General features: G+C 43.5%; 2 protein-coding genes across 2 annotated transcripts in view; one reads left to right on the forward strand and one right to left on the reverse strand.

The window, feature by feature from the left end:
• LOC123142892 (amino acid transporter AVT1C) overlaps window positions 1-1,952 on the reverse strand; it is a 4,925-nt gene extending 2,973 nt beyond the window's left edge. The window contains exons 1-2 of the mRNA XM_044561597.1: window positions 1,670-1,952; window positions 414-769 (exon numbers count right to left, since the gene is read on the reverse strand). Of these exons, the coding sequence (XP_044417532.1) occupies window positions 414-769; window positions 1,670-1,881 (568 nt within the window). The 5' untranslated portion in view covers window positions 1,882-1,952. The remainder of the gene's footprint in view (window positions 1-413; window positions 770-1,669) is intronic.
• A 4,759-nt stretch (window positions 1,953-6,711) lies between these two features.
• On the forward strand, window positions 6,712-10,775 carry LOC123142893 (translation initiation factor IF3-1, mitochondrial). Its single transcript, XM_044561598.1, has 8 exons — window positions 6,712-6,999; window positions 7,085-7,178; window positions 7,264-7,331; window positions 7,432-7,530; window positions 7,968-8,024; window positions 8,438-8,506; window positions 9,269-9,337; window positions 9,466-10,775. Exons 1-8 carry the CDS (start codon window positions 6,829-6,831, stop codon window positions 10,507-10,509), a joined length of 1,671 nt encoding a protein of 556 aa, XP_044417533.1. The 5' UTR covers window positions 6,712-6,828; the 3' UTR covers window positions 10,510-10,775.
• The last annotated feature ends 61,314 nt before the right edge of the window (window positions 10,776-72,089 follow it).

A 72,089-nucleotide genomic window follows, 5' to 3' on the forward strand; every position in this document is an offset into this window, starting at 1 on the left:
ACTGTAAGAATGGCACAAAAAACAGTGTGATTTGTATGCAGATCCTTCAAAAATTTATGCTCTTAACTTACGGTTTGATGTTTTGGGCTAGTGTAAATTGTGTATCAGTAACCGTCAGCACGGTGCTACGGCGCGTGAAAACTCCTAACTGGGGCATCGGTACACTGAACTTGGACATCGGTCTGCTATGAACGTGTCTAGGTTCACCAAGTCTGATGTTCAGCAATGGTACATCACAAGAATATGCTGCAGTGCCAATAATTGAGGGGCCCTAGAAACACCATACGTACGAGCATTGACAATTTGTAGTCGGATTTTACCTATCGATTTACTTGTATCAACCAGCCAAATCTAGCATTTCATTTCACATTCAGAATGGGAAATTCATTCATAGCCATGTTGCAGGTGCTTACCGTTCATAGCTCCCTGGGTGTAAGAGCACTGCTGGTAGGGAGAAACCTCATGACCAACCACCAGCGGCTTCTGATCCTCGGGGATCTGCTGCAGCGACGGCTTCCTCGACGGCAGGAGGTACTGCGAGCTCTTCCGGATATCCTCATGCTGCTGTTGCTGTTGCTGTTGCTCGTCGCTTGTCGTGGGGCGTATGAGCGGCTTGACGAGGTTGGAGACGATCTCGGGGGTTTTGCCTCGGAACGAGTTGTTGAGGAAGGAGCTGTTGAGGAAGGAGTTGGACAGCCGGCTCAGCGTCGGGGTCCCCAGGAACCCCAGGCTCGGCGACTGCACGTTGCTCAGAATGTCGATCGATTGCCTGTGAAAACACAAGAGAGGAAAAAGAAAGTATTGTTAGTGACATGAGAATAAGCAGAGCAAATTGTGTGATTTTTGAGCATTGTAACAGAAGATATAGTAAGATTCAGTCCATTTATACTTGACAAAATACAGTAAGATTCAGACAGAAATGATGACTTTGAACAAAACAAAAACGCAGGGCGATGTGAACTCTTCCTGCGAAACAAAACCGTCCGAGTGAAAAGAAATCGCAATTTGGAGGGAAAAATCCAAGGAAAAGAAACAGCTGGGGAGATGATGAAGATGTGACAGGCAGGTGCTGGTCCACAGGCCTGAGCTGTATCGCCCCACCCCACCATGGGGTAACATCCTTCCAAAATAAATAATAATAATAATAGTAGTGCTTGTTTGGAGACAGGCAATGGATTGGGACTGGTTGGCAAACACAATTCCAACTTTCCCACTCTGAGGATGTATATTCACTAATTGCCACATCAGCACCATACAGATCCAGAGATGCAGAGGGGGGAACATAACAGAGCAGAACATGATGAGCATGCAGGTTGGTTTGTGCTGTCTGTCTCTCTGTCTGTCAGAAAGGTACTATTACTTGTTTCCCCGCGGAAGGCGGCGGATCGGAGCAAGCGTTTGCTTGGTAAGACTTGCGTGAACAAGACATGGTGGTGGTGCTGAAGAAACTACTGGGTAGAAGGAATGGAACGCCATGTGATTGTTGTAGCAAGGGGGGCCAAAGAAAGAAGCAGCGGCAAGTCTGAATTCTGAATCCTTGTCTTTTAACTGAATTCTGAAGGGAATTTTCAAGAAGCAGGCAGGGAATCTGAATGCTGAATTGGATCGAGTTGAAAGAAAGACATAGAGAAAGGGAGTTGAAGGAGATGGATGGAGATGGGATGATTACCTGTAGCTCTGCGGCCATTGGTTGGTGTAGGAGTTGGGCTGGCTGTCCCCGCCGCCGCCGCCGCCGCCGCGCGGGGTGGCGCACGACGACGAGTCCGACGACGACCCATCATCCCCATGGCCAACGCCGTCGCCCCTGTGGGCGGGATCCTCCTCGTCGTCGTCGTCGCTCTCGATGATGAAGCTGCGCTCCTCCCCCAGCAGGCTCCTCATCCTGCTTCTTGTCGCCTCACCGCAGCAGAGCAGAGCAGGGGAGAAGACAGGGATGGGTCTGCCTGATTGCTTTGGCCTCAAGTGTTTATATAGCCTACAATTCAAACAAAAAACAAATCCAACTTTCGCCCTAGTAATAAGGAAACCAGTAAAAAAAACCTTGGCTGTAAAAACCCTAACAATCTCAAAAAAAAAGAAAGAAATTGTAGCTCTGCCTTTTCGGTCTTGATTAAAAAGGAAAAACATTTTTGCCTCGCTGGACGGCGAGCTGTCGACGTATAAAAACATTAATTGTTGCAGTTTTAAGGAAAATACTTAAAGGCATTGGCATTGTGATTTTGTTTTAATATTTTTTGCGGGTGAAATGGCATTGTGATTTGTTAGAGAAATGCTGCTCGCACTGGTTTAGGTTGCTAGTTTTTCTCTTTTTTGATAAACACGGATGATTTCGTATAAAAATTTGCCGACCGAACGTCTCCCTCCCGTGAGATCTCTCATGTGCAGTCTCCTCCCCATCTTTTGTGTTGTGCCGTTCCGTCTCCCCTTACAGGCATTGTGAATCTCTCTTGCCCCCCTTTTCCCGCCACCCGTGGACGGTAGCAAGATACGCTGCTGACTGGCCCAGGACCCACCTACCGTCACCGATTTGGCATACTCCACCTCATGGGGGAAAGGAGAAGTGCGGAATAAAGAAAAGGCGTGAACGATACCAGAAAAGGAAGAAGAAATGTCATGTTCTGCCATCATTTTCATGTCGCCCAGGGCCGTCGACGCACTCCTGCGGAGACCTCCCTGCAAAACAAGGAGGTGAGCCTGCCACAACTGTTCATTTGGAAAGCTTTGTTTGTCGGCCTCCACTGACAGCGACAAGGAGTCCAGTAGGGGGAGAAGTCGAGGGAGGCGGCGGCTAGGGTTTGCATGAGCCCCTGGTGGCGGTTGGACCTTATACGCAAACAAAAAGGACCGGATGGGGTATAAGAGTACATTTTACACCAGGACCCTCGAAGAATCCAAATTATAGGCCACTACAGGCATTAAGGAGAAGTCGAGATCATGAAGCAAGATTATAATTCCGTCCTTATAACAGTCTGCACCACTGACTCAAGCCCATCAGCGACGGGGATGAAACCACTTGGTAAGATGGGTTGGCTACTGCTCCGTCACGTGCGGCTAACTGGATGGCAGAGAAGTAGATGGTAAGTTGCATGGAAACTGCCTCCCGTGTGGCACGACGACGGGAGGAATGAACAAAGGTGGCTTTAGAGGAGGTCGACGCTCTAGTTGGTCGTCATTCTACTAGAAGATACAACAGTGGGTCATTAGAGACCGGTTGTCGGCCACAAGAGCAAGATTCTCCCCAAAGGGAAGGGTGGTCCTATTGGCACCAGATCCTGGTAACATGTGAGCTTATTGACGATATTACAATTGGACCCCCCCCCCCCCCCCCCCGCCCCCTTCCGCAACCGCCAGACCTGAGCTCTAACACGACATTACGGTAGCCATATCAAAGGGGAAAACACAACCTACTCCTACCATATATACATGGCAGCCTTGCACACCTCTCCTTCCTCTACTCCAACGAAGGACACCACTAGTGAAGAAAGTCAATTGGGCAAGGCGGATCTTAGGGGGGAGGGCTCACTCTCAAGGGACCTAGAGCGGTGGGGGAGAAAGAGAATTGAAAATGCAACCGCCCATTCGGCCGATATTTGTCTTCCTTGGATCCGGTTTTCGTTCGTGTGCATGTGTGTGTCTGCAAATTGGATCCTTTCGATCTACGCTTCTCTTTATCGGCAACGCTTGTTCTTCTGGTGCGTTGGTCCTGTGGGGCCTTAGCATGACAATTTCCCGACTATCTACTGCAACAAGGTTTGCCCGGCTTCGGTGGTGGGGGGTGATGACGGGGGCTCGCCTTCAGCCCGCTCTAGTGATTGTAGTCGTCACGAAGTGGTCTACAGACCTGGATATAACTTTTACTTTTGGTGTTCTTTTTACTACCTTTACAATTGACGAATAGATCAGAAGTTTTCTTGCAAAGAAATAAAACAAATATAAGACGTTTTAGGTCAATAAAGTAGTGATGTAAGATGTCTTATAAAAGTTTACAAAAGGAGTAGTTTATAGATCACTATGTTTGTCTTCTTTTTATCCTTTTGGGGCCACCCTTGTTTAAAAAAAATTTCCCCATGAATCCATCTACCCACCGTTGTTAAATACAAGTCTTTTTAAAGATTTCAATAAAGACCACATACAGATGTATGTAGACATATTTTAGAGTGTAGACTCACTCATTTTGCTCCATACGTAGTCCGCATTAGAATTTATAAAAAGACTTATATTTAGGAATCGAAGGGAGTAGTTCATTTTGGATTTATCAAACTTTACAAAAATGGTTGGAAAGCAAAGAGCTTCCAGGGTGCTTGGATCCAAAAATGCCCACTCAACAACAACCAGCAAGGCACTAGCTAGATGAAACGAGAGGCGCTCGTGGGCCAGTTAAGCATGCATCCACTTGCTTGGGATACGTACAAGATAGATAGCGCCTTTCAAGTTTGTGTGGCATCTTGCAGGGGAGGCTGGATGGGTTCTTATTAGCAGCAAGAATCCAAAGCAAGCAGAGCAGAGCAGAGCAGGGGAAACATTATGATTATGATTAGTAGCAAGCTTAATTAATCATCATCATTATTGATTGATGTCGTTGTTGCTGTTCGGAATTACTTGTCACGAAAATGGATGTATCTAGAACTAAAATACATCTAGATACATCCATTTCTGCGACGAGTAATTTCGAACGGAGGGAGTACTAATGATGATGATGATCGCATGCATGGAGACAAATACAGTAAGTAATGTTGGTGGGGGGCATTTCGTTTCTGGCCGCAGATGAGACGACAGCAGTAAGGAAGAGAAGAAACAGGGGCATGGCTGTCACTGATATATTTTCTTGGCAGTTGTGTTGGCATCATCGATCGGATCTGAGTATCTGCTGACAGGATCTGCTCAGAGCTAGCTGGGCTAGCGACGATTATAGTACTGGTGTGCGTTCGCGTTGCCTGAATGATTGACTGATTGCCATCCGTGGAAATTTATTTGTTTATAATCGTCGTCGTCAGCGGCCGATCGGATCCCATGGATGCATGCAAGGTTTATTTATTCATTCAGATAAGCTAAACTGAACTCAGCCTACATGAGCAAAAGTGAGAAAAGTGTGGGACAACCTACCTACATGAGCAAAAGTGGGAAAACACTTGACACTTCCATAAGAAAATTCCGGACAAAAAACTGCAAAAGCAAAATCTAATGGTTGAGGATGTGGTTTATTCTAATAGAACATTGTGCCATGTGAATGAATAATGATTAAAAAAACGACTGTAATTTTTTAGATTTTTTGTTTTGGTTGAAAAAATATTTTCTTATTGCCAAACAAAATTATTTTTAAAAGAACCACCAATTTTTTTGGTTTATAATATTGAATTTCCCTCTGTTTAATGAAGTTTTTTTAGGGGTCTCTGCTTAATGAAGTTGGATTTTTCTTCAAAGGTTTAAGTTTTTCATATTTAGATGGGCCCTTACTAGACCAGGAAACCGAGTGTTTTCTAATTTTATTTCCTTGAAATGAGGTTTTTCTAACAATTTGAGATGACATTATCTCATCAATTCCAGTCCACATGGCGAGTGAAGAAAACTTCTTTTTAGGGAAAGAAGTAAAATTTATGTCTTAAAATTCTCAGGGTTTATAGGACCGAACAAGGCTTGTTGGTTGGAATGAATTTCAAAAATTCCAAAAGATTTTTTTCTCATGATCTTTTGTCCTACAGGTTCGTAAGATTAGAAAACCAACCATATGACTCCTATGGTCAACTGTACTTTGTATGCAAAATCCAAAGGGGGTTATTTAGTTAATTCAAACTCCTATAAGAAAGAGAAATCAGGGGTTGACAAAATGTCCTGAAAACTATGCAGAGAGGGCACCAAGACATAGAAAAAATACAAGAACGTCCATAGGGGTTCCCGCACGCACCGAAACTAACGATTGTAGCCAATACCCAATGCCGGCAAGGCGTTCACCGGAGAAGAGGCACAAACATCCACTATCTTCAGATCCAAGGGACACCATCGCCATAAAGGATTTTAGAGTCGATGATTAGGCTTGTTGCAAGCAGCAAGGCACATGTCACTGTGGCACGCGGGGTACTTTTCCATGTTAACCTAGTCCCGGATCTGCCGCATCCTACTAACGCAGTCGGGAAGAACGCCAGATCCGCCATGGACAGGGTTGTCGTGATTAGGAAGAAGCCAATGCTACTTTATTTGACGTGGCACTGTTCTCATCCCTCTGCGCCACCTCCTCTTGAAAGACTAACTCCACCGTGTAAAAAAGCACATGAGACAAAGAGGACCCCTTCCCCTCCCCCACCCGTCATAGGAGCAACAAGCAGAGGAGGCTGAAAACCACGGTATCGCCAGCTTTTGCCAAGAGGAGGAACCGTCGCCTAGAATCGCCATTTTCCTGGAGAGGGAGGGAGTGAATATGGCTATTGGCATCTGAGTTAGTCGTTCATACGATTCTGATGTAGTGCAACCAAACAATTTCCATTGCACACATATTCTTGAGTTTTGGTTTCATAATGTAGGATTCATTATACCTTGAAATTTGAGATCCATATATTTGCCTATAATTATGCAAAAAAACAAAACGAATGTGTATCTCAAAAAAAGATTTTTGTTTAGAGAGAGAGAGAGAGAGAGGGGAGAAACGAGAGTGAAATGGGCTTCGCCAGTGGGCTTAGCTTAACTTTCACTCGCTCATTAGTGTAGCCTCCGCCTCATGGGCTGCTGATCCGGCCCTCGGCGTGGAGGTTTCTCCCTCGGCCGAGTCCCCTCCCCTCCCCTTCCTCGCCGATCTCCGCCGCCGCCGCCGCCGCCGCCGCCGAGGGGAAGCCATCCATGGCTCTCCGCCGCGCCATCGGGTCCCTCGCCGTCCGCTCGCAGGCATCATACTGCCTCCGCCGCGCCGCCGCCTCGCCCCCCACCCTCACGCCTCCTCCGCCCCCGCCTCCGTCCTTCCGCCGCCCGGTCATCGTCCCACGCCGCTCCTTCGCCGCCCCGCCCCAGCACGTAAGTCCCCATCGCTCCCTCCCCCATCCCTCTACCCCCCTAGCTCCTCCTCCTCTCACCGCCTGTGGGTTCTTGTGCTCGGAAGGTCAAGAAGGTGGCCAAGCACGACGACGACGACGCCGGGCCCCGGCTCAACAACGACATCACCGCTCCCTTCCTCCGGCTCGTCACCGACCAAGGTGCCGACGACGCGCCCACCCACCCCCCACTCCTCCATTCACCATTCCGATGCTGAAGATCCGATTTTTTTCCCGATTTTTGCAGGGCATGATGTTGTCCCCAGGCACGAGGCCCTTCAGATGGCTGCCAGGATGGGGCTGGACCTGGTTGAGGTACTACCTCATTTCCATTTCTTTTTCAGCTCTGCCCGAGCGTCGGCATCTTCGTATACTTCTTCAGTTGTGCCCATTTCTCATGGTTACCTCGTCGCAGGTTGACCGGAAATCGGACCCTCCGGTTTGCAAGATCATCGACTTCCACAAGGAGAAGTACATCAAGGATGTCAAGGACAAAGAGCGCCTAAAAGCCAAGGTATGTATCCGCGATAAAATCATCCTCGGTGAATCTGTTGTCCCATCGCTGCTGGAGTTGAGTTGAAATGCTTGGAGCAGAGCATGTTTGTAAACGTGTTCAGATCGTAGGATTGTGAACTAACTAGTGGTTCATTGGTCCGTGTTAAGAAAACCGTTTGTTACACAGCAATTAGTCTTGCCTACAGAAACTATCGCTCACTCTAGTGCTAGTATCTTTGTCTTGTACACAAACATATTATGTTCATATCAATAGGATGTGCTAAATGTAGCCTTATAAACTGAGCAAGGGAAAACAGTTTTAACCATTGTATCTCCTTCCATGTTTATATTACTTCTGCATAAGTCATGATAACGTGCACCTTCAATGGGCTTTGATCTCACATCTTCATGAAAATAGCTAATCTCTCTCCTTATTTTGCATCTGATTTTCGGCAGTCTGCTATTACTTTGCGTTGTGGAGATATCAAAGAAGTGCGGTTTAAGGCGAAAACAGTAAGTTTTCTTGCTTGTTTTAGCCTTTCGTTAATAATTGCAGATTATCATCTTTCATGATTCTTTATTTTTATATGGAATGCATGCTTGACTACTACTACTCCCTCTGTCTCAAAATGTAAGACGTATTTTGGGAGTATTTCAAAGGAAAACATTGGTAGTTGCTTTCTGGCAGTAATAATGAATGTTCTGTTGTTCTACATAACGTTTTTGTTCAGATGTGCAATGCATGATTGATTGCCACCTTTTAGCTGTAGTAACAGCTCGATTGGACTGCTACACCCTTTTTTCATGTTCGTTTGGGCCTATACCTAGTTGAGCTCACTCATTTCCAAAGTCATAGATATATTGTATTCAATATGGAGGCCTTGTGCCATGGGGTGTTGTTGAGGCACATAAATTATTGTTCGCAGGAAATTAAAGACTTGAAGGTGAAAGCAGATGCAATTACCAGGCTGATGGACCGTGGTTACAGGGTGAAGGTAAGAGCGCTCACATGCTTTTTAGTTTTATTTTATTGTATGGTTCTGCAAATCTTTGGTGACAACCCAAGCAACCGCAACACGAATATTAATACATCTTATCTGTGGGTTTTGCTTTTTAACTTCTTTTTATACTAATGTTTACTGGGCAATCCCCAAGGAAACCTTATATCTGGACAAGGGGAACCAAACAGTGTGCAATGATTAGGGGGGCTTTTGTCGCTCCGAAAGTTATGGATATATAGGAACCAATGATTATGATCGGGAACCAATCATGGGTTTCAATTCAGTTATGTAAGTAGCTTAAGTGTAGCAAACTCTTATTGTGCCTATATAATGGTAAGAGGGATGAAGTAGTTTATTATCCAGGAGGAACTTTCTGGGAATAAACCTGTCTGTCATATATCTTGTTTCTGGAGAATCACAATAACATGTTGTCCCTTTCTCTTCACCTGAAGCAATAAAATTTTCTGTTCGGTCTGAACTGTTCATGGAGAATCACAATAACATGTTGTCCCTTTGTCTTCACCTGAAGCAATAATTACCTGATGGACTTGGTTTTCATTTTTACCTAAGACGATAGTATTTGGCACAATCTTTTGAACTGCTAACCAACATCTTGAACTGGATTTTCGTTTTCGGACTATTAAAACCTTCATATCTATATATTGGATCTGTTGATGTTCATATGCATGTGTTTACCTTATTATATTCTTGGGTACAACAAGCTGTGAAGAACTGAGTGATGCTCCTGTTTGGCAGTGCATGGCGATGCCCGCAGGTAACGAAGCCGAAGATTTAGGCGGACCGCTATCTCGCTTATTAGGACTGGTGAGTACTCCCTTCTGTACTGTACTGTACTGTTCCCGGCCCCTTTTTTATCCTTGACTACAAAATTGACACTAAGAATTGCTGCCTATGAAAGTTTATCTCTTTCTATGATTTCACTGATTCAACAGATTCAAGATGTCTGTACCGTGGAAAGCGGGCCGCATTTGGACTCCAAGCATGCATATGTTATTGTCAGGCACGTGAAGTTTGCAACCAAGAAAGGTGGAAAGAAAGCAAGCAAGGCCATGGAAGACGCAAGCAAAGGCAGCCCCCGCACCGCTACCTCCGAATCGCCACCCGCTGCTACTGATAGCGGGGACGACACAAGTGAACATGGTCTGGAAGCTGAGGATGTTGACAAAGCTCCCGCCTATACCCCCCGTGAATCTTCACCGCAAAAGAAAGGGCAAGATAGAGGGTTTAGAGGCAGCAACCGCGGTAACTTGGACAAGAGCACTGGTGCTGGAGGAAACAGGATTAACCCTGGTCAGGGTGGACCACAACCATCGCAATATGGACTTGGTTCCAGGAATGGTAGTCCTGAAATGGAAAAGCTAAAGCAGGCTAAGGCTAATGAAGGCATGACACCCGAGCAGACAAACAGGTATGCCAGCCGTAGGCAGCAGCCCGGAGGCGTAGACAGCCAAGGCAGACCACCACAGCAGGACCCTAGGAGAGGTGAACATGAAGGCCGCTATCAAAGGCCTCCTTTGGAACAGCCGAGCCCACCACCGCCAAGGTTCAACCAAGGAAGACCCCCGCAGCAAGACCTGAGAAGAAACGAGAACAACGAAGACAGGTATTGCCGTCCCCAGGACAACCAAAGGCCACCTCTGCAACAGCCTGGCCCGCCGCCCCCAAGGTTCAGCCAAGGCAGCAGACCCCCGCAGCAGGACCCGAGGGGAAACGAGAGAGGAGGCCATGTCCCGCCGTATAGCAGCCAGCGGCCGCAGTTCCAGCAATCGAATCCGAACGCCGAGCCATCAGCAGGGAACCCTGCTTCGACAGCAGCCAGAAGCGTGGGCGTATTCAGCAGCCGAAAGCCAGGCACGGCATCCGAGCCGAAGAAGACGGCGGACGGCGGTCTGTCTGGTGGTGCCGGTAAGCCTGCCGATACCGGCCCGGCCAAAAGCTTCGGGATATTCAGTAAACCTAAAAAGGGAAGCTCATGAGAAAGAACGAGGTTGGCGGCGACGCTTGCGAAGAACGATACTAGGTTTTTGTGGCGAAAGCCGCGATACAAGAGAGGAAATAACTAATATTCTGCCTTTGAGGATGTGTTTTTCGCGGTGGCTGTCTATTTGACACGGGACGGTTGGAAATTGACTAGCAAGCAATGTACTACCATTTTGTTGTTATTATTCATTTGGCCTAAATAAATAATTGATGAACATCATTATTGGTTGATCTTTATGCAAACACAAGATGAACCCATGCAGTGTCTGTGGTGTGTGTCACAGCTATTTTTGACAGCAGCAAGCAATACTTGTTGAATATGTCTGTGTTTGTGTCATGTGCTAACTGGTTTTGTGTCATGTACTAACTGGTGAATTAATTGGCAGGGAGCCCAGAGGACATTAATTATCTTTGTCTTCCCTAAGAGCATGATTTATAATACAATCAATAATCGGCTATAAGGCGTTGCCACGTCATTTAGAGCCAATCTAATAGTCGGCTTGTACAATTGTAAGTTTTAAATATGTATTATTTTATTAATAGTTGGCCCACCTTACAATCTCACAAAGTGTCTTGTGTCTCGTGCTATAGCCGGCTCTTATTCAACAGCCCGCTTTCCTTCTCTCTCCTCTTCTCTCTTTTCCAACTAAATAAAAATATAATATTTTAATCTTTATAGACAGTTTATGTCACCTTATTGTAACTGCTCCTCCTCTCTGAATGTGCGTGCTACGTCTTTTCTCCTAGATTCTTTCTCAAACCAATAAGTCAAGTGAAATTTCAAGACTCTAGCTGCAAATTCGTGGGGTTGGCGATTTATTTTTCTAAGCTGGGAGCATCAACCCTAAAATCCACTGTAACTAGATATGCCACATGTGATTTTATTTTTTGCAGTTGGTTGTATCTTGCCATTTAAGATTCAGAGATATATAAAAGATAAAAGAAGGAAATGATTTTTTTGAGTCTAAGAAGATAATTGATGCGACAACCCAATTTTCCTTAAGGCGTGCCTATAGCTCATCGCGGCGAGTGTAAGCGTCGCCTCACCTCAGTGTGACACGTTAATGGGCCGGCACATTAGTTGCTAAGAATATTAGTTAATTCGTTCCCTTTGTTTCTTTAGTTTTGTTTGTATTTTCAAAAAATTGATTATATATATATATATATATATCAAAACTACTTTACTTCAATTTTAAAAAGCTTTTGCATAATTTAGAAAAAAAGTTTCTTACCGTTCAAAAAATGTTCACACACTTCATAAAATGTTCATACAATGTAAAATAAATGCAAAGTTATTTTAAAAAATGTCTTACCATTCAAAAAAGGCACTTGACATTACAAAATGTTCACACGTCCGAACAGAAAATGTTTGTGACATTTTTTTATCCCGTGTAAAGAAATGTCCGGCTAATACGAAAAAAATGTTTCATGATATCATCCAATCCTGGCGGTGCCCACGTCCCTCATGTCGCAGAGGCGATCTCGGGCTGTGAGCCGACTGGACTGTATCCGCCACCATAGACCAGCTGTGGATCCTGTTGCGGGACTGAGAAATTGCTATGTTCTGCTCACCTGCCGCCCGGAGCAGCGCTCGAATCTGCATCAGACCTCTTCCAGCCTCTGTTTGGGATGGCTGGATCGACTCTGCTATATGGGCTGCAGCGGTAAGATTCTGAATCAGAGTGCGGTATACCTGAGGTTCAGGCGGGAACAATTGTCGCTGACGTCGACTGGATTCGGGGATCTGTCGCCGAGCGCGCTCATCGAGTGAATGCTCAAGGTTCCCCAGCCGTGCGCGCTCAGCCAAAGTGGCCAGGCGCGCAGCCTCCAAGGCCCGAGCCTCGGAGGTCTCCCCAACGATGGGAGTGTGGAGTGCCTCCATTTTGCGACAGTGTAGTTCCTCCCTCTGCTGCGAAGTGAGGGCTTCGGGTCGGTATTCCTCGTGAACACGCGACGGATCGCCGCCACCATCGCCGCCGTCGCTGCGACGGAAACCAGGCGGGCTGCGCGGCGTGTCAACCATCAGGACTTCTGCCGCGGGGTCGCTGCTGTCGCACTCGGACAGGGTCTCGACAGAGCCACTCGACAGGTCGAATAGCCAGTAGAGAGATTCGTCGGGCTCGATTGCCGCGACTTGAGGGGTGGCCGACTGACGAGCCACCATATGCTTCACCCACCGCTGAAGCCGCGATCGACCAGATCGCTTATGACGACGAGCAGCGGGGAGCGAAGACGCCGTGGGAGCCAATCGATACTGAGTCGACGGCTGCCGTAGAAGGACGCCGCAGACGCACGCGCGAAAGTGTGTCACCTCGCGGACGGGGAGCGTCTCGACGTTGAGGGGGGCCTCCTGGAGCCAGGCGGAGTCGTCGACGACGAAAACGAGCGCGCCGAGACGGATCTCGCGGCCCTCAGCCAAACCGCCACCGGAAACCATGATGAAGGAGATCGAAAAAATTGCAACCTCACCGGAAATCGCTAAGACACCTGCCCCACAATGGGCGCCAACTGTCGTGGGAGTAAGTCTGATAGTAGAATAGGGGGTACGTAGGAGGCAAAATCCTAGCTACGATGAGGTTGTGCACGCAAGATTTACGAGTTCAGGCCCTTCGCGGAGGAAGTAACAGCCCTACGTCTCGGTGCCCAGAGGCTTGGTCGACTGGATTATGCGTGAAGTTACAGGGGGTGCGAACCCCTGTGCCAGTGGAGGGGGGTGGCTTATATAGAGTGCGCCAGGACCCCAGCCAGCCCACGTTACAAGGAGTTCAATGTACATTAAGGTGAGACGTTACTGGTAACGCCAATAATAAAGACATATAAATGATCATTAAGACTACGGAGTGAACGCCTAACTGTTGCCATCCTGAGTGACTTTAGAACTTCTGTACTCCGAGTGGTTTCTGGTATGGTCGAATGACTATATCCTTGTCCAATGGAATTGGGTTATCCGAGTGGAATTGTTGGTCGAGTGGGTTGCACTCTGAGGTGATTTCAGTTGGTAGATGCTGCTGTACTTTGAATGCCTTTGACTCTAGGGCAGCGTCCTTGGAAAGGGTGTCTAGCTCAGGCCTATTACCCTACCCTAGGTACATGTCATCGTAAGTCGATGCTATGTAGGTCCGTCGGATCTTACATCAAGATCCGTGCAAAACTTTCTTTTCAGATTTTCATTTTTCTCTCTTAATTCTCAGTCTAGTGAGACATATAGCCACGCCGTAGAATAGGGGCTCGAGCGTCATTAATGAAGACGTTGGGAGGGAGGTGCGCGGCGGGTAGAGGTCAAAGGGCTCTCCTCCCGATGAGCACGCGCAGGGGTCTGATCGCACGCCTCCCGTACTCAAATAGCTACCCCGCATGGCACCTCCTAGCCAATAAAAAAAGGGACGCGTGGCGCACGTAATTGGTAAGTAGAACATCCACGGTTTCAATAATACTTGTCTTTCAGATTTGTAACGTGACATCATTTGTTCCAAAATGACTTTGTTGATTGTTAATGTGTGCGCCTTCGCAAATCGGACAGAAAAATTACCACAGCATGTTGGTGCTATGTCATGACACCAAGCCAAGTTGGTGCGGGAGAAGGCAATGTACGTATGTCATTTCGCACACGGGGGTGACACGTTCCCTCTCGGAATCACGAGTCTTCTTGAGGGAACCTCCGGTTTGCAAGAAGTTTACATCAAAGCTTGTCCCAATTCGGCCAAAAAAATTAAGGTGCCATGTCATGAGACCATCCCAAGTTTCATGATTTTCAGGCTTGTTTTGGATTTACATGAATTAAAAAACCAAGTTTCTCAATTTTTACGGCGGAGCCACGACGCCCAGATGTTTGAATTTCATTCCCATTTCTTGCATGGGACCTAAAAATTCATCCAAGGACACACATGTGATTTTTCAACCAACTTTGATGCACTGTAGCATGTGCTTGTAGTTTAAATTTGAATTATGCATATTAAATGCCCAGAAACTCAATTAATATATAAAAAAGGCCAAACGAACCCGGAATAATTCTAAAATTTAGCACGATACTTCTATTTGGTCTAATCTGCCTGTGTAAAAAAATTAAGGCGGAAGAAGGCAGCGTACGTATGTCGTTTCGCACACGGAGGTGACACGTTCCCTCTCGGAACCACGAGCCTTCTTGAGGGAAGCTCCGGTTTGCAAGGAGCTTACACCAAAGCTTGTCCCAATTCGGCCAAAAAATTTACTGCAGCATGTTGGTGCCATGTCATGTCATGAGACCATGCCAAGTTTCATGATTTTCAGGCGTGTTTTGGATTTACACGAATTAAAAAACCAAGTTTCTCAATCTTTCCGGCCGAGCCACGATGTCCAGATGTTTGAATTTAATTCTCATTTCTTACATGGGACCTATAAATTCACCCAAAGACACAAATGTGATTTTTCAACAAACTTTGGTGCACTGGAGCGTGTGCTTGTAGTTCAAATTTGAATTATGCACATTAAATACCCAGAAACTCAATTAATGCATAAAAACGCCAAACTAACCCGGAATAATTCCAGATTTAAACACGACACTCATGTACTAGTTGCATATTCACTGTACGTAAATGTTCTAGCAATTCAAACACCATCCTTTCCCTCCGTAACACCATTTTGTCTTTCAAAACATAATGAAAAAAAGCAGGTGTACCACAAACAGTTTGCTAGAAAGAATCGTGTGGGATGTGATATAAAATATCTTGGCGCACCGTCTTGTCTGGCTTACGCAAGAAGCTTCGTCGTCTACAGTCCACCGCCCCCGCTTGAACCACACTTGCGCGCCAGTTTCTCGCGGCACCGAGCGAAATGTTTTTGCCACCGCGGAAATATCTATCTCCCCGCCCCCTCCTTCCACCAAAAGCCACATTTCCACTATTCCTCCTTACTTTCCAAGTTCAAACCTTCACTGCTGCTTACTGGCAGCTCAGCCTCCTCGCCGGCGACCCTTCTTCTTGCAGCGCCGCCTCCTCGCCGGCTACCATTCTTCTTGCAGCGCCGCCTCCTGACCGGCGACCCTTCTTCTTGCAGCGCCGCCTCCTCGCCGCCGACCCTTCTTCTTGCTGCGCGGCCTCGTCGATATGGTCAGGTAATCCACACTCCACCCACACCATCCTCCTCCTTTCCCGTCCCACATGCCCCGACCGACGGCGCTACACCTTCCGCCGAAATCACTGCCCCCTCCTCCAATTAAGCGCCGCCTGCTACCTCTTGAGCACTGCATTGGTTTTTCCCTTGAAGAGGAAAGGGTGATGCAGTAAAGTAGCGTAAGTATTTCCCTCACTTTTGAGAACCAAGGTATCAATCCAGTAGGAGGCTACGCTCGAGTCCCACACACCTACACAAAACAAATAAGAACCTCGCAACCAACGCGATAAAGGGGTTGTCAATCCCTTCACGGTCACTTACGAGAGTGAGATCTGGTAGATATGATAAGATAATATTTTTGGTATTTTTATAATAAAGACTAAAAGTAAAGAAAGCAAAATAAACGGCGCCAGAAATAGCTTGTTGACGGGAAATTAATATGATGGAAAATAGACTCGGGGGCCATAGGTTTCACTAGTGGCTTCTCTCAAGAGCATAAGTATTACGGTGGGTGAACAAATTACTGTCGAGCAATTGATAGAATTGAGCATAGTTATGAGAATATCTAGGTATGATCATGTATATAGGCATCACGTCCGTGACAAGTAGACCAACTCCTGCCTGCATCTACTACTATTACTACACACATCGACCGCTATCCAGCATGCATCTAGAGTATTAAGTTCATAAGAACGGAGTAACGCTTTAAGCAAGATGACATGATGTAGAGGGAAAAACTCATGCAATATGATATACACCCGATCTTGTTATCCTCGATGGCAACAATACAATACGTGCCTTGCTGCCCCTGTTGTCACTGGGAAAGGACACCGCGAGATTGAACCCAAAGCTAAGCACTTCTCCCATTGCAAGAAAGATCAATCTAGTAGGCCAAACCAAACTGATAATTCGAAGAGACTTGCAAAGATAACCAATCATACATAAAAGAATTCAGAGAAGATTCAAATATTGTTCATAGATAAACTTGATTATAAACCCACAATTCATCGGTCCCGACAAACACACCTTAAAATAAGATTACATCGAATAGATCTCCACGAGAACCGTGGAGAACTTTGTATTGAGATCCAAAGAGAGAGAAGAATCCATCTAGTTAATAACCATGGACCCGAAGGTCTGAGGTAAACTACTCACACATCATCGGGACACATCAATAACTTTTGGATCTTCATCTTTATTCTCATAAAAATTAGAAGAACACGCTTTCACAAAGCAATCTTTTTAGCACGCATCCTAGCGGTTCTTTCTTTGCACTCATCAATGGAAATTCTCATAGCCTTGAGAGACTCATTGATATCATGCTTAGGAGGAATAGATCTAAGTTTCAAAGAATCAACATCAAGAGAAATTCTATCAACGTTCCTAGCAAATTCATCAATCTTAGGCAACTTTTCTTCAAGCAAAGCATTGAAATTCTTTTGCGAATTCATAAATTTTTTAACACTAGTCTCAAATTCAGAGGGCATCTTATTAAAATTTCCATAAGAGTTGTTGAAGGAATTACCATAATTATTAGATGAATTACTAGGATACGACCTAGGATAAAGTTTCCTCTATACGTGTTGTTACCAAAATTATTCCTACCAACAAAATTCACATCCATAGATTCATTATTATTCTCAACCAAAGTGGACAAAGGCATATCATTAGGATCAGAAGGAACACTTTTATTGGCAAATAATTTTATAATTTCATCCATCTTTCCACTGAAAACATTAATTTCTTCTATTGCATGCACCTTTTTACTAGTAGATCTTTCAGTATGCCATTGAGAATAATTAACCATAATATTATCTAGGAGTTTAGTAGCTTCTCCTAAAGTGATTTCCATAAAAGTGCCTCCCGCGGCCGAATCTAAAAGATTTCTAGAAGCAAAATTCAATCCGGCATAAATTTTTTGTATAATCATCCACAAATTCAAACCATGAGTAGGGCAATTACGTATCATTAATTTCATTCTCTCCAAAGATTGTGCAACATGTTCATGATCAAGTTGTTTAAAATTCATAATATCGTTTCTAAGAGAGATGATCTTAGCGGGAGGAAAATACTTAGATATAAAAGCATCTTTGCACTTATTCCAAGAATCAATACTATTTTTAGGCAAAGATGAAAACCAAGCTTTAGCACGATCTCTAAGCGAAAAAGGAAATAGCTTCAATTTAACAATATCATTGTACACATCTTTCTTCTTTTGCATATCACACAAATCAACAAAGCTATTTAAATGGGTAGCGGCATCTTCACTAGGAAGGCCGGCGAATTGATCTTTCATGACAAGATTCAACAAAGTAGTGTTAATTTCACAAGATTCAGTATCGGTAAGAGGAGCAATCAGAGTGCTAAGAAAATCATTGTTGTTGGTATTGGCAAAGTCACACAATTTAGTATTGTCTTGAGCATAAGTGGCAAGCAAGCAATCCAACACACGAGCAAACAAGAAGCGAGCGAAAAAGAGGCGGAAGGAGAAGAGAGGGCGAATAAAATGGCAAGGGTGAATTGCGGGAGAGGAAAACGAGAGGCAAATGACAAATAATGTAGTGCGAGGGATAAAGGTTTGTGATGGGTACTTGGTATGTTGACTTTTGCGTAGACTCCCCGGCAACGGCGCCAGAAATGGCTCGTTGCTGGGAGTCAAATCTTGACTTGACTTGGCGCGAATCTCCCCGGCAACGGCGCCAGAAATCCTTATTGCTACCTCTTGAGCACTGCATTGGTTTTTTCTTTGAAGAGGAAAGGGTGATGCAGTAAAGTAGCGTAAGTATTTCCCTCAGTTTTGAGAACCAAGGTATCAATCCAGTAGGAGGCTACGTTCGAGTCCCACGCACCTACACAAAACAAATAAGAACCTCGCAACCAACACGATAAAGGGGTTGTCTATCCCTTCACGGTCACTTACGAGAGTGAGATCTGATAGATATGATAAGATAATATTTTTGGTATTTTTATAATAAAGACTAAAAGTAAAGAAAGCAAAATAAACGGCGCCAAAAATAGCTTGTTGACGGGAAATTAATATGATGGAAAATAGACCCGGGGCCATAGGTTTCACTAGTGGCTTCTCTCAAGAGCATAAGTATTACGGTGGGTGAACAAATTACTGTCGAGCAATTGATAGAATTGAGCATAGTTATGAGAATATCTAGGTATGATCATGTATAGGCATCACGTCCGTGACAAGTAGACCGACTCCTGCCTGCATCTACTACTATTACTCCGCACATCGACCGCTATCCAGCATGCATCTAGAGTATTAAGTTCATAAGAACGGAGTAACGCTTTAAGCAAGATGACATGATGTAGAGGGAAAAACTCATGCAATATGATATAAACCCCATCTAGTTATCCTCGATGCCAACAATACAATACGTGCCTTGCTGCCCCTGCTGTCACTGGGAAAGGACACCGCAAGATTGAACCCAAAGCTAAGCACTTCTCCCATTGCAAGAAAGATCAATCTAGTAGGCCAAACCAAACTGATAAGTCGAAGAGACTTGCAAAGATAACCAATCATACATAAAAGAATTCAGAGAAGATTCAAATATTGTTCATAGATAAACTTGATCATAAACCCACAATTCATCGGTCCCGACAAACACACCACAAAAGAAGATTACATCGAATAGATCTCCACGAGAACCGTGGAGAACTTTTTATTGAGATCCAAAGAGAGAGAAGAAGCCATCTAGCTAATAACAATGGACCCGAAGGTCTGAGGTAAACTACTCACACATCATCGGAGAGGCTATGGTGTTGATGTAGAAGCCCTCCGTGGTCAATGCCCCCTCCGGCAGGACGCCGGAAAAGGCCACAAGATGGGATCTCACGGGTACAGAAGGTTGCGGCGGTGGAATTAGGTTTTTGTGGATGCCTCTGATGGTTTGGGGGTACGTAGGTATATATAGGAGGAAGAAGTACGTCGGTGGAGCAACGTGGGCCCCACGAGGGTGGAGGGCGCGCTTGGGGGGGGGGGTAGGCGCGCCCCCTGCCTCGTGCTCCCCTCATTGACTTGACGTGGACTCCCAGTCCTCTAGATCACATTTGTTCCAAAACTCACGTTCCCGAAGGTTTCATTCTGTTTGGACTCCGTTTGATATTCTTTTTCTGTGAAACACTGAAATAGGCAAAAAACAGCAATTTGGGCTGGGCCTCCGGTTAATAGGTTAGTCCCAAAAAAAATATAAAAGTGTATAATAAAGCCCATTAAACATCCAAAACAGAATATAATATAGCATGGAACAATAAAAAATTATAGATACGTTGGAGACGTATCACCACCCACAACCATTTTGCACGAAGTATAACGTGGAGCTTAGTAGCATGAGGCCGCACGCGCGCACGAGGTGGCTATGGCTGCCATGCATGCCGACCGCCAGATTTTGGATGATCACCTCGTCTTCGAGGCCACCATCGACACCGCCACATAGTTGTCTACTTTAAAATACAGTTCGTGATGTTTTCTCGATGCCACCACCAGTGCCTTCTAGTGATTTGTCCTCTGTAATGTTAATATGCAATCTGATGTTCAGTTAACAGTTTGGTCCTCTGAAATGTAATGTTCAGTTAACACTTTGGTCCAACAATTGCTACATTTCATAATACTGTTCTCAAGCATTCTTTGTTTTGTTAATTGTCTAATCTTCTAGTACATGTTTCTATTCTGCAATGTCATGCTCAGTTAACTATTTTGGTTCATTTGGTCTGCTGTCCATTTAACTGTTTGGTTCAGTTCTGCAATTTGATTTTCATTTTTTGTGGGTACAATTTTGTATTGTTATGCATGTGAAATAAATCGAATTTGGCTGTACTCAATACATATTTTTACTGATAGTATGGCAACTCTCAGTTAACCTGATCAAGATCTTCCTTATGTGTGTTGCAGGGAAACAATGGGAGACACTGCCGTTTAACATCGATGTTTGTTCAAGCATGGTCTTTTGGCTAATAGCACATTATTGTGCAGTTGCAGGAATCATTCTAATATTTAGGTTTCTTACAATTTGGTCTTGCACATGTAGGTCCTGTTGTCAGAGGCTTAGACCCACTGTTCGACCCATTTTGCATATGGGGAAATGAGATGTCCATGAATATCAGTCAAGTCAAGAAACTCAGAAAGATTGTTAGAATGAAGAAACTTGCGACGAATAACAGCAAGATCTTTGTTTGCCCAATGAAGAAGACATCAGTCAACTATAGGATGTTACTAACTCTTTTACCTTGTTTTTACCCCTTGCGCCATTTCAAAATTTATAACAACGATTTATGCATATCTTTGTTTTCAGTACTTTTCAAAGCAGTTCATGGATGATTACCTCTCAAACCACCTGCATGGTCAAGAGGCGAGGAAAGTATTCATTCAACACTCACAGTACAATATTGAAGTCTTGCTGAAGAGGACGAAGGTTGGGCGGGCAATTATCCATAGCCACTGGCCTAAAGTTGTGAGGATATTCAACATCACTGAAGGCTCAATATTTGCCTTCCGCTTCTGTAGTTTCCCAGATGAGATTCATATGTCTATTTACCATGTATGATGCTACTTTCCAAAGGTTTTTGATGTTGCATGTGAAACTTGGTGCTGTTGTGTAATGGCGTAATTGAGTGCCGAAGCTATCTGATGTAATTCGATCATGAAATCCTGGTTGCTGTTATACGGATATGAAATAGCTGCTGTGTTTTATAAGAAATATCAATTTGATTAGTACATGGATTATCAATAATAGGCTAATTACCCTGCTTATTGGGTTTTCTATTGCAGACGGTTACTCAGACAACACCGTGGGCGATGAATTCAAACAACCCGCACGATTTCTAGAAAGTAGGCGTGTTCGATCAACTAACAATCACACACGGTTTCCGGCAGTGAACTGTTCGCGTTAGGCCACCTTGCACAAACGTTTCCACACAAAGAACTGTGTATGATATATATATACGAACGGAAATGATTTTCTGGGATTCACCGTGTGGGATGTACATACGAACGAAAACAATTGGGTTTCGATGCCCCGCCACAGATCGCACACGAGCTCATTTTGCCCCAGCTAGTGAGCCAGGGGGGCCTATCCCCGACGGTTTCTGGGTCGTGTGGGAAGGACCCCCCTATCGCCCACACTCACTTGGCGATGGTTCCAAACGCCGTCGCGGCAAGGGGTTAAAAACCGTTTGTATAACACGTCGCTGTACCAGTGCATGTAAGGACATCTTGAATGCATGACGAGCTTAGAACAGGGAGAGTATATGGCCAGCAAACATTCGATGTGCTTGATGTAATTACATCTCTTAAGTACCGTTCAAGCATTGAGACCTAATAAGCAGTGATTCCCTATATTAGCATCTCACTTGTCCTACATGGCAAGAGACCAGTTTTCAACATCTGAAAACCCTTCAAGCATCAGCACTGGAGATGGCCTTAGCGTTCGATGTTTGGCATGAGCTTCGTGCATGCAAATACATTGATAAATCAATGCTTCAACCCAGGCAATTATTGAGTTCATTTGCAAAGGACCTGCACATGTGTGCTTCCGGTGTTTTCAATTAGATTTCTACGTGGTCTGTATTACTGCCATTTCTTTTACTGACCAGGTATGTACGCAGAAAAAAAAGGCTGTGTGCATCGCTCAATGCAGAGGCCGGGAGTCATTCTCCTTTTTGAAAAATATGTATGAAGAAAAAAGCTCTATAAAGCTCTTATCAGCGATATACACACGTAGTGGCTGCTCTCGCTGAATTTAAACACACCTTCCACATATCCGATAATTTTCAGAAAACCATGGTAAGTACTCCCTCCAATCAAAATTAATTGACGCAGCTTTAGTACAATTTTGTAGTAACGATGTACTAAAGCTGCGTCAATTAATTTGGATCGGAGGGAGTACATAGTTTTTATTATGAGAACCACCATGGTACAAAGTTGTGATTAGAAAGTTTCAGGTGCAAAAGAAAATCAGAATTCCAGATGGGGCACGTAGCCAAACCACCGCCGAGTGGGGGAACACACACCGCAATTCTTCAAGCCGGCTGTATCCTGAAGCTTCAAGCACACCGTCGTAGCCATGAAACATCGCCTCCGCTAACCGGATTCTGGCCTTTCGCCGGCAAGCAGAAGGTCCAGTTACCACCAGCAGGGAGCCGCGGGCAGCAAAGCTCCACCTTGCCGGCTGTGCTTCTTGTTCAGTTTGGTCTGCGGTTTCAATAAATAATAATAACTTTTGCCCAGCAAGGTTTTTGGAGAGGAAGTAAAGAACATCGAGGCAAGGACATGTAGTTTATTTAGTGGCGGCAAGGGAGCAGCAATGTACGCAAAGAAGGAATGTGGAATAAAAACCTAGAATTTTTTTAGCACCAACCATTTGGTAAAGACACCGAAGTGCGGTTTCTACCATGTCAATAAAGGAGCAACAAGCTTAATTAGGTAGTGGTATGTTGGAGGGAGCTGTATGCACGCAGCTGGTCAATATTTAAATAGTGGAAGTTGGTGATCTACCGACGACATAGTTAACGTTTTATAATGGTTGTGCTTTTTGTTCAGTGCAATATGCAGTTTCAAACCAAAACCAAAAATTTATGAGCCAAGGTATTGGGGAAAAGAAGCGAAGGATACAGAGCCTGGCAATGACGTTATACGGTTTCTTCAATAGCAGTGCCATGAAATATTAGTATCAACAAGCTTTTTGTTAAGCCTCATGTATTTCTTTATTTCCATTAAATTTCCTAAAGCTAAAACAATTAAATGGCTTTGTGATTAAATTTGGCACAAATTTTGGGGAGGTGTATGTAAGTATAGAACATAAGACAAAGCACATGCAAGCATAGAAAACATGGATATCCTTAGATGGATTGACCCAACATTAAAACAAATTATGTCGTTACTATTTGAACTTTTGAAGTACTGTATGCAGGAAGTGGGGATATGGGGAGCTTGCATATATGCAATGTGAAATCAAAATCTAGAACTTTCATGCTCTAACAACCTGGGAAAGAAACTGAGGGATATTGAGGCAACGACAAAAAGTTCTTCCGTACCGGCAAGGGAGCAATAACCTTAATTAGGCATATCTCCCTCTGCGGATCGGAGAGAGTACATGGTGTCATGGACCCTGAAAAGACAGTGAATAACAAAGATTGTAAGGAGGGTTAAATTAAAGCTGAAATGGATGGGGAAAATATGTAGAGATGAACCACGTCTGGAGAAGGTGCATGGAGGTGGTCAGTGTCCAAATAACATAACGGGGGCAGGGGGTATGCGGTATGTCGGAACATGGGATGATGTCATTACATTTATTTAGGATTTATTTATTAGTACTCCCTCCTTAAAGAAATATAAGTGTTTAGATCACTGCTTCAGTGATCTAAACGCTCTTATATTTCTTTATAGAGGGAGCACTAATTAAAGGAGCAATACTTTCTCAATAAATTCTTTATCTCACCTTTTTAGAGCGCAACATTGTGTTACAAATCGATTGGTTAGTAGATCTGGCTATCTAGTATGAGGTTTGAGAGTATGGAGATCCTAGCAGGATGGATCAGACGGTGGCGCTGGTTGGCTTGGGGTATGTAATTGCAGAACCAGATCTAGCGATGATCGTTGGAGATATTAACGAGCCTGTTGAGCACCAACTTCATGATCGCCTCGATCTTGAAGATGATCCGGTCGTACATGAGCATATTTCCTCCCATTGTCTTCTCCATGAGCACCTCACGACGCATTCATCCCATTTATTGCACCCATCCATGACAAATGTACAATTCAAATTCAAAACCAATAACTTTCCCAGCAAGCCTTGAACGAACAACGAACGAATGTTTTCGATGGCTAAGAAAAATAACTCCCAGCAAACACTCCAGAATTGCCATGCCAAAACAGATAAATTTGACTATGTTGTTGTATATGGATTTGCCATGTTATAAAGTAAAAAAATTCATGATGTATAAAAAGATTGTCATAAAATTGCCAAGCTGCAGAAGAGTACTTGCCATGCATTTTTTTGGTGATTGCCATGATTGCAACATGGAGAATTGCCAGACTAAAAAAACAAAATGATGATAGAGGGAATTCCACGCTATATCAACGTTAAAAGGTGAGAATTGGCATGCTTTAAAAACAGAAATTTCCATCCCTGAATGTGTTTGCTCAGATTGCCATCCTGAGCGAACCAATCACTGCTGTCATCTCATAGTTTGCTCAGAGGGTGCGTTTGGAGCGAACGCTAAGGGTGTTCGCTGGGACTCCTTAAAACTCTTACATCAGATTTTTAACATTTTGGCAAGAAAAAGCATATGTATTGTAAATGTGCGATGCATGTGGGGTATGTCCATATGTGGCTTAATCCAATAGTAAAAAGTTAAGGAAAAAATATCTTAGGTTACTATTTGAAGTAGTGTATGCAAGAAGTGAAAATCAAGGGTGTTTGTTAATATTCAATGTGAAATCAAAACCTAGAATTTTCATGGACCAAAAACTTGAGAAAGAAACCGAAGGATAGTGAGGCACCGACACATAGTTTCTTGCAGGCCGGCATGGGAGCATGAAGCTCAATTAGGCATATCACCAAGAAAAGACAAGAAATATAAGGATTGTAGGGAGGATTACAAATAAAATTGAAATGGACATGGAAAATAATCGGTGATGTTAACACGGTTTGGGAAACGTGCCTGAAGGTGATCAATATCCAAATAACGTAGTGGCTATATGTTGCGACATGGGTGGCCGTTGTCTAATGTTTGAGCAGTTTTAAAATAAATGAAAATGTTTTGCGCACCCTTTTGTTCTGTCTGATATGCACAATTTTAAAATCAAAACCAAGAACTTTTGCGCCCCAAGGTTTGGGAAAATGAAGATCTAAACCAAGAACTTTTGCGCGCCAAGGTTTTGGCAGAAGGAAGGGAAGGATACCGAGGTAGGAAATGACATTATCATATTGTTTATTTACTACCAAACCGAGGAGCAACATTTTTTTTTCAAACAGTTTTTTTATTCTCTCTTAATTTGGCCGCAATATAATATTGGGTTACACATCTTTTTTGAAATGGTACATGACAAATCTGGTAGATTTGGCTAACAAGCAGAACAAGCATCAAGCATGGAGAAGATGATGATGGATTCCTGGATGGATTAGGCTCAGGCGTCGACGTCGATTACCCTGGGAATGTATTTGCGCAGCCAGATCTCACGGTGGCCGATGGAGATCTTGACGAGCCTCTCACCGTTGAGCACCAGGTTCACGATCGCCTCTGTCTTGAAGATGATTCGGCCGTACGTGGGCATGTTTCCTCCAGTCGTCTTCTCCATGAGCACCCTCACCACACAATCACCCCATTTCCTGCATCCATCCATGACAAATTGCCAATCATCAGACATCTATTATATGAAGATCCAATCCCAATCATGCATGCATGCATGTAGATCTTAGTACATTCAAGTATAAGTATAAACTTAGTGAGTAGATCTAGTAGTATATCTCGGTAATGAACTTACTCCCTGAAGTAGTCAAAGACCTCTTCACGATGGAGAGGCATGGTCTTGGAAAAGGTGACAAACATGGAGCGGCAGTCCTCCGGTACCGCCATTGGAAGGGGGCTGTAGGGAGCCATGAGCTCCGGCGGGTTCCCAACCAGGCCAGTCTCAGACCTCCTGAGCAATACATTCAAGCGGTCGTCGAAGACGAACTTACCGGCGCCTTCGAGGAAGTGGGCGACGCCGCGGACGACAAGGTCCTGGTGGAAGGCGAAGAAGCCTGGCTCGATGTAGACGCCACCATGCATGCAAAGCGTGGAGATGAGCGGGATGGGCGGAAGCACAGGCATCGGGTAGCGCAGGCACTCGAGGACGGCGTTGGCCTCCTCCGCGACGATGGCCACAGCGCCGGCATCAATGCCTGGGACGTGGTGGATGGCCGAGATGGTGCCCTGGTCCAGCCACACCAGCAAGGCCACCGTGTTTTGGGCCTGCTCCGGGTTGCCGCACACGGACATGAACTGCTCGTATGCCTGCCGTGCCACACTGTACATGTACAGCACGTCCCGCACAGTCATAGTGGCGGCCGGCCCCTCCATGCCTGCTCTCGTTAACTGGTTTGTTGCACCAAGCGCCGCCGGCTGGCCAGAGAAAGGTAGCTAGCGAGGTGATGGATGGATGGTACCCGGAGAAGTTAGCAAGAGAGGAGCAAGAATGGATGATGGGTCGATGGGGAATGGATGGGTATTTGTAGCTGCTGGTCCGGCGACGGGCTGCGCTCTGGTGGACGGTGGTTTAATGCTGCAGTTCACACTGCTAAAAAATGGAAGGAAACATTATTCTTCTTTTCAAACGCTGTTCTTATCCATATTAACTGCCAAATTTATTTGGTGCTTTGTATTTGTATCTTTTCTTGGAACTGTTTAATGTTATACCATATATCCATGCTCCAGCTGTGTGCTCTGCATACCTTTCTGATTTCATATAGATATATAGAACATTGATCATGCCACATAGCCACCTCCTTTCCACGGTCAATGGAGCACGCAACAATTTCCACTAAAAATTGGTATTGAGTTGATAATGGCTGTCACCAGAAAGAAACACATGGGGATGCCGCATGTGGAATGATGTGATCGGAATAACATTCCCACACTAGTATAAAAACGGGCATTAGCAGCAGCCCTTGGAAATAGTTGTGACCAAACAGAATGTAGGCGTCTGTAATAACCCTACTGGAGGCTGTCAGAACTCCAAAACTGCCTACATAAAATATTGCAGGCGGTTGGTACTATGGAACCGCCTCTAATTTCACACGAGTGCAAACGGCTTCACTCTAGAAATCACGGCAGGGGGGGGGGGGGGGGGGGGGGTGGGTACCTCGGGGCGCAACCTTTGCCTCTCTTTCTCTACGGGTACTCAAGCACCACAACTTCATTTTCCGTCCATTTCTTCTCTTCTTAGTGGCAGACCTGCCCAACCTTGGTGGCGGCGTGGTGGTAGATCCTGTCGCACTACGGATTCCGCACCACTCACCTCCATGGAGGCCTCCCCATTGAGACTCCAACACGATGAGCTCCCATATTTTTGCAATAATTTGAAATTTAGAAGGATCAAATTGAGTTGATAGTTTTCGATAGAGCTTCACTACGACTTACATTGGTTGAACTACTAATTAATGAAAACTAACTTGCCTAACTAATTTCATCCACGACCGTGACCACCACGGCGGCGGTGCCTAGATTACTTGACAGGGTGGGGGCGGGGTTGGCGAGGAATGCAGCAATGCCGGCCCCACTGGTCTAAAAATGGGCATCGACGCGCTCATTCTAGGTCGGCCATGCATCGACAGCTGGGCCTGGGACGGGGCGGGTGCGTGGTCCCCAATAACCAGTTCTGTTTCCATGTCTTACTGAGTGAGCTCCTCCAGGGTTAAGTTCACCAGTTAACAATAGGGGCAGAGGGGATCTACCGAGTTCTTCTCCTTCTCATCATCTCCAAAATCGAAGATGAGCGGGAGCTTCTCCCGTGTATCCATTCAAGAGGAAGAGTTCAACTAGATTTGGAACCTAAATAATGTCATTAAAAGTAAGCATTTCATTAATATCCCCTGGCTCTTTTTGATTATCAAGTGATCGAAATATTGTAGGAGTAACTACTTATCATTGCCACCAACATAATATTATATAACCAGGAAACAATATTAACTCGTGCCTCATCCGCACATGGTCGATATATATTAGCAGATGTCTACTCGTCTAATGAATGCATCAATTTGAATGTGATTACTTTGGCCCATTGTTGGCTTTCAATCAGCATACCTGAAAATATGGAGCTATTGCAAATTATAATGAGGGCAGGAAAATTACAAAGCCACGGAGATTTTTTTTAATCAAACTGATGTGTGCAAAACATACGGATATACGAGTGATCAAGATGCGTACACTTAGATTCGTGAAGACAGTCGTGAATAGATCATTGTTGCGGTGGAGTAAAAGACTGATAATTAGGTCAGTGATCAGGGTTATAAATGGAGATTGCGGGGAAAAGAGAAGGTCAGGGGCACCTAGCGGGTCCCATGCAGCCTGGAGAAGGGGCCACAAAATGCTACCCAAGTGGGTCTCATAGGCCTCCTCCGTGTCCCATTGTTAACGCAACTTATATATATTTTTTGAAGTGTGGGGGTTCGTGTACTTACAGATACAAAAACATGCAACTGGCCTTCTGGCACTTGGTCGATATGATAGTCTAGATAAAGTTGTAGCTTTACATATTTTTATAAAAAAATGGCATAATGTTCCAAAAGTTATAGATAATGCATCTTGGATACATCAGGCTCGTGCAAGCAAGTGACACAATTAGGGAACCGGGATACTTCCTACTCCAAGTAATTACCGTGTAGGAAATTTTTGGGGCAACAAGTGCTAGGGTATGCAGCAAACGGCAAGATTTCCCGTTGGTCAAGAAATTAAGGTATCAATCCATAGATGCAACACCCATAGCCTCAGTAAACCAATGTCGCAACAAAAATTAAGTACTGACTTGTGCCCCAAATAATTCTAGTGACATTATCAATTTCACTAGCCTTCCGTGTTGCAGCTATTTAAGAGCGTATATAGTGGATGGAAATATTTTTGTATTTCTAGAATAAACATTTTTTGAAAATAAAGTGCACTTAAAAGTTAACGGTTGAGTTTTATTTGAGGAATACTGAATGTTCATAGGTTCACTAGTACCATCTCTGAAAGCAGCGGTGACATACATACAAGTGTGTGTGTGTGTGTGTGTGTGTGTGTGTGTGACGAGGAATAAAAAATGCATTAAAATAATATCATATGTTTTTGTAATATTATACATGCATTTTGTCCATAAATCCATAGAATGAAATCCCTTTGCATCTAGGACCATCACATCCACCTAGTACTAAGTAATAAAAGAGAGTAGGGAATGGCAGGGCAAGAAGGTCATAAAAGAAATACTTGTAGAAACGGTAGATGTGAGGGCGCGCCCAAACTAAATGTTTTGGCCCTCTTGTTCGTCCCTTCTTCTCATCACCTTATTTCTCCCATTCAACCTTTAATAACATGAACTCCATAACTTTTTTACCATGTGCATGAAATGTTTGTCCTCCTACGTCATAATGATCCAAGCTTAAGATTTCGGTCTAGAAATTCATATTGAATAACTTATCATCTTCTATAGTAGATACCGGCAATGACTACCCTTTCATCCTTCTTAAGGAGTTCAAGTATATACCCTATAGCCCATACGCCATAAACAAGTGCAATTCAATAGTGTTTCAGCTTAAAAATAAATTTAAACAGAGCGATTTCACATTGCAATAAAACTGATTTAATCTCCAAAAACTCAACACTGATTGATGAAAACCGTATAGCAATTCAGCATTGATTGGTATAAAATCTTAGCCTAACAGTGATGGACCTTCTGCTGATGGGCGATGTTACTATAGGTGCACACATCTGTTCCTTCAATGAGAGGATATTGGTGACATGCGCTAAAGGAGAAACCTACCAATGGGGGGGGGGGGGTTTAGGCGCCCATAAATAATAGAATATTCGACAATCGTGGTACATGGCACCAAATGAGGTGTCAGGCACCAATAAAAGGCAAGGACGAACATGGACTATAGAGACAATTATAATAAGAGGTTTGACATTATAGGAAGGCATAGGTAGGTGTGATCAATGTCCAAATAATTGGACCAGATCGATGTCGCGACATGGGTGGCTGTTGTGTATTGGTTGTGCCATTTGTTCAGTTTGATATGCAAGTGCAAATAAGGAACAATAGCTTTGTGCACGAAGGTTCTGGGAAGGAAGCAAGCGATATTGAGGCAATTACATGTAGTTTCCTTAGTGGCGGCATGTCTCTACGCCGCTTGAGAAAAAAGTAAAAAAGCTCTTCCACTGTTATTTGAGGAGGTGTACACAACGAAGGGTGCTCACAAAGTCGCAAATATGCAATGTGGAATTAAAGCTAGGACTTTCGTGCACCAACCGTTTGGGAAATAAATCGAAGGATATTTTTACATTGGCACACGATTTGTTCCATGCCAGCAAAGGAGAAACAATCTTAATTAGGTTGTAAATGTTGGGGCAAAGGTGTATGCACGTAGGTGGTCAATGTCCAAGTAGTGCAACCTGGCGATCTACTCATGACATGGTTGACTGCACATTATAGAACGTTTGGGCTTCTTATTCGGTTTCATATGCAATTTTAAGATAAATCCTTGAACTTTTGCACCCCAAGGTCTTTTGGGCGGGAGGGGGGAGCGAAGAATGCCATGCTACACAATGATATCATATGGTTTGTCCGATACCGGTGATTTCCTAAAGCACCAAAAAATGGCCTTGTAACAATTTTTTAGGCGCAACTGTTGGGAAACCCTGCGATAAGGCAAACCAATGCAAGTATTTAAAAAGATGCATGTTGGGTATGTACATACATGGTTTGACCCAATAGTCAAAAATAAATCTTCTGTTCTATTTGAAGTGCTGAACGACAAGTACTGGTAATCAAGGGTGCTCGTAAATATGCAACATGAAACTAAAACGTAGAACTTTCATGCGCAAGTGAGAAACCAAAGGATATTGAGGCACCATCATGCGGTTTCTTCCGTTCCAAGAAGAGCACATCAAACTTAATTAGGTAGGTCTCCCTCTGTAGAGAGACATAGTACGTGCCTCCGAGGTGTCATGTAATGAGAAAACGACGAGGAATAACAAGGATCACTTGGAGAGTCAAAGTAAAGTTGAGATGAACAGTAAAAAAATCACCGGAGATGGGACCATAGACGGGGGAAGGAGAAGGTGGTCAATATACGAATAACAAAGGGCGTAGGACGGGGGCGGGGTATCTCATGGCATGGGTGACCGTTAAGTAATGGTTGAGCCATTTCAATATCAAAACCAGGAACTTTTGCGCACCTAAATCGAAATCAAAACCGAGGGATGTGATGCCATCATCATATTTTTTCTTGAGGACCAAATTAAGGAGCTCTCAAGCAGTTCTTAATTTTTTTTAATTTTCCCAGAGCACAACATTATGATTACAAATCGATAGGTAGATAGATCAGGTTGCCTAGCATGAGGATTGAGCAAAGGCGAAAATAGACTTCACGCATGGACAAATAAGTCTGTAGCATCAGTTGGCCTAGGGACGTACTTGCACAGCCAGATCTGATGGTGGTGGATGGATATCTTGACGAGCGTCTCACCGTTGAGCACCAGCTGCACTACCGCCTCTGTCTTGAAGATGATCTGGCCGTACGTGGGCATGTTGCCCCCTGTCGTCTTCTCCATGAGCACCCTCACCACGCAGTCACCCCATTTCCTGAATCCATCGATGACAAATTGCTCATCATCAGACATAAATGGCATCCTGCTGGTCCGATCCCAATCATCATATGCATGATGCACGCAAATCTTAGTAGTAGATTGATAATCCAATCCCAATCATTGTGTATGCATGCAGATCTTATTATATTCGAATATAATTATAGGCTTAATGTGTAGATCGAGTAGTCCATGTACTGCCTGAAGTAGTCGAAGATCTCCACGCGGAGGAGAGGCATGCCCTTGGATAGGGTGATGAACATGGAGCGGCAATCCTCGGACACGTCCACCGGCAAGGGGATGTAGGGCGCCATGAGCTCTGGCGGGTTACCCAGCAGGCCAGTCTCAGACTTCTCGGGTCGCCATTGTGTAACGGATATGCTTCTTGTTCAGTTTCGTATGAGGTTTCAATAAATAATAATAAGTTTTGCTCACCAAGATTTTGGCAGAGGAAGTAAAGAACATAGAGGCAAGGACATGTTGTTTCTGTAGTGATAGCAAGGGAACAACAATGTACACAAAGAAGGGAGGATCCAAATATGGAATGTGGAATAAAAACCTATAACTTTTGAGCACCAACCATTTTGCAAAGAAACCGATGTGCGGTTTCTTCCATGTCAATAGAGGAGCAACAAGCTTAATTAGGTAGTGGAATGCGGGAGGGAGGTGTATGCACATAGGTGGTCAATATTTATATAGTGGAAGTTGGTGATCTACCAATGTCATGGTTGACCGTTGTATAACGGTTGTGCTTTTTGTTCGGTCCAATATGCAAATTCAAATAAAAACCAAACATAATTGTTGCTTGGGAAAATATGTAGAGATGGACCACGTCTGTGAAAGGGGCATGGAGGTGGTCAATGTCCAAATAACATGATGTCATTATTTTATTTTATTAGTACCAATTAAAGGAGCGACAATTTTTTTCTCAAGCAATTCTCTATCTCACCTTTTTTAGAGCACACCATTGTGTTACAAATCAATTGGTTTGTAGATCTGGCTATCTAGTATGAGAGTTGGAAGGATAGGCGGTGGCGTTGGTTGACTTGGGGGACTAATTATGGAACCTTACCTAATGATGAGCGGTGGAGGTGTTGACGAGACGGTAGTTGCTGAACAGCAACTTCGTATCGCCTTAATCTTGAATATGATCCGGTTGCACATGAGCATGTTTTCCTCCCATCGTCTTCTCCATGAGCACCTCATGACGCAGTCATCCCACTTACTGCGTTCCATCCATGAGAAATGCACAATTCAAACTGAAAACCAAGAACATTTCCGTGTCTTTTTGTTGAGCCTGATATGCCCATCAGCCTAGCCTCGGACTTCCTGAAATTGACATGGAGGTGGTCATGACAGACGAACTTGTTGTCACTATCAAGGAAGTGGGTGTTGCAGTGGATGAGGCATCGAGTAGTAGACAGACTTTTGGGGAAGGTGTATGCGAGTATAGAATTACATAAGAAAAGGACCCAGATAACACACTGAAGTTCCCTCAGGGATGTCGCTCGAGCGAACTATCCTTCTCCCAGCAAGCCAGGAATGAACGATGTTTTCGTTGGCTAAGTAAAACAATTCTAGTGAACACTCTAGAATTGCCATCCGGAAACAGATAAATTTGCCCATGTTGTAAAGTAAAAAAATTGTCATGCTGTATAAAAAGATTGTCATAAAATTGCCAAGCTGCAGAAGAGTTCTTGCCATGTGTTTTTTGGGGATTGCCATGATAGAAGCATGGAGAATTGCCATACTAAAAATCCAAAATAGTGAAAATTGCCATGCTCAGGACTTGCCATGCGGGATGAAGGGAATTGCCATGCCATATCAACGTTAAAAAGGTGAGAATTGCCATTCTCCAAAAACAGAAATTGTCATCTCCAAATGTGTTTGTTTAGATAGCCATCCCGAGCGAAACAATCACTGTTGTCATCTGGTAGTTCGCTCAGAGGGTGCGTTCGGAGCGAACACTTAATGATTCGTGCGTGGGATCCAATGTGCCTAAGGGTGTTCACTGGAACTCCTTAAAAATCTGACGTCAGATTTTTAACATTAGGGTAAGAAAAAGCATATGCAAGTATTGAAAACGTGCAATGCATGTGGGGCATGTCCGTACGTGGCTTAACCCAACAGTAAAAAGTTAAGAACGAAAAATCATCGGTTACTATTTGATGTAGTGTATGCAAGAAGTGAAAATCAAGGGCGCTCGTTAATATTCAATGTGAAATCAGAACCTAGAATTTTCGCGAACCAACAACTTGGGAAAGAAACGAAAGGATGCTGAGGCACCGACAAATAGTTTCTTCCATGCTAGTATCGGAGCATGAATCTTAATTAGGCGTATCTAAGTGTGCAGAGCAAAGACAGTACGTGGTCATGCACCAAGAATGGATTGTAGGGAGGGTTACAGATAAAATTAGAATGAATAGGTAAAATAATCGGTGATGGGACCGGTTGAGAGAACATGCCTAAAGGCGATCAATATCCAAATACCGGATTGGGAAGAGGGGCGGCTATGTTGCGACATCGGTGGCCGTTGTCTAACGTTTGAGCACTTTCAAAATAAACCACGAACTTTTGCGCGCCCTTTTGTTCTATCTGATATGCACAGTTTTAAAATCTAAACCAAGAACTCTTTTCACGCCAAGGTTTGGGGGAGAAGGAAGATCTAAACAAAGAACTTTGCACATCCTTTTTTCTACAGTTTTAAAATCAGAACCAAGAACTTTTGCGCGCCAAGGTTTGGGAGAAGGAAGATCTAAACCAAGAACTTTGCGCGCCAAGGTTTGGCATAAGTGGCAGAAGGAAGGGAAGGATACCGAGGTAGGAAATGACATCATCACATAGTTTATTTAGTACCAAAAGAAGGAGCAACAAACTTTTTCTCAACAGTTTTTTTATTTCTCTTTATTTGGCTGCAACAGAATATGTTACAAATCTTTTTTGGGATGATACATGACAAATCCGGAAGATTTGGCTAACAAGCAGCACGAGCATTGAGCACGGACAAGACGGTGATAGATTCCTGGATGGATTAGGCTCAGGCGTCGACATTGGTTGCCCTGGGAATGTATTTACGCAGCCAGATCTCTCGGTGGTCGATGGAGATCTTGACGAGCCTTTCACCGTTGAGCACCAGGTTCACGACCACCTCTGTCTTGAAGATAATTCGGCCATACATGGGCATGTTGCCTCCTGCTGTCTTCTCCATGAGCACCCTCACAACACAATCACCCCATTTCTGGCATCCATCCACAACAAATTGCCAATCATCAAACATCTATTATATGAAGATCCAATCCCAATCATGCATGCATGCATGAAGATCTTAGCATATTCAAGAGTAGATCTAGTAGTATATCTTGGTACTCAACTTACTCCCTGAAGTAGTCAAAGACCTCTTCGCGATGGAGAGGCATGGTCTTGGAAAAGGTGACGAACATGGAGCGGCAGTCCTCCGGGACCGCCACCGGAAGGGGGCTGTAGGGCGCCGTGAGCTCCGGCAGGTTCCCAACCAGGCCAGTCTCAGACCTCCTGAGCAAAAGAATGAAGAGGTCATCCAAGACAAACTTACAGACGCCATCGAGGAAGTGTGTGATGCCACGGCAACAAGGTCCTGGTGGAAGGCGAAGAAGCCTGACTCGATGTAGACGCCACCCTGCATGCAGAGCGCGGAGATGAGTGTGATGGGCAGGAGCACAGGGAACTGGGCCGGCCTTTTTCACAGGAATGGGCCACTGTTGGGGCTTGCCACGTGCCGACGTATCATAGGCACCTCCCGTACTATGAGTGGACGACATCTGTCCCAACGCTGAGCCGACACGTGGATCCTCCGGCGAATGAGAATTTTACACGCGGAAAATCCCCATTGGTCGGGACTGTTAACGGATTATCGGATCCAAGCCGCAACCCGATAGCTTAACGGCGACCTGTTACGGTGGATGCCACGTGTCGGTTACCCTTGACGAAAGCAATTCTATGACGCGCGATTTATCATCATGGAAGTGGACACTTCCGTGATGATAATTTTGGTAATGTCATGCAACACTTCTACAATAGCACATGTATGACTATCTTGATTCTGTCATAAAATCGTCATGGATGTACATGCATGAAAGAAAACGTGACCTACTGTGACAAACATGTATCATCACGGATGTATATTTTTTTTTGTAGTGAAGATTTCCCGTTGGTCCAGAAATCAAGGTATCAATCCATAGGTGCAACACCCATAGCCTCAATAAATCAATGTCGCAACACAAATTGTCTATGATTTCCCGATTCATTAAATTTGTTTGTTTTTGTGTGTATTTATCTATGATTGAAGGGGCTTTCAAGTTCCGGTCAATGCCCACTTCTGCATTTGAGTCCGCTCTGTATTCGCTCCATGTCGATTTCCGGTAGTATCAGTTTCGGTATTAATCTCCAGAGTTTCTGTATTCGTTTCCACTTCTAAAAACAAATATGAAAAAAATGTGGTAGCACTCAATTCCATCCGTCCCGCTCCGTTTTCATCCCTACTCGCAAATATGCAATGTGGAATTAAACAATAGAAATTTCATGCATCAACCATTTGGGTAATAAATCGAAGGATATTGAGACATTGGCACACGATGTATTCCATGCCGGCTAAGGAGCAACAAGCTTAATTAGGTAGTAGAATGTTAGATCGGAGGTGTATGCACGTAGGTGGTCAGTGTACAAGTAGTGCAACCTACTGATCTACCCACGACATGGTTGAATGGACATTATAGAATGTTTGTGCTTTTTGTCTTGTCTGATATGCAATTGCGAAATAAATCTTGGCACTTTTTGCGCCCCAAGGTTGTTTGGGGGGGGGGGGGGGAGCGAATACGCAATTACATCATATTGTTTCTACGACACTGACAATTTTGCGCCCCAAGTTGGGTATGTACATACATGGCTTTACGAAATTGTCAAAAATAAATATTCCGTTACTATTTGAAGCGGTTAATGACAAGAAAAGTAATCAAGTGTGCTCGTAAATATGCAATATGAAACTAAAACCTAGAATTTTCATGGAGAAGCGTTAAATCGAAGGATATTGAGGCAACATCATGTGGTTTCTTATGTTCTGACAAGGGAAAATCAAGCTTAATTAGGCAGGTCTTCCTCTGCAGAGCAAACATAGTATGTGCCTCTAAGGTGACATGTAACGAGAAAAAGACGAGGAATAACAAGGATTATAGGGAGAATCAAAGTAAAGTTGAGATGGACAGGAAGAAATCACTGGAGATGGGACCACGGACGGGGAAGGTCAAGGTGGTCAATGTCCAAGTAAACAACACCGTGGGGAGGGGGCTATCTCGCATGGGTGACTGTTGTGTAACGGTTGAGCCATTTCAAAATCGATACAAATAACTTTTGCGCGCCAAGGTTGGGGGCGAAGGGAAGGATAATTAGCTCGGCGATGGCATCGTCATATTGTATTTTTGGTACCAAATTAAGGAGCTACAATCTTTTTCTCAAGCTGTAATATATTTCTTCTAATTTGCCTAGGGCACAACATTATGATTGCAAATCGATAGGAAGATAGATCTGATTGCCTTTCTCGAGGATTGTGCAGAGACGCCAATGGAGTTCATGGACGGATCGATGAGCCTGCAGCGTTGGTTGGCTTTGGGACGTACTTGCGCAGCCAGATTTGACGTTGGTCGATGGAGATCTTGATGAGCCTCTCGCCGTTACGCACCAGCTGCACTACAGCCTCTGTCTTGAAGATGATCCGGCCATACATGGGCATGCTGCCCCCTCACCATGCAGTCACCCCATTTCCTGCATCGATACATGACAAATTGCTCATCATCAGACATAAATGGCATCAGGGTCTGATTCCAATCATCATATGCGTGATGCATGCAAATCTTAGTAGTAGCGATTGATAATGCAACCCCAATCATCATGTATGCATGCAGATCTTATTATATCCATATATAACACTTAATTGGTAGATCGAGTAGTCCACTTACTGCCTGAAGTAGTCGAAGATCTCCTCGCATAGGAGAGGCATGCCCTTGGAGAAGGTGATGAACATGGAGCGGCAGTTCTCGGGCACGTCCACTGGCAGGGGGCTGTAGGACGCCATGAGCTCCGACGGGTTACCGACCAGGCCGATCTCCGACTTCCTCAGCAGGACCTGGAGGCGATCGTCGAAAACCGTCGAGGAAGTGGGCAACGCCACGGACAATTATGTCCTGGTGGAAGGCGAAGAACCTTGGCTCGATGCAGACGCCGCCCTGCATGCACAACGCGGAGATGAGCGGGATGGGCGGGAGCACGGGCTTCGGGTAGCGCAAGCACTCGAGGACGGCGTTGGCCTCCGCCGCGACGATGCCCACAGCGCCGGCTGCAATGCCAGGGACGTGGTGGATGGCGGAGATGGTGCCTTGATCCAGCCACACCAGCAACGCCACTACGTTCCGGGCCTGCTCCAGGTTGCCGCACACGGAGATGAACCGATCGTATGCCTGCCGTGCGATGAAGTACATGTATAGCACCTCCCGCACCGTCATAGTGGACGACCCCTCCATGCTTGCTCTGCTTAATTGGTTGCTTGCACTGTCGATAGGTAGCAAGCAAGAGAGGAGCAATGGATGGGGAATGGGTGCCGGGAGCGTTGGTATTTGTAGCTGCTGCATGGCCTAATGCTACAGTTTGCACTAACAAAATTGGAAGGAAATAGAGCGTTGTTTATTTCAAACGCTTTTCCTTGGATCGATTTTACATCCATATATTACCTCATATAACTGCCACTTTCAAACTTCTATGTCCCGGCTCAACGTAGTTAACAGCTTAATTTGGTGCTTTGTATTTGTATACGTGGTGCATCTTTTCTTGGATCTGTTTAATGTTATACCATATGCATGCTCCAGCTCTGTGCTCTGCGTACCATTTTTATTTCATATACGTATAAAGAACATGTTATGATTTCATACTGCATATACTTCCTTTGGCCAGACTCGATTATTGATCATTATCTCTATATACGTGGATGTGTCGTTTCTACATATAGTCATAATTAACTGCTCCCATCCTCGCATTGAAAATTCATGTGATCACAGGTAATGTATACTCCATGCTTAGGGCATGCCCTCTTTTCTTGCCGCCGTTGTTGTTCCATGTCTCCTACCCATTGCCCACTTCCGTGCCTCTACCTTTATTCTTTCTCGACCCGCAATACATTGCATCTATAGTGAAATCATGGTTATATATGGAGATTGCGGGAAAAAGAAAGGGTTAGGGGCACCGAGCGGATCCTATGCAGCACGGAGATGGGGCCACAAAGTGCCAGCAAGGTGGATCCCATAGGCCTCCCCGTGTCCTGATGTCCTGCAAGTGCACGGGGCTGTTGTTGCCCTTTCGTGTGATAAGTAGAGTGTCGAACCCACAGGGAGCTTATAGGAAGGAACCGCCAACCCTGCAACTACGTTGTCACTTTCACGCAGCCACGTACGCACCCAAACCGGAGTATAGAAATAGTATACTCTATCGTTGCTAGGAAAACTAGAATAAAAGGGGTAATCAACTAAACTACTAACAAGAAGGCAAAAACAGGAATTAAAAGATGCTAAGTTAGTGGTGAAGGTTCTTGAGTAATAAAGCATTGCCGATGGTTCCGGAATCACTACCACTAATACGAACAATTGAATCCTCTATTCACTGGTCAAATGCATAAGTGGGCGGATCCGGGTACAGAGCACTTTCTACTCGAGTAGACTTCGTGCCACGCACGCCACCGTCATAGCCTCCCCCTAGGGTTTCAACTCATGATAATTAAGGGTTACCCCATGGATGCAGCCTCTCTATAGGTTCTTCGTACTCTCCTATCAATTGTGATGGTGAGGAATCAAAGGCTTCTACTGTCACCTCGAATTACCCCAAAGCCACAAACCTTCACAACAACAGCAGTTCCTCTACGACCTATCATGGCAATAGTGCGAGCGAGGCCTCCTCTCAACAGTCGTGAGAAGACTAACTTGAATCATGAACAGGTAATATTGGATCATACCATAAATGACATAGGGTTCAACCATATCCTGAAGAACTAGTACAACTAGTCGCCAACCCGTGCAATTGCACGGGCTAGTTACTTGGATCATGGCAACGACACATGAAGAATTTGGATTTCCGAGAATACAAATTGTAATAATAAATGACACCAAAATATTACTCCCTCCATCCTATAATATATGATGTTATTACAACCAATGTGCTTATCATATATTGATTGTAATAAAATCTTATATTATGGGACGGAAGGACTATGTTCATAGATAATATTATGGTACTGTTCATGGTCAAAAAATGCTCATAGATAATATGGCATCATCTTTATAAGATTTTCTTTTCTTTCAAGACAGCAGAACTAAATAAAAAACAAAACTAATTACTTCATTGTTCACCTAAGCATTAATTTTTCCACCCAATTTCAGAAGAATGCGGAGCCACATAATTGCTTACTTCGGTAGGTTTATTCATGTGTATACGCTTTGACTTTTATACATGTAATAATTTTAGAAATTTAGCATTGTTACAAGTTGTAGTCTGAGTACAAAAATACTAAAATGTATTAACTATGGCATGCCAGTTATTCAGAGATACCAAGACTATGACCCTTGCAATCTGATCCTATAAAAATCCATAAGAAGAAACATATACCTGCTGTACTGGCACTTCAAGTATTTCAAACTGACCAAGTAAGAAAAACAGTTTGTAACCAAATAATCTGCCTTATTTACCAGTTTAGGAATAAAGTAATGTTGCAAAAAACAGGTTGGAATTAAACAAAGACGAAAACTTATTCTATTTGGAATTTAACGAACATGAAAACTTAGAGAGAGCTTATAATGTGCATATAGGCACGACGTTATATATAACGAATTTAAATTCAATTAAAGTATAGATTTTAGATTGTATGGACGTACTACATAGGTCATTATATTAGGACACAAATGGTCTTGCACATTTATGTACAGACCAAGTTACCATAGGTTGCATTTTTGTTGACTGAACACGATAAGTGCTCCGTATATAGTTCTAGAATTTGTTTTAGGACCCTGCCATGTGTATCCTCCCGTACTTTTGAGCCGTCCAGCATATGAATGCACATCAGGATCATTAATAACTTTCAGCCACTGGCTTTATACAACTCTAGATACTTATATGTAGACATGCATTTTCCAAAGAACAGTTTAAGTCAAAGAAATTCTCATGTTATTTTTATCTAGTAATTTCCCTATCTAACATTAGTTACAAACAGGGTACCTCATCAAGCATCGATTGTCACAATCTTATACATTCGTCCTTGATTGTGACGCAATGTAACTTATTGATCTGGAAAGAAATATAGATTAAGGAGACATCAGACAGATATTAGTAGCATGTATGTTTGTGAGCTACAGTAGTAAGAACCAAATAAGACACAATATATGTACAGCTCAGCCATCCAGACAGGCCCCTTACCGGTGAAGTATATTTCTTCGCCTTATTGCGCTTATACATTCATCCATTGTAAAACTTCCAATTATGTGCCTGAAGTCTGAACGTACCTGCTGTCGGATAGAAGGGTCTTGAGCTTTCTCGTGTCTACGTGACTTGGCTGCGGCGACACTGTCTATCTACTAAGGTTAAGACATGAGATCTTCTTATGGAGAATATAACATGATACACTTTTCTTGCGGTCCAGAACCACCGTGTTGAGGTGTAAATTAATTCAGAACCATCAGACGCTATACTGCGTTCAGGAGTAGCCGATTGCCTGTGCTTACTGGAGTCGGCATGTTTGTAAAACTTACGTAGGTTTGGTAGGTCTTCGTGTAGCATGTAGGACGTGATGGCTGGAGAAGATTGCGGTATTAAAATTTTCATTTTTCCTTTTCTCTCAATTACGTGGGACTCAGACTCGCTGCTGGTGAAAGAACCACCTGCAACTTGTTATATTGCCAAAGGACCGGCTATTGTCCATATAATTGAACACCTAGACATGGGCAGAACAATCTTGTATAGAAAGCAATCAAAGTGGTTAGACGGCCAATAGAAAAGAGATTAGAATATTCAAGGGATAGCCCAAGGAGAAGAACAAATCTTCGAAATAAATCTGAAAGAGTGACCTGACCATGAAATATTTAGGAATAGAATGTGATTAAAAGAAATCAGATCCAAGTACAACAGGAGAAAATGAACTGATCTAGCAGTTTCTTGCTCTAGAACAGTCCATCCAAGTATTGTTGGCAACAAAAAATCTAACCACGTCCTGCATGAACTATAAATTTCTTGTTCAAAATTTCGTTAGTACTTGCAGAGTCACAGCCATAAGTAATATTCTTGTAGGCATATACAGCACACACCACTTCAATATATGATGTCTCCTGTGTTGTGCATAATACCAACAAAGTGAAAGATGAAATAAAGACATAAACATCTACAGATTAGATAGCTTGCTCAATGATTTAGAGAAATCAAAAGGCCTATGGAAAAGAAAGATACCTACATGTTGGTGTGGCAATGTCTAGTTTTGCCCTTTGCGTTGCGTATGTGTATGAAGTCTTGCATCTTGCCTCACGCCAGATATTTGCAGAACCATTGCCCTAGGTGCATCGGAGCAGCACCATCACCCGCCATCCTGTGTTGAGGAGCGCCCAACAAACGGTCGGTGACCACCATGATAGAGACCTTATCAACAGCATCTTCACCTTCGATGCTGCGGCAACGACGGTCTTCTCAATCGAGGACACAGCGGGATCAGAGGTTCAGGCGAGGGTAGGATCTCGCTGGCAACGACGCCATCCTTCAGAGTATAGATCGACCACATCACTTCGTGTGGTTGAGATCCTGTCCGTGGTGTTTTTTGGTCCCCATGGCATAAGATTGGTTCAGGTTGTTTTTATACGGGAAGAGGAAAACATGGTGGATCAGCGTTTGTGGGCCTTATCTCTTCACGTATCTTTTTTTGAGGTTTTTTTTGTCAAACTGAGTGAAATTTTGGCCGAACACGTGAGCAGTTTTTTTAAAAGGTTCCCATCTCATCCCGTTTCTTTCTAAGGAAAACTTGGAGAGGCCAAGGTGAGTACGACTCACACGGCCATAACATCGTGAGCAGCCAAAATTTGATTTTTTATCTGATGAAGAACCCACGTCAATTTCGGAAGATCTAGACCGTAATAATTTGGTCCCACGAAGATTAACGGCTCCTAATTTCTGATTAACGCAGAAATTTCTAGGGAGTCACAAATTAGTATAGGTATAGAGGTATAGATAGATAGATAGATAGATTACTCAAACATATTCATGAAGGTTAGGGAGAAGTTACAACCCGGCATTAAGCCGGTGAAGGGAGAAGGCATGGTGGTGATGGCGGCGGCGCGGTGGTGATGATGGTGATGGTGATGACCGCACCCGAGGTGATGGATTTGGGGGCGCCACCGGTGGTGGCGGCGCCGGCGCGAGGGCACCGGCCCGATGGCCGGTGCTCATGGTGGTGGAGCCTCCTCCTGCTTCCCTTGACCTTGTTCCTTCCTCTCAGGTAGTAGAGCAGCAATGGAGATGGTCATGGATGTGTGATATGCGATGGAGCGTTTGAGAGATGGAGACGGCGGCTAGGGTTGTAGATGATATATATGGAGCCTCCCTAGCCTCCTCTCTTGATGGTCTTCATCCAAGTGCTCTCCTTGAGCCAAATCCTCTCCCATCTCTTCTTTACGAGTCAAGTATCCCTTGGGATCGAACGGTGACGAAATCTATGAAGAATCCCAGCTGGAAGGGCAACTTTCAGAGCCGTCTGCACGTCAAACGACCCCTCAAACAACCGCATGCGGTCGTTCGGATTGCCGTCTTTCAGTCTGTCCTCCTCTTCTAAAACGGCCGTCATTCCTTCATACGAACTCGGAATTTGACGTTCTTGGGCTCGTTGGATTCGTATGAATGGCGCCATTCCATTCTGTCTTAGATCTTGATTTGGATCACTTTAAACAAAAGACTTTTTCCGACTGCAAAATGGCTAAGTCTGCCCCCTGGGTGTCTCCCTATTGAACCCCTCATTTGCTCTTTCATCATGCTTGGTCCTAGGTTGCTCCAAAACACCTGTATTCGCAAGAAAACAAGGAAAACCAATAAAAACCAAATAAAACACTAATTGTGCAATGCTCACAATGATAAGTGCAAATACTGGTAAACATGCATAATGGAAAACTATTTGGTTCAATGGGACATGATATATAAAGATAACATGAAGAAAATGAGCTCTAAGAATGCATAAAATATAGAGCCATCATGTACCATCTTGACGTAACTTTTATATGTTTTTTGATGTGTGGGTGTTCGTACTTACAGATACAAAAACATGCAACTGACATTCTAGCACTTGGTTCATATGATAGTCTAGATAAAGTTGCAACATTATATCTTTTTATAAGGAAATGGCATAATTTTCCAAAAGTTATAGATACTAGCCGTCAACCCGTGCAACTGCACGGGCTAGTCATTTTTCAGTCGCTTACCTATCAAATTCATGATATTATATAGCCATGATATACACTTTTTTGATACATTATTTTACACAATATTGGTTGTAGGTGAATTTAAGATAATGTATACACTTGTTGAATATTAGAATGCAAAGACAACCTAAGATAGAGTTATAGGTTTTGAATTTGATTATTTTTTTATTTCCTGGTTTGAACTTAAAAATGAGCTTAGATATATGGAAGGACAACATGAGAACATTGCCTTGTTGATTGGATGTCTTTGATCCCATATTGGAAGCACCTTTAGCAGCTCCCAGTCCTTCGTAACAAAAAGACAGCTCTTATTTCCCCTTCTTCATCATGCCCAAGAATGGAGCAATGTAGGTAGAATTTTGCAGGAAAGCCAATTTTTTTTGACCAATCAATGTAATGACACAACAATAGTAGTAAATAATGTGACAGACTGGTAGATAGGTGTACATATTTATTTTAAAAACTATTCCATAGGGTAGCTCTGCTTCATCGACAATTATACACAAGTAAGAGAAAATGTTTGCAGGGATGAATCTAATAAAAAATATATACAAAACGCATGGATTTGTGCAATCTGAACAAAACAAATGCAATATAGAGTAGGCGGATTTACATACTTGCTACTTCCTCTTGTTGCTCACTCTGATTAGAACCCCCAGCTTTGATAACTTTGTAATACAATATGTTTTGTCAAACATTTAGACCTTTCCCCTTGAAAGACACATTACCTCAGAAAGTGGGAAGATTCTGAATTCATATCCTTGGTCGTGAGAAAATATATTTGATTGGACCTGAATGTGGAGGTAGAACATAGTAGTGTGAAACCACGCAAAAATGCGATGATGCACGGTGAATTGCAACACAACTATTACCTTTCTAATTCTAAAAGACCGCATATTGCTTCAACCATGTCTGATCTCAAATTTATATAAATCCATAGATAGAAATCTTATTCAGAAAGAAACGAATGTTTCAGCTAGTCGCACTTAGCCACAGAATTAAAGAGGAGATGTTAGTTTACCTGCAATTTTGTGATAAATGTGTGGCACGATTCGAAATAGTCGCACTTAGTCAGAGAGACTATAATATTAGCACATGATCCGCAACTATATCAGAAAACAGAATAGGTTGTGCCACAAATATTTGTAACATGTGATTACCTCATATATTCATAATTCTGTTATCAAAGGATCAACATAATTTATGCATTCTGAATGAAAACCTAGAGGCTCTTTCTTCTAGTATTCACACCGAGACAGGCCATAATATCTCATCTTACAAAGTTCCATCTTGACATAGAAACTAAAACAACCTGGCATGGTAAACTGTACAAATAAAATTAACTACCTTAAATATAATGTCTAATCACCAGATAATAAATGGCTCCACTGCTAGGATAATTCTGCTAGTGTAAATATAACAGTTAGGATAATCACCTTGGTGCTTTTTTAATTTAAACAAATAACAGCAAGGAATCCGCACATAATCCCGAATCTGGTCTGCAATAAGATTTCTCTATAAGTACCCAACATTCAGAAGTGGAAAAAACTCTTAGCCAAACAATGTAAGCATGAGAAATCACGCATAAACTGTTATTGCTATTGGTTGACGCTAGTCTTATTTGTCATCCTATGATCTAGTCTATGTGGACAACTTTTTCAACTGCAGTATAGTTTCTCCTTGCTCTATAGGTCAAAGCAGCCAAACCAGCGTATCAGGACACTCTTCGATACAACTTTCTCTCCATGTATGTCAAGGTCAAAGCAGGTGAGGTCATTATCATGCTGGGGACACCACTGTATAAGGTAACCGTAAATGAAAGTACATGAGAATTCTTGATCAAAATCATACCAAGTTTGCAGGAGAATTTACCATGTGCACGTAGATTGTATACCATGCATATACATTATTAGTAGAAAGATATTGTTTGCAGCAACCAATTACCCACCGGAGGATCCTAGTTCACTGATCACGATTCATTGCCTTGCCTACGTAAGTACTTTCTCGAGTGGGGCGACAGTGACGACAACGAAGCAAGCTGGCAATTCCTCTGTGATATAATCCTGTAGAAAGCAAACTCCATCTGTATTAATCGATCAGCAATGCGTCAATACACAATAGCTAGCTCGACCAAAAAGAAACAAAAAAAAAACACAATAGCTAGCTAGCTAACCATCAGATTTATCAATTCTGGCTAGAGACAACACACAACGCACGCACGCTGAATCATTGGGTTGATTACAGGCTTTAGTACTACTGGGAGATGCACATGTACAAAGAGTACGGAGGCCCGCATCCAACAAACACCACTACAGACTGTACATCTGAGATCGTCATCTGCGATGGGAACTGCTCATCATCTGAGTTCGTCATCTGCGATGGGAATATCCACTAATCCTATGATGCGGCGATGGGGCTGCTCCTGCTTTAACGGCAGCAGCCACTGAAGGCACCGAGGCACGACGATGGACAACACTGGCGGCCAAGCACCGTCCTATCAGACGGCGGCGGCATCGCGGGCTTTCTGGGTTGTCGCTGCGTATAGATCAAGAATATCAGGAGAACGTGGTTTGTTAGCGTTCATATTTTCTGTTAGCCAATCTATGGATAGATTGAGTACTAAAAAAAACCTATGGATAGATTGATACCGTAGTTTTTAAGTGAGATTTGTTTTTTTTCTTTTGCAAGGTACAAGCGTGATAGATTGACACGGGACTGATTTTCTTTTCAGTTTTTATTACAACTGAGGGGAAAAAATGCCCAGAATTTTATCAGTAGACCTACACCGTAATAATTCGGCCCCACCAGATGAACGGCTCGTAAATTCTAATTAACATGGTAATTTCTTGGGAGTCTGTAATTAGTATAGGTATATATATATATATATATATATATATATATATATATATATATATATATATATATATATATATATATATATATATATATATATATATATAGAGGTATAGATAGATAGATAGATAGATAGATAGATAGATAGATAGAATGCATCTTGGATACATCAGGCTCGTGCAAGCAGGTGGCACAATTAGGGAGTCGGGATACTTCCTACTCCAAGTGATTACTATGCAGGAAATTTTTGGGGCACCAAGTGCTAGGGTATGCAGCAAGCCGCAAGATTTCCCGTTGGTCCAGAAATGAAGGATCAATCCATGGATGCAACACCCATAGCCTCAATAAATCAATGTCGCAACACAAATTAAGAACCTACTTGTAGCCATGTTACCGATTCATTAAATTTGTTTGTTTTTGTGTGTATTTATCTATGACTGAAGGGGCTTTTAAGTTCCGGTCAATGCCCACTTCTGCATTTGAGTCCACTCTATATTCGCTCCGTGTTGATTTCTGGTAGTATCTGTTTCCGGATTCATTTCCAGAGTTTCTGTATTCGTTCCACTTCTACAAACAAATATGAAAAAACTGTGGTAGCACTCAATTCCATCCGTTCCGCTCCGTTTTCATCCCTACTCGCAAATATGCAATGTGGAATTAAACAATAGAAATTTCATGCATCAACCATTTGGGAAATAAATTGAAGGATATTGAGACATTGGCACACGATGTATTCCATGCCGGCTAAGGAGCAACAAGCTTAATTAGGTAGTACAATGTTTTACCGGAGATGTATGCACGTAGGTGGTCAGTGTACAAGTAGTGCAACCTGCTGATCTACTCACGACATGGTTGAACCGACATTATAGAATGTTTGTGGTTTTTGTCTTGTCTGATATGCAATTGCGAAATAAATCTTGGCACTTTTTGCGCCCCAAGGTTGCTTGGGGGGGTGCGAATACGCAATTACGCCATATTGTTTCTACGACACCGACAATTTTCTAAAGCACAATTTTTAAGCGCAAACCTTTGGGAAACCTTGATATAAGGCAAAGCTATGCAAGTATAAAAATGCAAGTTGGGTATGTACATACATGGTTTACCAAATTGTCAAAAATAAATCTTCCGTTACTATTTGAAGCGGTGAATGACAAGAAAAGGTAATCAATGGTTCCCGTAAATATGCAATATGAAACTAAAACCTAGAATTTTCATGGACAAGCGTTAAATCGAAGGATATTGAGGCAACATCATGTGGTTTCTTCTGTTCTGACAAGGGAACATCAAGCTTAATTAGGCAGGTCTCCCTCTGCAGAGCAGACATAGTATGTGCCTCTGAGGTGACATGTAATGAGAAAAAGACGAGGAATAACAAGGATTAAAGGGAGAATCAAAGTAAAGTTGAGATGGACAGGAAGAAATCACTGGATACGGGACCACGGACGGGGAAGGTCAAAGTGGTCAATGTCCAAGTAAACAACACCATGGGGAGGGGGCTATCTCGCATGGGTGATTATTGTGTAACGGTTGAGCCATTTAAAAATCGATACAAATAACTTTTGCGCGCCAAGGTTCGGGGGACGAAGGGAAGGATACTTAGCTCGGCGATGGCATCGTCATATTGTATCTTTGGTACCAAATTAAGGAGCTACAATCTCTTTCTCAAGCTGTAATATATTTCTTCTAATTTCCCTAGGGCACAACATTATGATTGCAAATCGATAGGTAGATAGATTTGATTGCCTTTCTCGAGGATTGTGCAGAGACGCCAATGGAGTTCATGGACGGATCGATGAGTCTACAGCGTTGGTTGGCTTTGGGACGTACTTGCGCAGCCAAATCTGACGTTAGTCGATGGAGATCTTGATGAGCCTCTCGCCGTTGAGCACCAGCTGCACTACCGCCTCTGTCTTGAGATGATTCGGCCATACATGGGCATGCTGGCCCCTGTCATCTTCTCCATGAGCACCCTCACCACTCAGTCACCCCATTTCCTGCATCGATACATGACAAATTGCTCATCATCAGACATAAATGGCATCAGGGTCCGATTCCAATCATCATATGCATGATGCATGCAAATCTTAGTAGTAGAGATTGATAATGCAACCTCAATCATTGATGTCTACTACGCAACCTTCTTCTTGTCGACGTTGTTGGGCCTCGAAGTGCAGAGGTTTGTAGGACAGTAGCAAATTTCCCTCAAATGGATGACCTAAGGTTTATCAATCCGTGGAGGCATAGGATGAAGATGGTCTCTCTCAAGCAACCCTGCAACCAAATAACAAAGAGTCTCTTTTGTCCCCAACACACCCAATACAATGGTAAATTGTATAGGTTCACTAGTTCGGTGAAGAGATGGTGATACAAGTGCAATATGGATGGTAGATATAGGTTTTTGTAATCTGAAAATATAAAAACAGCAAGGTAACTAATGATAAAGGTGAGCGTAAACGGTATTGCAATGCTAGGAAACAAGGCCTAGGGTTCATACTTTCACTAGTGCAAGTTCTCTCAACAATAATAACATAATTGGATCATATACCTATCCCTCAACATGCAACAAAGAGTCACTTCAAAGTCACTAATAGCGGAGAACAAACGAAGAGATTATGGTAGGGTACGAAACCACCTCAAAGTTATTATTTCTGATCAATCTACTCAAGAGTCCATAGTAAAATAACATGAAGCTATTCTTTCCGTTCGATCTATCATAGAGTTCGTACTAGAATAACACCTTAAGACACAAATCAACCAAAACCCTAATGTCACCTAGATACTCCAATGTCACCTCAAGTATCTGTGGGTATGATTATACGATATGCATCACACAATCTCAGATTCATCTATTCAACCAACACAAAGAACTTCAAAGAGTGCCCCAAAGTTTCTACTGGAGAGTCAAGATGAAAACGTGTGCCAACCCCTATGCATAGGTTCATGGGCGGAACCCGCAAGTTGATCACCAAAACATACATCAAGTGGATCACGTGATATCCCATTGTCACCACAGATAAGCACGGCAAGACATACATCAAATGTTCTCAAATTCTTAAAGACTCAATCCGATAAGATAACTTCAAAGGGAAAACTCAATCCATTACAAGAGAGTAGAGGGGGAGAAACATCATAAGATCCAACTATAATAGCAAAGCTCGCGATACATCAAGATCGTATCACCTCAAGAACACGAGAGAGAGAGAGAGAGAGATCAAACACATAGCTGCTGGTACATACCCTCAGCCCCGAGGGTGAACTACTCCCTCATCGTCATGGAGAGCGCCGGGATGATGAAGATTGCCACCGGTGAGGGATCCCCCCTCCGGCAGGGTGCCAGAAAAGGGTCCCGATTGGTTTTTCGTGGCTATAGAGGCTTGCGGCGGCGGAACTCCCGATCTATTCTGTTCCCCGATGGTTTAAGGGTATATGGATATATATAGGTGATAGAAGTCGGTAAGGGGAGCCACGAGGGGCCCACGAGGGTGGGGGGCGCGCCCAGGGGGGCAGACGCGCCTCCCTGCCCCGTGGCCAACTCGTTGCTTCCCTGACATGCCCTCCAAGTCTCCTGGATTGCTTCCATTCCAAAAATAACTCTCCCGAAGGTTTCATTCCGTTTGGACTCCGATTGATATTCCCTTTCTTCGAAACACTGAAATAGGCAAGAAAACAACAATTTGGGCTGGGCCTCCGGTTAATAGGTTAGTCCCAAAAATAATATAAAAGTGTTTAGTAAAGCTCATAAAACGTCCAAAACAGATAATATAATAGCATGGAACAATAAAAATTTATAGATACGTTGGAGACGTATCAATCATCATGTATGCATGAAGATCTTATTGTATCCATATATAATTATACACTTAATGTGTAGATCGAGTAGTCCACTTACTGCCTGAAGTAGTCGAAGATCTCCTCGGGGAGGAGAGGCATGCCCTTGGAGAAGGTGATGAACATGGAGCGACAGTACTCGGGCACGTCCACTAGCAGGGGGTTGTAGGGCGCCATGAGCTCCGGCTGGTTACCCACTAGGCCGCTCTCCGACTTCCTCAGCAGGACCTGGAGGCGATCGTCGAAGACGAACTTGCCGGCGCCGTCGATGAAATGGGCAATGCCACGGACAACTATGTCCTGGTGGAAGGCGAAGAACCTTGGCTCGATGCAGACGCCGCCCTGCATGCACAGCGCGGAGATGAGCGGGATGGGCGGGAGCACGGGCTTCGGGTAGCGCAAGCACTCGAGGATGGTGTTGGCCTCCGCCGCGACGATGCCCACAATGCCGGATGCAATGCCAGGGACGTGGTGGATGGCACAGATGGTGCCTTGATCAAGCCACACCAGCAACGCCACTGCATTCCGGGCCTGCTCCGGGTTGCCGCACACGGAGATGTACCTATCGTATGCCTGCCGTGCGACGAAGTACATGTACAACACCTCCCGCATCGTCATAGTGGACGATCCCTCCATGCTTGCTCTGCTTAATTGGTTGCTTGCACCGTCGATAGGTAGCAAGCAAGAGAGGAGCGGCGGATGGGGAATGGGCGCGGGGAGCGGTGGTATTTGTAGCTGCTGCATGGCTTAATGCTACAGTTTGCACTGACAAAATTTGAAGGAAACAGAGCGTAGTTTATTTCAAACGCTTTTCCTTGGATCGATTTTACATCCATATATTACCTCATAATTAACTACCACTTTCAAACTTCTATGTCCCGGCTTAACGTAGTTAACAACTTAATAAGCTGCTTTGTATTTGTATACGTGGTGCATGCTCCAGCTCTGTGCTCTGCATACCATTTTTATTTCATATACGTATAAAGAACATGTTATGATTTCATACTATATATACTTCCTTTGGCCAGACTCGATTATAGATCATTATCTGTATATACGTGGATGTGTCGTTTCTACATACTGTCATAATTAACTGTTCCCATCATCGCGTTGAAAATTCATGTGATCATAGGTAATGTATACTCCGTGCTTAGGGCATGCCCTCTTTTCTTGCCACCGTTGTTGTTCCATGTCTCGTACCCATTGCCCACGTTCGTGCCTCTACCTTCATTCTTTCTCGACCCACAATACATTGCATCTAGTGTGAAACCATAGTTATATATGGAGATTGCGGGAAAAAGAAAGGTTTAGGGGTACCTAGCGGATCCTATGCAGCACGGAGATGGGGCCACAAAGTGCCACCAAGGTGGGTCCCAGAGGCCCCCACCGTGTCCTGATGTCCTGCAAGTGCACGGGGCTGTTGTAGCGCTTTCTTGTGATAAGTAGAGTGTCGAACCCACAGGGAGCTTATAGGAAGGAACCGCCAACCCTGCAACTATGTTGTCGCTTTCACGCAGCCCCGTATGCACCCAAACCGGAGTATAGAAATAGTTTACTCTATCGTTGCTAGGAAAACTAGAATAAAAGGGGTAATCAACTAAACTACTAACAAGAAGGCAAAAACAGGAATTAAAAGATGCTTAGTGCGTGGTGAAGGTTCTTGAGTAATAAAGCATTGCCGAAGGTTCCGGAATCACTACCACTACTACGAACTACCGAATCCTCTATTCGCTGGTCAAATGCATAAGTGGGCGGATCCGGGTACAGAGCACGTTCTACTCGAGTAGACTTTGTGCTACGCACGCCACCTTCATAGCCTCCCCCCTAGGGTTTCAACTCATGATAATTAAGGGTTACCCCATGGACGTAGCCTCTCTAAGGGTTCTTCATACTCTCCTATCAATTGTGATGGTGAGGAATCAAAGGCTTTTACTGTCACCTCGAATTACCCCAATGCCACAAACATTCACAACAACAGCAGTTCCTCTACGACCTATCATGGCAATAGTGCGAGCGAGGCCTCCTCTCAACAGCCGTGAGAAGAATAACTTGAATCATGAATAGGTAATATTGGATCATACCAAAAATCACATAGGGTTCAACCATATCCTGAAGAACTAGTACAATTACTCAAACATATGCATGAAGGTTAGGGAGAAGTTACAACCCGACATTAAGCTGGTGAAGGGAGAAGGCATGGTGGTGATGGCGGCGGCGCGGTGGTGATGATGGTGATGGTGATGACCGCACCCGAGGTGATGGAGTTAGGGGCGCCACCGGTGGTGGTGGCGGTCGTGGCCGGTGCTCATGATGGTGGAGCCTCCTCTTGCTTCCCTTGACCATGTCCCTTCCTCTCAGGTAGTGGAGCAGCAATGGAGATGGTCATGGATGTGTGAGATGTGATGGAGCGTTTGAGAGATGGAAACGGCGGCTAGGGTTGTAGATCATATATATGGAGCCTCCCTAGCCTCCTCTCTTGATGGTCTTCATCCAAGTGCTCTCCTCGAGCCAAATCCGCTACCAATCTCTTCTTTACGAGTCAAGTATCCCTTGGGATCAAACGGGGACAAAATCAGTGAAGAATCTCACCTGGAAGCGCAACTTTCGGAGCTATCTGCACGTCAAACAACCGCGTGCGGTCGTTCGGATTGCCGTCTTTCAGTCTGTCCTCCTCTTCTAAAACGGCCGTCATTCCTTCATACGAACTCGGAATTTGACGTTCTTGGGCTCGTTGGATTCGTATGAATGGCGCCATTCCATTCTGTCTTAGATATTGATTTGGATCACTTTAAACAAAAGACTTTTTCCGCCTGCAAAATGGCTAAGTCTGCCCCCTGGGTGTCTCCCTATTGAACCCCTCATTTGCTCTTTCATCATGCTTGGTCCTAGGTTGCTCCAAAACACCTGTATTCGCAAGAAAACGAGGAAAACCAATAAACACCAAATAAAACACTAATTGTGCAATGCTCACAAGGATAAGTGCAAATACTGGTAAACATGTATAATGGAAAACTATTTGGTTCAATGGGGACATGATATATAAAGAGATCATGAAGAAAATGGGCTCCAAGAATGCATAAAATGTAGAGCAATCATGTACCATATTTACGTAACTTTTATATATTTTTTTATTTGTGGGTGTTCCTGTACTTACAGATACAAAAACATGCAAACTGACCTTCTAGCACTTGGTTCATATGATAGTCTAGATAAAGTTGCAACATTACATCTTTTTATAAGGAAATGGCATAATTTTCCAAAAGTTATAGATAACGCGTCTTGGATACATCAGGCTCGTGCAAGAAGGTGGCACAACTAGGGTGCCGGGATACTTCCTACTCCAAGTGATTACTGATACGTTCCAACGTATCTATAATTTTTGATTGCTCCATGCTATTATATATTCTGTTTTGGATGTTTAATGGGCTTATTTATACACTTTTATATTATTTTTGGGACTAACCTATTAACCGGAGGCCCAGCCCAAATTGCTGTTTTTTTGCCTATTTCAGTGTTTCGCAGAAAAAGAATATCAAACGGAGTCCAAACGGAATGAAACCTTCGGGAACGTGATTTTTGGAACAAACGTGATCCAGAGGACTTGGAGTCCACGTCAAGAAATCAACAAGGAGAGCACGAGGCAGGGGGCGCGCCTACCCCCCCCCCCCCCCAGGCGCGCCCTCCACCCTGACCCACGTTGCTCCACCGACGTACTTCTTCCTCCTATATATACTTACGTACCCCCAAACCATCAGAGGCAGCCACGAAAACCTAATTCCACCACCGCAACCTTCTGTACCCGTGAGATCCCATCTTGGGGCCTTTTCCGATGTCCTGCCGGAGGGGGCATTGATCACGGAGGGCTTCTACATCAACACCATAGCCTCTCCGATGATGTGTGAGTAGTTTACCTCAGACATTCGGGTCCATAGTTATTAGCTAGATGGCTTCTTCTCTCTCTTTGGATCTCAATACAAAGGTCTCCACGGTTCTCGTGGAGATCTATTCGATGTAATCTTCTTTTGCGGTGTGTTTGTCGGGACCGATGAATTGTGGGATTATGATCAAGTTTATCTATGAACAATATTTGAATCTTCTCTGAATTCTTTTATGTATGATTGGTTATCTTTGCAAGTCTCTTCGAATTATCAGTTTGGTTTGGCCTACTAGATTGATCTTTCTTGCAATGGGAGAAGTGCTTAGCTTTGGGTTCAATCTTGCGGTGTCCTTTCCCAGTGACAGCAGGGGCAACAAGGCACGTATTGTATTGTTGCCATCGAGGATAGCAAGATGGGGTTTATATCATATTGCATGAGTTTTTCCCTCTACATCATGTCACCTTGCTTAAAGCGTTACTCCGTTCTTATGAACTTAATACTCTAGATGCATGCTGGATAGCGGTCGATGTGTGGAGTAATAGTAGTAGATGCAGGCAGGAGTCGGTCTACTTGTCACGGACGTGATGCCTATATACATGATCATACCTAGATATTCTCATAACTATGCTCAATTCTATCAATTGCTCGACAGTAATTTGTTTACCCACTGTAATACTTATGCTATCATGAGAGAAGCCACTAGTGAAACCTATGGCCCCCGGGTCTATTCTCCATCTTATTAATTCCCCGTCAACAAGCTATTTCTGGCACAGTTTATTTTGCTTTCTTTACTTTTAGTCTTTATCATAAAATACCAAAAATATTATCTTATCATCTCTATCAGATCTCACTTTTGCAAGTGGCCGTGAAGGGATTGACAACCCCTTTATCGCGTTGGTTGGAAGGTTCTTATTTGTTTGTGTAGGTACAAGGGACTTGCGTGTGGCCTCCTACTGGATTGATACCTTGGTTCTCAAAAACTGAGGGAAATACTTACGCTACTTTGCTGCATCACCCTTTCCTCTTCAAGGGAAAACCAACGCAGTGCTCAAGAGGTAGCAAGAAGGATTTCTGGCGCTGTTGCTGGGGAGTCTACGCACAAGTCAACATACCAAGTACCCATCACAAACTCTTATCCCTCGCATTAGATTATTTGCCATTTGCCTCTCGTTTTCCTCTCCCCCACTTTCACCCTTGCCGTTTTTTTCGCCCTCTTTTCCATTCACCTCTTTTTCGCCTGCTTCTTGTTTTCTCGTGTGTTGGATTGCTTGCTTGTCACGATGGCTCAAGATAATACTAAATTGTGTGACTTTGCCAATACCAACAACAATGATTTTCTTAGCACTCCGATTGCTCCTCTTACCGAAGCTGAATCTTGTGAAATTAATGCTGCTTTGTTGAATCTTGTCATGAAAGATCAATTCGCCGGCCTTCCTAGTGAAGATGCCGCTACCCATCTAAATAGCTTTGTAGATTTGTGTGATATGCAAAATAAGAAAGATGTGGATAATTATATTGTTAAATTGAAGCTATTTCCATTTTTGCTTAGAGATCCCGCTAAAACTTGGTTTTCGTCTTTGCCTAAAAATAGTATTGATTCTTGGAATAAGTGCAAAGATGCTTTTATCTCTAAGTATTGTCCTCCCGCTAAAATCATCTACCTTAGAAACGATATTATGAATTTTAAGCAACTTGATCATGAACATGTTGCACAAGTTTGGGAGAGGATGAAATTAATGATACGTATTTGCCCTACTCATGGTTTGAATTTGTGGATGATTATACAAAAATTTTGTGCCGGATTGAATTTTGCTTCTAGAAATCTTTTAGATTCGGCCGCGGGAGGCACTTTTATGGAAATCACTTTAGGAAAAGCTACTAAACTCCTAGATAATATTATGGTTAATTATTCTCAATGGCACACTGAAAGATCCACTAGTAAAAAGGTGCATGCAATTGAAGAAATTATTGTTTTGAGTGAAAATATGGATGAACTTATGAAATTGTTTGCTAATAAAAGTGTTGCTTCTGATCCTAATGGTATGCCTTTGTCTACCTTGATTGAGAATAATAATGAATCTATGGATGTGAATTTTGTTGGTAGGAATAATTTTGGTAATAATGCTTATAGAGGAAACTTCAATCCTAGGCTGTATCCTAGTAATTCCTCTAAGAATTATGGTAATTCCTACAACAACTCTTATGGAAATTTTAATAAGATGCCCTCTGATTTTGAGACTAGTGTCAAAGAATTTATGATTTCTCAAAAGAATTTCAATGCTTTGCTTGAAGAAAAATTGCCTAAGATTGATGAATTGGCTAGGAACGTGGATATAATTTCTCTTGATGTTGATTCTTTGAAACTTAGATCTATTCCACCTAAGCATGATATCAATGAGTCTCTCAAAGCCATGAGAATTTCCATTGATGAGTGCAAGGAAAGAACCGCTAGGATGCGTGCTAAGAAAGATTACTTTGTGAGGGCGTGTTCTTCTAATTTTTATGAGAATAAAGATGAAGATCTAAAAGTTATTGATGTGTCCCCCATTAAATCCTTGTTTTGCAATATGAATCTTGATGATGATGGGACTGGAGATGTGTCAACTTAGAAGGCGTCCCAAAAATTTGGAGTTTTTAGATCTTGATGCTAAATTTGGTAAAAGTGGGATTGAAGAGGTTAAAACTTTAGATAGCAATGAACCCACTATCTTGGATTTCAAGGAATTTAATTATGATAATTGCTCTTTGATAGAGTGTATTTCCTTGTTGCAATCCGTGCTAAATTCTCCTCATGCTTATAGTCAAAATAAAGCTTTTACTAAACATATCGTTGATGCTTTGAGGCAATCTTATGAAGAAAAACTTGAGTTTGAAGTTTCTATCCCTAGAAAACTTTATGATGAATGGGAACCTACAATTAAAATTAAAATTAACGATCATGAATGCTATGCTTTGTGTGATTTGGGTGCTAGTGTTTCCACGATTCCAAAAACTTTGTGTGATTTGCTAGGTTTTCCGTGAATTTGATGATTGTTCTTTAAACTTGCACCTTGCGGATTCCACCATTAAGAAACCTATTGAAAGAATTAATGATGTTCTTATTGTTGCAAATAATAATTATGTGCCCGTAGATTTCACTGTTCTTGATATAGATTGCAATCCTTCATGTCCTATTATTCTTGGTAGACCTTTCCTTAGAACGATTGGTGCAATCATCGATATGAAGGAAGGGAATATTAGATTCCAATTTCCGTTAAGGAAAGGCATGGAACACTTCCCTAGAAAGAAAATTAAATTACCATATGAATCTATTATGAGAGCCACCTATGGATTTCCTACCAAAGATGGCAATACCTAGATCTATCCTCGCTTATATGCCTAGCTAGGGGCGTTAAACGATAGCGCTTGTTGGGAGGCAACCCAATTTTATTTTTAGTTTTTTGCTTTTTGGTTATGTTTAGGATTAAATAATACATCTAGCTTCTGTTTATATGTGGTTTTGTGTTTTAATAAGTGTTTGTGCCAAGTTAAACCTATAGGATCTTCTTGGATGATAGTTATTTGATCTTGCTGAAAATTCCAGGAACTTCCTGTTCACAAAAACAATTGTTAAAAATTACCAGAACGTGATATAATACTGATCCAATTACAGCAGATCAATAAACAAATTATCTAGGTCGTCCTATTTTGGTAGAAGTTTTAGAGTTCCAGAAGTTTGCGTTAGTTACAGATTACTACAGACTGTTCTGTTTTTTGACAGATTCTGTTTTTCGCGTGTTGTTTGCTTATTTTAATGAATCTATGGCTAGTAATGGAGTTTATGAACCATAGAAAAGTTGGAATATAGTAAGTTTAACACCAATATAAATAAAGAATGAGTTCATTACAGTACCTTGAAGTGGTGTTTTGTTTTCTTTCGCTAACGGAGCTCACGAGATTTTCTGTTAAGTTTTGTGTTTGTGAAGTTTTCAAGTTTTGGGTAAAGATTTGATGGATTATGGAACAAGGATTGGCAAGAGCCTAAGCTTGGGGATGCCCATGGCACCCCAAGGTAAAATTCAAGGATAACTAAAAGCTTAAGCTTGGGGATGCCCTGGAAGGCATCCCCTCTTTCGTCTTCGTCTATCGGTAACTTTACTTGGAGCTATATTTTTATTCACCACATAATATGTGTTTCGCTTGGAGCGTCTTGTATGATTTGAGTCTTTGCTTTTTAGTTTGTCACAATCATCCTCGCTGTACACACCTTTTGAGAGAGACACACATGATTCGGAATTTGTTAGAATACTCTATGTGCTTCACTTATATCTTTTGAGCTATATAGTTTTTGCTCTAGTGCTTCACTTATATCTTTTAGAGCACGGCGGTGGTTATATTTTATAGAAATTATTGATCTCTCATGCTTCACTTATATTATTTTGAGATTCCTTTAGAACAGCATGGTAATTTGCTTTGGTTATAAAATTAGTCCTAATATGATAGGCATCCAAGATAAAAACTATAAAGTGCATTGAATACTAAGAGAAGTTTGATACTTGATAATTGTTTTGAAATATGAAGATGGTGGTATTAGAGTCATGCTAGTTGAGTAGTTGTGAATTTGAGAAATATGTTCTAAAGTTTGTGATTCCCGTAGCATGCACGTATGGTGAACCGTTATGTGATGAAGTCGGAGCATGATTTATTTATTGATTGTCTTCCTTATGAGTGGCGGTCGGGGACGAGCGATGGTCTTTTCTGACCAATCTATCCCCCTAGGAGCATGCGCGTAGTACTTCGTTTCGGTAACTAATAGATTTTTGCAATAAGTATGTGAGTTCTTTATGACTAATGTTGAGTCCATGGATTATACGTATTCTCATCCTTCCACCATTGCTAGCCTCTCTAATACCGCGCACCTCGTCGCCGGTATCATATACCCACCATATACCTTCCTCAAAACAGCCACCATACTTACCTATTATGGCATTTCCATAGCCATTCCGAGATATATTGCCATGCAACTTACCACCGTTCCATTTATTATGACACGCTTCATCATTTTCATATTGCTTTGCATGATCACTGTATTTGTGGCAAAGCCACGTTCATAATTCTTTCATACATGTCACTCTTGATTCATTGCATATCCCGGTACACCGCCGGAGGCTTTCACATAGAGTCATAATTTGTTCCAAGTATTGAGTTGTAATTCTTGAGTTGTAAGTAATAAAAGTTTGATGATCACCATTATTAGAGCATTGTCCCATGTGAAGAAAGGATGATGGAGACTATGATTCCCCCCCAAGTCGGGATGAGATTCCGGACTAAATAATAAAAGAGGCCATAAAAGAAAGGGAGAGAAGGCCCAATAAAAAAATGAGAGAAAAAGAGAGAAGGGACAATGCTACTATCCTTTTTCCACACTTGTGCTTCAAAGTAGCACCATGATCTTCATGATAGAGAGTCTCCTATGTTGTCATTTTCATATACTAGTGGGAATTTTACATTATAGAACTTGGCTTGTATATTCCAATGATGGGCTTCCTCAAAATGCCCTAGGTCTTCGTGAGCAAGCGAGTTGGATGCACACCCACTTAGTTTCTTTTGTTGAGCTTTCATACACTTATAGCTCAAGTGCATCCGTTGCATGGCAATCCCTACTCACTCACATTGATATCTATTGATGGGCATCTCCATAGCCCGTTGATACGCCTAGTTGATGTGAGACTATCTTCTCCTTTTTGTCTTCTCCACAACCACCATTCTATTCCCCTATAGTGCTATGTCCATGGCTCACGCTCATATATTGCGTGAAGATCGAAAAAGTTTGAGAACACCAAAAGTATGAAACAATTGCTTGTCTTGTCATCGGGGTTGTGCATGATTTAAATACTTTGTGTGGTGAAGATAGAGCATAGCCAGACTATATGATTTTGTAGGGATAACTTTCTTTGGCCATGTTATTTTGAGAAGACATGATTGCTTTGTTAGTATGCTTGAAGTATTATTATTTTCATGTTAATATTAAACTTTTATCTTGAATCTTCCGGATCCGAACATTCATGCCACAATAAAGAGCAATACATTGAAGAATATGCTAAGTAGCATTCCTCATCAAAAATTCTGTTTTTATCATTTACCTACTCGAGGACGAGCAGGAATTAAGCTTGGGGATGCTTGATACGTGTCCAACGTATCTACAATTTTTTATTGCTCCATGCTATTATATATTCTGTTTTGGATGTTTAATGGGCTTATTTATACACTTTTATATTATTTTTGGGACTAACCTATTAACTGGAGGCTCAGCCCAAATTGCTGTTTTTTTGCCTATTTTAGTGTTTCGCAGAAAAGGAATATCAAACGGAGTCCAAACGGAATGAAACCTTCGGGAGAGTTATTTTTGGAAGAAACGTGATCCAGAGTACTCGGAGTGGACGTCAAGAAATCACCGAGGAGGCCACGAGGCAGGGGGGCGCGCCTACCCCCCTGGGCGCGCCCTCCACCCTCCTGGGCCACTCGTGGCTCCACCGACCTACTTCTTCCTCCTATATATACCTACGTACCCCCAAACCATCGGAGAGCAGCACGAAAACCTAATTCCACCGCCGCAACCTTGTGTACCCGTGAGATCCCATCTTGGGGCCTTTTCCGGCGTCCTGCCGGAGGGGGCATTGATCATGGAGGGCTTCTACATCAACACCATAGCCTCTCCGATGATGTGTGAGTAGTTTACCTCAGACCTTCGGGTCCATAGTTATTAGCTAGATGGCTTCTTCTCTCTCTTTGGATCTCAATACAAAGGTCTCCACGGTTCTCGTGGAGATCTATTCGATGTAATCTTCTTTTGCGGTGTGTTTGTCGGGACCGATGAATTGTGGGATTATGATCAAGTTTATCTATGAACAATATTTGAATCTTCTCTGAATTCTTTTATGTATGATTGGTTATCTTTGCAAGTCTCTTCGAATTATCAGTTTGGTTTGGCCTACTAGATTGATCTTTCTTGCAATGGGAGAAGTGCTTAGCTTTGGGTTCAATCTTGCGGTGCTCGATCCCAGTGACAGTAGGGGAAACGACACGTATTGTATTGTTGCCATCGAGGATATAAATATGGGGTTTATATCATATTGCATGAGTTTATCCCTCTACATCATGTCATCTTGCTTAAAGAGTTACTCCGTTCTTATGAACTTGATACTCTAGATGCATGCTGGATAGCGGTCGATGTGTGGAGTAATAGTAGTAGATGCAGGCAGGAGTCGGTCTACTTGTCACGGACGTGATGCCTATATACATGATCATACCTAGATATTCTCATAACTATGCTCAATTCTATCAATTGCTCACCAGTAATTTGTTTACCCACCGTAATACTTGTGCTATCATGAGAGAAGCCACTAGTGAAACCTATGGCCCCCGGGTCTATTCTCCATCATATTAATTCCCCGTCAACAAGCTATTTCTGGCGCCATTTATTTTGCTTTCTTTACTTTTAGTCTTTATCATAAAAATACAAAAAATATTATCTTATCATCTCTATCAGATCTCACTTTTGCAAGTGGCCGTGAAGGGATTGACAACCCCTTTATCGCGTTGGTTGCAAGGTTCTTATTTGTTTGTGTAGGTACGAGGGACTTGCGTGTGGCCTCCTACTGGATTGATTCCTTGGTTCTCAAAAACTGAGGGAAATACTTACGCTACTTTGCTGCATCACCCTTTGCTCTTCAAGGGAAAACCAACGCAGTGCTCAAGAGGTAGCAATTACTATGCAGGAATGTTTTGGGGCACCAAGTGCTAGGGTATGCAGAAAGCCGCAAAATTTCCCATTGGTCCAGAAATGAAGGTATCAATCCATGGATGCAACACCCATAGCCTCAATAAATCAATGTCGCAACACAAATTAAGAACCTACTTGTAGCCATGTTACCGATTCATTAAATTTGTTTGTTTTTGTGTGTATTTATCTATGATTGAAGGGGATTTTAAGTTCCTGTCAATGCCCACTTCTGCATTTGAGTCCACTCTGTATTCGCTCCGTGTCGATTTCCGGTAGTATCTGTTTCCGTATTCATTTCCAGAGTTTCTGTATTCGTTTCCACTTCTACAAAGAAATATGAAAAAAAATGTGGTAGCACTCAATTCCATCCGCTCCGCTCCGTTTCATCCCTACTCGCAAATATGCAATGTGGAACTAAACAATAGAAATTTCATGCATCAACCATTTGGGAAATATATTGAAGGATATTGAAACATTGGCACACTATGTATTCCATGCCGGCTAAGGAGCAACAAGCTTAATTAGGAAGTAGAATGTTGGACCGGAGGTGTATGCCGTAGGTGGTCAGTGCACAAGTAGTGCAACTTGTTGATCTACTCACGACATGGTTGAAAGGACATTATAGAATGTTTGTGCTTTTTGTCTTGTCTGATATGGAATCGCGAAATAAATCTTGCCACTTTTTGCGCCCCAAGGTTGTTTGGGGGGGGGGGGGGAGCGTATACACAATTACATCATATTGTTTCTACGACACCGACTATTTCCTAGAGCACCATTTTTAAGCGCAACATTTGGGAAACCCGGATATAAGGCAAAGCTATGCAAGTATAAAAAATGCAAGTTGGGTATGTACATACATGGCTTTACCAAATTGTCAAAAATAAATCTTTCGTACTATTTGAAGCGGTGAATGACAAGAAAAGGTAATCAATGGTGCTCGTCAATATGCAATATGAAACTAAAACCTAGAATTTTCATGGACAAGTGTTAAATCGAAGGATATTGAGGCAACATCATGTGGTTTCTTCTGTTCTGACAAGCTGGGAACATCAAGCTTAATTAGGCAGGTCTCCCTCTGCAGAGCAGACATGTATGTGCCTCTGGGGTGACATGTAACGAGAAAAAGACGAGGAATAACATGTATTATAGGGAGAATCAAAGTAAAGTTGAGATGGACAGGAAGAAATCACTGGAGATGGGACCATGGACGGGGAAGGTCAAGGTGTTCAATGTCCAAGTAAACAGCACCGTGGGGAGGGGGCTATCTCGCATGGGTGACCGTTGTGTAACGATTGAGCCATTTCAAAATCGATAAAAACAACTTTTGCGCGCCAAGGTTCGGGGGACGAAGGGAAGGATACTTAGCTCGGTGATGGCATCGTCATATTGTATCTTTGGTACCAAATTAAGGAGCTACAGTCTTTTTCTCAAGCTGTAATATATTTCTTCTAATTTGCCTAGGGCACAACATTATGATTGCAAAGCGATAGGTAGATAGATCTGATTGCCTTTCTCGAGGATTGTGCAGAGACGCTAATGGAGTTCGTGGACGGATCGATGAGTCTGCAGCGTTGGTTGGCTTGGGGATGTACTTGCGCAGCCAGATCTGACGTTGGTCAATGGAGATCTTGATGAGCCTCTCGCCGTTGAGCACCAGCTGCACTACCGCCTCTGTCTTGAAAATGATCCGGCCATACATGGGTATGCTGCCCCCTGTCTTCTTCTCCATGAGCACCCTCACCATGCAGTCACCCCATTTCCTGCATCGATACATGACAAATTGCTCATCATCAGACATAAATGGCATCAGGGTCTGATTCCAATCATCATATGCGTGATGCATGCAAATCTTAGTAGTAGAGATTGATAATGCAACCCCAATCATCATGTATGCATGAAGATGTTATTATATCCATATATAATTATACACTTAATGTGTAGATCGAGTAGTCCACTTACTGCCTGAAGTAGTCGAAGATCTCCTCGTGGAGGAGAGGCATGCCCTTGGAGAAGGTGATGAACATGGAGTGGCAGTCCTCGGGCACGTCCACTAGCAGGGGGCTGTAGGGCGCCATGAGCTCCGGCGGGTTACCCACCAGGCCGCTCTCCGACTTCCTCAGCAAGACCTGGAGGCAATCGTCGAAGACGAACTTGCCGGCACCGTCGAGGAAGTGGGCAACGCCACGGACAACTATTTCCTGGTGCAAGGCGAAGAACCTTGGCTCGATGCAGACGCCGCCCGGCATGCACAGCACGGAGATGAGCGGGATGGGCGGGAGCACGGGCTTCGGGTAGCGCAAGCACTCGAGGACGGCGTTGGTCTCCGCCACGACGATGCCCACAACGCCGGCTTCAATGCCAGGGACGTGGTGGATGGTGGGGATGGTGCCTTGATCCAGCCACACCAGCAACTCCACTGCGTTCCGGGCCTGCTCTGGGTTGCCGCACACGGAGATGAACCGGTCGTATGCCTGCCGTGCGACGAAGTACATGTACAGCACCTCCCGCACCATCATAGTGGACGACCCCTCCATGCTTGCTCTATTTATTTGGTTGCTTGCACCGTCGATAGGTAGCAAGCAAGAGAGGAGCGATGGATGGGGAATGTGTGCGGAGAGCGGTGGTATTTGTAGCTGCTGCATGGCATAATGCTACAGTTTGCAATGACAAAATTGGAAGGAAAGAGAGCGTTGTTTATTTCAAATGCTTTTCCTTGGATCGATTTTACATCCATATATTACCTCATAATTAACTGCCACTTTCAAACTTCTATGTCCCGGCTCAACATAGTTAACAACTTAATTTGGTGCTTTGTGCACCAAATGCCCCGAATGTTTTCCAGACAGCCTTCGAGGCGGTCGTTCGGGATGAACGGCGTCGATGACCGGTGTTCTTCGCTAAGGGCGAGTGATCGGGGATATCCATCGCTCCACACCTTATCAGGTACGCCGGTGGAAGAGAGCACTCAAAGAGATGGGGAAAACCAGCCAGGATAGTTGAAAACGCCTCAATCCCCTACCTAGCATGCCAAATGTCGGTTTCCAAGAACCTACATATCAGTTGTGAACAACAACCCTTTGAGAGTTCGGCCAGGGACTGAACATGTCCAACAATCCTAAGTCATGGATGAAGATAGTGGATGAACTACAAAATGAACATCCGGATCGACCCAAGTTCGGGCCACCTTTTTGGTGTAATACCCCACTCCTGCCTTGTATTGTATTGCGATGATTTGGAGCTACAATGCGTTTGGGTACAAGATGGGAAGAACGGCCCGTGTTGCTTCTGAGGCCAAAAGATGGAACCCCCCCCCCCCCCCCGATATATTACGTGGTGAATCTTTTCTTGGATCTGTTTAATGTTATACCATATATGCATGCTCCAGCTCTGTGCTCTGCATACCATTTTTATTTCATATACGTATAAAGAACATGTTATGATTTCATACTGTATATACTTCCTTTGGCCAGACTTGATTATAGATCATTATCTGTATACACGTGGATGTGTCGTTTCTACATACAGTCATAATTAACTGCCCCATCCTCGCATTGAAAATTCATGTGATCACAGGTAATGTATACTCCATGCTTAGGGCATGCCCTCTTTTCTTGCCACCGTTGTTGTTCCATGTCTCCTACCCATTGCCCACTTTCGTGCCTCTACCTTCATTATTTCTCGACCCGCAATACATTGCATCTATAGTGAAATCATGGTTATATATGGAGATTGCGGGAAAAAGAAAGGGTTAGGGGCACCTAACGGATCCTATGCAGCACGGAGATGGGGCCACAAAGTGCTAGCAAGGTGGGTCCCATAGGCCTCCCCGTGTCCTGATGTCCTGCAAGTGCACGGGGCTGTTGTAGCGCTTTCGTTTGATAAGTAGAGTGTTGAACCCACAGGGAGCTTATAGGAAGGAACCGCCAACCCTGCAACTACGTTGTCACTTTCACGCAGCCACGTACGCACCCAAACTGGAGTATAGAAATAGTGTACACTATCATTGCTAGGAAAACTAGAAAATAAAAGGGGTAATCAACTAAACTACTAACAGGAAGGCAAAAACAGAAATTAAAAGACGCTAAGTTAGTGGTCAAGGTTCTTGAGTAATAACGCATTGCCGAGGGTTCCGGAATCACTACCACTAGTACGAACTATCGAATCCTCTATTCACTTGTCAAATGCATAAGTGGGCAGATCCGGGTAGAGAGCACGTTCTACTCGAGTAGACTTCCTGCCACGCACGCCACCGTCATAGCCCCCCCCAGGGTTTCAACTCATGATAATTAAGGGTTACCCCATGGACGCAGCCTCTCTAAGGGTTCTTTGTACTCTTCTATCAATTGTGATGGTGAGGAATCAAAGGCTTTTATTGTCACCTCGAATTACCCCAATGCTACAAACCTTCACAACAACAGTAGTTCCTCTACGACCTATCATGGCAATAGTGCGAGCGAGGCCTCCTCTCAACACTCGTGAGAAGACTAACTTGAATCATGAACATGTAATATGGATGTAGGAGATATGCCCTAGAGGCAGTAACATCAGTTATTTTGTATCTCCGAGTTTGTAATGATTGTTTAGCTTCCATGCTGTAACTGCGATGATTCTCGAGTCTGCGATATCCACGAGGCTCGGAGGGAAACTCATGTGCACGTGTGGTATACTAGACGGTAAAATGTATTCCTAGTCTTGCCTCTAAGACTGGCTCAAGTATTGCATGATGATCTTGTTTTCCTGATCATGGGCATGTCTATGCTGGCAATTTTGAGGGCACAATGTGAGGAGAACACTTGTGTTGAATCGACCCGTATTAATGTTATGCTATGAGATTCATTCGTAACAAGTTAATGGTTAATAACACAGAGATAGTTAATGTTTGCATAATTCCTTAGACCATGAGAGTATCGAGTTCCTTCGTACTTGCTTCGTGAACTTTGGGGTTTGTTAAATGTCATCCGTAACTGGGTGGCTATTACGGCGGCTTAAGGGTTCACGGAAAAGTATGGCAAGTAATGAGATAGCTCAAGATTGGGATTTGCTCCTCCGACAATGGAGAGATATTCTCGGTCCCTCTCGGTGTTATGGTATCCATAATCGTCTAGCCAGACACCTTGTGATTTGATCACTGGGATGCCAGAACACGAAAACGAGAAAAGAGAACAGAACCAGTAACGAGGTAACTTGCATGGTGGAAAAATTCTTCATCGACGGGGATGCAATAAATCTCACCTCGGGTGTTTGTGACATATCGCGAAGCAACAGGAATAGCTCACTGCAACTTGAGGTTCACTCGAATATTTATTCGTGTGGGTATAGGGGTCAATATGGGTGTCCACGGCTCCGATGTTGATCATTGATCGGAAGGGGTTCGGGGTCATGTCTATACTTCACCGAACCTATAGGGTCACACGCTTAAGGGTCATCTATCTATTGAATACTAGACAGGGAGTCTGAGAGAAAATCACCAAAAAAGTTTTGGACAGCGGAAAAGTTCCGCAGAGAGAGGTCATTGGATGAGTTTCGGTGAAACCGAAAAGTTGTTTGGGATATTCTATTAAGTCAAATTGGTTTCGGCACATGCCTAATAATTCTTGGAGGGTGCCGGAATCATTCTGGAAACTTTTTGGAATTTTCCGGGATAAAAACAGGAAATGTTCCGGAGCTGCCGGAGCCACTTCAGATGCGTTTCGCAGATGAAAATCACTAAACCGGAATTGTTTCGGAACGCGTTGAAAATTATTTTAGTGGGTACTGGAAATATTCTAAACCCACATAAATATTTTCAGTTCGAACGGATGCTGAAAAATGTCGTCGTGAATAGTGAAAATCAGCTTTATGGATATTTTTTGGAAAGCCACCTTTTCGGGCTTTTGTGAAAAGGCTTCTAGAAGGGCTTGGGGGCCAAGGAAGCCCCTCATGGGGGGCCCCCAAGGGTTTGGACGGCCACACATGGTGGTGCTCCATGGAGCTCCACGTGGCCTCCCATTTAGCCCATAACACCCTCATGTGTGACCTAATGCATGGGAGTTTTTGGTAATTTGTTGAGGCACCCTACCCCTTGGTTTTCCTATAAATAGGAGGTGAGGGGCTTCCCAAAGATCATCCCTTGCTCTCATACACATGCCATGACTTGTCTGGGTTCTCTCTCCCTCCCAGCGAAATAGTTTCGTACAGCCGAAAGGCTGTCTGGGTTCTGGCAGGAACTAGTTCTGGACGGCGAAGCCCTGTCGGATAGCTGACACCATATGTGTGCAACCCTGTAGAGAGATTGTAGTTTCGATCTTTTGCCCGAGGGGCTGTTCGAGTATCCTCCCGAAGGGCTGTCCGAGTTACCGTCCGAGTTTCGAGGGTCCTCCCGAAGGGCTGTCCCCGACATCGTCTGGGGGACTGTCCGACCGCCTCCCGAAGGGCTGTCCGGAGAGGGAGTACATCCTCGCGGTTGGGAGGTTGTAAATCCTAGCTGCAGGGATCTGCACCAACGATCTCCGCTGACTCTTCTTCCGCTGCGCTTCGAGTCGGTACGGATCAGATCAAACCTTGTATGCAGTCTCCATAGTGGTCCTGGGCGTGCTCGCTATATCGGAAATTTTTATTTTCTGTCGCGTTCCCCTACAGTCACATCAAGAGCCGTGCTATGCGTAGATGCAGGTTACAATCTAGAATACATGGAGATGTATGGGTATCGCATAATATAATTTTGGAGTAGATAAGATCTATTGCTGAAAATTATTTATGCGGGTGGCAGATGAAATATGTTACCCGATGTTCTTGTTGCTCCCCTAGAATTTGCGTATTTCTGATCTTGAAACGGCATGATGGAATTTCAAAAAGTTCTGGCAATCCGCGATCCTGATTGATCAACGAAGTGCTATCAGCTCTTTGGATTCCACCATAGTTGAGAGAAAGATGAAATTGCACAGACAAAAGGGCAATGCATATATGATCTGCACGGGGGTCATGCATATGATGAAGTTTAGAATGGGGTTCGAGATTTTATTATCTCGTGCTTCATACACCCCGCAAAGTTAATCTAGCGACTTGAATAATCATACTTGATGATAAACGTTCGTAGCTGCGGTTTAAGTCAAAGTCTTAGAAGCCACGTAAAATAAAATTTTGCATAAACCGATTAGAGGCGTCTAACTTGGTTTTGCAGGATGTTTTGCATGTGATGTGGTATAGACTTGCTCATATTCAATTTTGATTATGTATGAGATGGCTATATGATGTAATTAACATGACCTGCGTGTCATGATTCGGCATGATGGCTGGAGCCATATGATTGCACTTTAATGACTTGCGTGTCAACCTTATGTGATGCATTTATTTTATCCGCTATGGAGATAGCAATATTATCTGGTGCATCAACAAGGTGGTGGCAATCTTCGCGAAGGTGAACACCGACGCAAATGCCAAAGACGAAGAAATGAAAGACTTCTTCGTCAGAAGAGGCTATACCATATCATGAAATTATGAATTGCCTGAGATGTTTATCCCTCTTAATGCACCCTTCTTGATTGCGCGGTAGTCGCTTTTATTAGGGTGATCTCTCACTTAAAATATCAAAGTAGTTAGTGTTCACCCAAGTGTAGGACCGTGTGAAATTCCTATCTTTTCGGGGTGCGCCATGTACACATGAGCACGAATGAATCGAGAGGAATGAGGCGGGTGAGGTCAGACCTCGCAGCAAGATCACTTGGTTGTCTTTGACGTTCAGGCAGGAGAGTCCTGAGCTCGGAACACGCCCATCGAAAGATGAACAAGAATCACATAGAGATGTGATCGGCAAGTTGGCCTACCGATTGAAATTCGTGTCATCAGTGATGAACCCGTCAATGGCATCGAATAGAAATATGGATCTGTAATCACTCTAAATCAATTATGAGAGATATTGATTTGAGTGGGAGTGCACTTTAGAATAAAACTGTTTATTCACTAGTGCAAATTTCATTATAAACAAAGTCTAAGTGAAACTTGTGTTTTCTGTTGTAGATCAAATGGCTCGCAACACCGCGTTCAACATAGGCCCGATGTTAGAGAAAGAGAAGTTAGCTGCGACTGGAAACAACTATGCGGACTGGGTCCGTAACCTGAGGATTGTCCTCAGGAGCGCTAAGAAATTGTACGTGCTTGAAACTGCTCCTCCAGCTAAACCGGCGGCAGAGGCCCCGGAAGATGAACAAAATGTCTGGGCCACTAAGGATGATGATCACAACTTAGTGCAGTGCCTCATGCTAGCTTGCATGAGTCCAGGGCTTCAAAAACGTTTTGCATTCCATAAACTGTGTGATATGATCCGGGAATTGGATGCTCTGTACAAGGAAACCACAAAGTCTGAACGATTTGATATCGTGAAGGCTTTGATGGAATGCAAGATGGCTGAGGTTAGTTCAGTTGGCAAACACGTGGTCAAAATGATTGGCTATTCTGAAAGGCTTAAAGCCCTGGAATTTCCACTTCCACCTGGCCATATGATGGACATGTTGCTTTCTTCACTCCCCCCGTCTTACGACAGTTTTGTCATGAACTACAACATGACAGGGATGGAGAAGACACCGGAAGAGGTGCTCGCCATGCTGAAAACTATAGAAGGAGGACTGCGGAAAAATCGCAAGCAAGTGTTGCTTGTGAATAAAACTGCCAGTTTCAAAAAGAAAGGCAAGCCAAAGAAGGGCAAGGGCGCCGGTAAAGACCGGCTCCCAAAGCAACTCTAAGGGCGAAGCCAAGAATGAAACTGAGTGCTTCTACTGCAAGGGCGCTGGAAGAGAAACTGTAAGGGGTATTTGGAAGATAAGAAGACTGGGAAAACCGGAAAAGGTATAATTTTTATACAAGTTAATGTCATTGACGATTTGCTTGCTAGCGAAAATTCTAAGTCCTGGGTATTTGATACCGGATCGGTTGCTCACATTTGCAACTCGATACAGGGGCTTCAGAAGGTGCGCAAGCTGGCAAAGAATGAAGTCTTAATGCGCGTCGGGAACGGCGCTGGGATCGCCGCTCAAGCCGTCGGCATTATGCCTCTACGTCTCCCTTCAAGATTTATCTTAGGACTAAGTAACTATTATTTTGTTCCACTGTTGTGTAGAAACATTATCTCCGGATCATGTTTAGTACACGATGGGTATTCGTACAAGTCTGAGAACAATGGTTGTTCACTTTATTGTAAAGATATGTTCTATGGATTTGCACCCATTGTTGGGGGCCTTTTCATACTAAATCTTGAATGTGGAAATGATGTCTTTAACGTGAATGCTAAACGCCTTAAGAAGGCTGATACCACCACCACTTTCACGTGGCACTATCGGCTTGGCTACATCGGA

The sequence above is a fragment of the Triticum aestivum genome, chromosome 6D (genome assembly GCF_018294505.1).
Source record: "Triticum aestivum cultivar Chinese Spring chromosome 6D, IWGSC CS RefSeq v2.1, whole genome shotgun sequence".
Taxonomy (NCBI): Eukaryota; Viridiplantae; Streptophyta; class Magnoliopsida; order Poales; family Poaceae; genus Triticum; species Triticum aestivum.

What these genes read in the sequence shown, in the direction of transcription:
- LOC123142893 (XM_044561598.1), top strand. Translation starts at nt 6,829, where the DNA reads ATGGCTCTCCGCCGCGCCATCGGGTCCCTCGCCGTCCGCTCGCAGGCA. An exon ending in CCGGCTCGTCACCGACCAAG is followed by an intron (nt 7,179 to 7,263) that starts GTGCCGACGACG and finishes CGATTTTTGCAG; the next exon opens with GGCATGATGTTGTCCCCAGG. An exon ending in AAGAGCGCCTAAAAGCCAAG is followed by an intron (nt 7,531 to 7,967) that starts GTATGTATCCGC and finishes GATTTTCGGCAG; the next exon opens with TCTGCTATTACTTTGCGTTG.